Below are 71,467 nucleotides of genomic sequence, written 5' to 3'. Positions count from 1 at the left end.
CCCCTCACCCCTAACCTCATCTCTACATGCTAACTCTAACCCCAACCGGAATCTTTTCCTAATTATAAGTGTTAACTCCCCAACTCTTTCTTTTCACCATAAACCAAGAAATGGTCCTCCAAATTTCGACTTCGGTTGTGGGAACATTTTGGTCCTCACAAATATAGTAATACAAGCATGCCACGCACGCAGTTGGATCCTCACCTGGCTGCAGTTGTGCACTATGTTGTTGTAAAAATCGTCCTGTTTTCTTTGCGTCTCAGGGATTCATTGAAGAGCAAGGGCAAGACCTTCAGAGATCCATCTGAAATGATCAAGTTCTCCAAGGTGCCGTACCATCCCTGTCTACTATGTCAACTGTGGGTCGGGAACCCCAGGGAGGTTTTTGAAGATTAGCTTAATGTGTGACATTGTTCTCTCGCTCAACAGTAAACAAACCAACATACTGTGTACAGTGTAAGGGTATACAGGGTATCTGTACATTTCTAAAGGCAATTTAAGGACTTTTGAGACCTTTGTAAATACTACTATTGTATGTGAAACAACAATCTATACTATAGAAACATTATTTGTTAAACAACATACATTGGCCAAATTGTCAAATATTTGTTACCACAGAAAGAGGCAAACAATCTACAAGCTCACAACGCCTTGTAAGATCGGCTAGTTTCACAATATGTATCTGTGTAACCGAGTCAAACTAAATGTAATGCATCAACTCCTACAATTCCAGGTACGTCAGTTCAAATATTAATATATCCAGACCAGTGTGCAGATGTATCTTTTTGTGCACTTATTATTATCTAGCTCCTAACCTAACCTATTTAGTTTTTGTGTACATGATCATTCTTTACACTGTAATAATTCTCCCTAATCAGCCTAATCAGCCTAAATCCCCTCACCTCACCAATTTCCAGCCTCTGCCTCAGCCAATTGTTTGCCATGGCAACCATACACCTGCCAATTGATTACTTAACCAGTCCACTTTTCACAGTCAGTTTGCACTCTTCACACACAGGCAGACAGACAGATACAGAGATCTCCATGTGGGACACAGACAGATAGTTAAAACGGGTGCTATGACAAGTTGACAACGGGTATTATGAGGTTCCCAGCGCCCTGTCAGAATAACATGAGGCAACCTTTTGTGCACCTAGTGTTGTGAGATCCATTATAAAGTATTACTCACATCCATGAGTTGATGTACATTCATATGGTTTGTTGGGGGTTTTGTCCTTGTTGTCGTTTGCAGACGCCTCTGACTGAGTCTCTCATCGAGTTCCACGACCAAGCCATTAACAGAGTGGCGGCAGATCTCTTCCTGTGTACGTTGTTGTCACCTGTGTCTCTCTCCTCCATTCATGTGTTTTATGTTGTTATCTGTACGACAGTACATTCCTCAGTGTTTTTTTTACTCTGGTAGTATACAAATTGAACCAAATAGATCCTTGTGGTTCCATTTGTGAGTTATAGCGTGGGAAATGGTTCATTTGGACAAGCTCACATTTGTGCGTTTTCTTTAAAACATGAAAAGTGTTGAATGAGATGGTTATTGGTTTGTTAGGTTCTTAGATTACTTATGATGACTATTTCTATGCATTTGATGTATTACCATGTGTTGTGCTTGCTTACTTTAAGTCACTCTGCCATGCCATAAATTGTAAATTGTAATTGTGTTGTTCCTCTGCGTCTAAACATCTGATGAATTGCAAAAGAAATGTATCCTTCAATAAATGTGTGTGCTTCATGTGCTCAGCGGTGATGCGCTTCATGGGTGACCATCCTATAAAGGGACAGACAGACCAGGAAGTCATCAGCACCTTTCTGAAGGTAATACAGTCAAATAAAAGCCCTAAATGTACAGAATATAGGCAACACATGCACATGAACTTATTCACTTATTCACAGCCAACATTCACTTCAGTCTGGCACGCACGCACACACGCACGCACGCACGCACGCACACACGCACACACACACACACACACACTCAAACTTCAGTCAATTTCAGTCATTTTGTTGGGATGCTATTTGGTATGGCTCAAGACAGTACATGGTAGTGTGGTCCACAATGGAAAAAGTTGCCAGGACATTTTTTGTGTTATATTTTGAGCTTCAATGTCTTATACTGTCTGTAACACATGCTTGTGTTTGTTCCCAGCTAACAGGAGAGTTCAGCCTGATGAAAGATGAAGCGTATTGCCAGCTCCTCAAACAGCTCACTGCCAACACCAGCTCCAAGCCGTAAGTTTAACACGCATTATAACATGTCATACATACAATACATACAGTACATAAACGCACGCACGCGCACACACACACACACACACACACACACACACACACACACACACACACACACACACACAGTACATGGAAGTGTATGATTGAACATTTTATTTTCTATATTGTTTAGAATTGTTTTAAGTAACTTGGCAATAAATTGTAAAAAATCTAATTGCAATGTAATTAAGAATTGCAATATAAATCAAAGGTATTGATATTGTATGTTATGTGGACAGATGCCACATAATTTGTATTGTAGACCTGTCATCCTATAGTTTGTATACTTTTGTACAGATTATAGATTCGTTTCATATAATATTGTTTAGAATGATGATAGGTTCTTGGTTTACCTATCTAGACCTAGATTACTATCTATGCATTTGATGTATTATTACATTGTATATTTACTACTGACTGTGTCGAAGCGTTATTTTATAGTGGAGCCTTGACTGGAAGCTTTACAAAGTTACAGTGTGCAGAGTTTTTACATGACCGTGTAAATTTAATTTACCTCTGGATTAAATTGTAACTCGTAATTTTAAATTGTGTTGTGCAGGGACAGCTGCCAGCGGGGCTGGAGGCTGCTGTACATCCTGACAGCCTTCCATCGCTGTACGGAGGTCCTGAAGCCCTATCTGATGAAGTTCCTGGCCCAGGCCTTCCGTGGAGGTGGAGCTCTCTATCAGGGTAGGAACCCATTACTCTATGCCGCAGGTCGCATTCACTGTGACATCGTACGTTTTTGTCCGTCAGTGTACTCACTCAAAATCCCCATACATGGGAAAGCCCCCATATATGGTGCCCAGGTCCCGTGACATCACGTTACATCATCAGTGATGGAGATCCCTGATGTCATAGTAAATGCGAGCTGCTGTCGCAATTAGTCTACTTTCCAGCCCATAGAGCCCCATTTTGAACCCGGAAATTTTGTGTAGGCTACCCTAATGTTTTTGAGGGGCGCTAGCCTCTCCTATACACAGGTTTAATGTTTGTCTTTATAGTTCAATGTTTGTTTTGTAAACGCCATTGACAATGAAGGGACACTTTATGTCATAATGTGCCATTTACGTCATATTGTCTCTTTATCGTTATATTAATGGCGTTTAATGTTTGTGTTTGCACCGTTTGTATATAATATACCGTTTGTATTTAATATATTAGCGCCCCTCACTTCACACGGTTTTGATTGATTGATAAATGTATTAACAGTTTGTAGAATTACAGTACATTTCAAGCACAACCTCAATACAAAGACTGTTAACTGTGAGTGGACGACCCAATTAAGCATTACACTTGTTTACAACAGGGTCCACATTGTTCAATTCATCAAAACATTTAGAGACATACAAATAGACACTTCTATGCAATTAAAGAACAGAACAGGAATTCATGATATAGGAAGCAAAAAGGGAAAAGATACATATACAGTGAGGGGAAAGGGGGGGGGGGGGGCGGTGGGGGGGATTCAGATTTTACAGAGGCCAGTTTCGAATTGCAGCCATCCGTAGGTGCCCTTTGAGAGCGGTTTTGAAGGAGTCAAGGGATTCACATGTCTTAATGACTGTTGGTAGGGCGTTCCACATTTTGGTGGCATAGGAGCGAAAATAATTTAGTCCCTTGTTTGTGCCGAATCTGGGTTGTACATGGTTTGTTGCATTCCCTCTGGTGTTGTGGGTGTGGACTTCGTTAACATTAAGGAAGTATTTAGACATGGGTATCTTGGTGGTGTATCGAATCTTGTGAACCAGACCCATTGCAAGATGCTGTACTCTGTCGTCGACCCTAAGCCATCCCAGCCTGTCAAAGTGGGCTGGGGTGAGGTGGGTTCGGGGGGTGAGGCCAAGTAGGAGCCTGACCAGTTTGTTTTGGGAGGTCTGGAGCCTTGTTTTAAGGGCCTTTGAGGTGCTGTGGTAAGAGGTGGATGCATAGTCAAAGAAACCTTGTACGAGGGCTCCTGTTAAGGTCTTCAAGGTGTTTTTGCTGACCAGTGAGGAGATCCTGTAAAGGAATCTTGTTCTTTGATTGACTTTTTTGATTACGTTGGTGGCCATTTTATCACCGGAAAGATTGGCCTCCAGGATGGAACCTAGGTAGGTAATTTCATCTTTTCGTGTGATAATATTGTCACCCACTCTAACCAAGAAGCCATCTGCCTTGCTGAGATTACTATTTGATTCGAAGAGAATGGATTCAGTTTTTCCCAGGTGTAAGGATAGTTTGTTATCAGCGAGCCAGGTGCAGATTCTACCAAGTTCAGAGCTGAGGGTCTTTTCAACCTGCAGTTTGTTCCTGTCCGAGACCAGCAGTGCTGAGTCATCTGCGAACAGGAACAAGTTGCAGTCACAAGCTGATGTCATGTCGTTAACATATATTAGGAACAGTAAAGGCCCTAGTATGCTTCCTTGTGGGACGCCACAGCTCACTGGGAGGGGGGGGGACAGTGTTCCGTTCACCTCCACCATCTGTTCTCTCCCCTCCAGGTAGGATTGCATCCAGCTCGCTGATGTGCTATCAAAACCAATAGCTTTAAGCTTGTTAACCAGTATGGAGTGGTTCACGGTGTCAAAAGCCTTTTGGAGGTCCAGCATGACCATGCCGCAGTATTTTCCAGCATGCACCTCATGTTTGATGTGGTCGCTCAAATAGAGGAGGCATGTGTCAGTGGAGTGGGATGTTCTGAAACCAGATTGGAACTCGTACAGCAATTTATTAGTGGCAAGATACTTTTCAACCTGTTTTTCCATCACTTTCGAGATGGAGCTTAGAATAGAAATAGGGCGGTAGTTGCCGGGTTCTAATTTACTCCCTTTTTTGTACAGGTGGGTTACTTTGGCCAGTTTAAAATCTTGGGGGACCTGTCCCTGTTTGATGGAGAGGTTTACTATGTGGGTGATGACTGGAGCTATGGAAATGGCTGAGTCTCTGAGAAATTTGGAGGGAATATTGTCATGGCCCGTGGCCTTGTGGGGTGTGATTTTTATGTTAGAAATGTCGAGGCTGGACGAATCCACAGAGCGCTGCCCTTTAGTTGTCATCAATATTGGCCAGCAACTCTACATCTGACATCTCAAACCCTTAGATCTCCACATGGATATATGACAGAACCTGTTCTGACATTCCATATGTTGATCCTTCCCCATCCATCCTTCCTCTTCTATGTCTCCCTTTTGACTGATACCTGTCCATTCAAACTCTAGACAGGCCTGCCCCAAAGTTATTAGTGCAGCCGCACTCGGCAGCCGGCGAAAACTAGAGTTCTCAACAGGCCCGAAAATTTAATCAAACCCTGTACACTCAAGAGAATGTCCCCGCTACCACCCTTAGATCTCCATATATGGTGCTGACCTGTTCTGACATTCCATATGTTGATCTGACCTCATCAAACCCAGTACACTCAAGACATGCTCCATATATGGCCAGTACAGAATTAATTCCATGTTGATCTGACCCCCCCATGCCAAAGCGCCAGCGCTCGCCCAGCAGTCTGCCATCAACGAGGCGGATGCGCGCACGAAGGGCATGGTCGCTTCTCGCCCTTGGGCGTCTTTACATTCTTCTGTACATCTGCAGAGAGAGACGGAGAGAGAGATCAACCAGGTGCTCAGTGGAGATAAACTTTGAATTAAAGTTAGTTAGTTAGTTAGTTAGTTAGTTAGTTAGTTAGTTAACTGGAACCAAAACTTGAAAAGGAGGAACGATCCCAGCATTCAAAAAATAATAGAGGAGAGGGAATAAAATCCATGTACTTTATCATGTCTACAAAATGTTAAAAGCCAACATATTTTGACCAGAACTGGTCCTCTACAGAAGCACTGTTCAGACCAACGGTTCAAACGGTGCTTCTGCACTGCAGCACCTGTCACCTGAGCTGTTACTTTTGCTGTTTTTTATTTGAAATCCTGAACAGTAACATAACGAGGTTTCCACCCCGACAATGTGAAGTGTCACTTACTTGTGACGGCTGTGTGTGCAGGAATCGCGAAAGCATGTGAGCAAAACCTGAAGAAAACCTTCCAATATGGCGGCCGCACCGTCCCTCCCAACAGCATGGAACTGCAGGCTATGCTGGTGAGTAATAATACCATTCCCAGTACAATATAACCTCTTTTATATCTTACTAATCAAAATGTTTAGGCTTTCGTATTTGTAACTGGCACCTGGATGACACATCCCCATTGTGTGTGTGTGTGTGTGTGTGTGTGTGTGTGTGTGTGTGTGTGTGTGTGTGTGTGTGTGCGTGTGCGTGTGCGTGTGCGTGTGTGTGTGTGTGTGTGTGTGTGCGTGTGCGTGCGCGTCTGTGTGTTTCTCTCCAGGCAGGACGGAGCTCCAAGCGACAGCTGTTCCTCTTCCCTGGAGGCATCGAGCGTCACCTGAAAGTCAAAACCTGTTCCGTAAGTCCATACAGATAGTGGAGCGCAAGCTTGTTCATGCTGTTCACTGCTCACCTTGCTTTACTCTAAATTAAATCACTCATTATGAGTGTCTGTTAATTAAACTCCTACATTTTAAATGTTGCCCTGCTGTTCAGGTTGCTCTGGACGCGATCGAGGAGCTGTGTTACGAGATGAGCACACAGAAACTGGAGGCTATGGACGAATACACTATATTTCTGGTCACCAACAGAGGTCATTCTCTTCATACATTTTTCGTCTACATAGTGGTCTTTCAATAAATGCAGTAAAACACATTCACACACAAGCTCCAAAACACTGGAAAGTGCAAAGATCATCACATGCTTGACTGTTCCCGTGTGGTTTGCGCATTAATTCTGTCCCAAGGTTTGCATTTGTTATTCATTTTTATTTCATTTTAGTTTTAATTAGCTGTGAGCTTGTAGATATGCTGTTTGATTTGTTCAAACTATTCAAAAAATGCAAAGTGTTCATATCGCAAGTGCAGACGGTGTGCGGGTCTTTGTGCATTTTATGTACGTCTCTGAGCCTTTCAGGTGTGCATAAGACTTTGTTGCCTGATTTGTTCAAACTAAAACTAAGGATATGTTCTCTTTCCGTCAGTTTTGTAAACCCCACAATAGTTTCAACGAGTTGTAGTTTTATACTAATTTTTTTTTAGTGGTGCAACCACTCCTACAACCAGCAATGTCCGTGTACCTGTGTGTAGTGCAATGTCCGTGTACCTGTGTGTAGTCATGAGCACGAGTGAGCACGAGTATGTGACTTATTAATACCAGTAGGGGGCGCCAGAAACAGAGACAGGGGTATTGCTGTGCCTGCTGCCTGCTAATGAGAGAGAGAGAGAGAGAGAGGAGGGGGAGGGGAGAGGGGAGTTGCAACACTCGGTTCACACAGGTGTGATTTATTTTTTATCATGCAACAAAAATGATTTTGTTTGTAGTTTTAAGTTGCCCTATAATAACCTTGCTGTGTCCGTCCAGGTCAGAATGTGCGTCCGCTGAACAAGAACGAGTACATCCTGGACATCGCTACGGAGGGGGAGGAGCTAGACAGCACCTACAGCTTCTGGTTCCGCAGGGTCGTCTGGAACCAGGTGCTCAAGTTCGACAACGAGCTCTGTGTCGCAATGCACTTCAACCAGGTACACAATGCACTTCAACCAGGTACACAATGCACTTCAACCAGGTACACAATGCACAATTTACAATTTACAATTTAGGCATTTAGCAGACGCTCTTAATCCAGAGCGACTTACATTAAGCAAGAACAAAAGCATGGGAATACATCACATAAAAGCATTTATCATGAAACATGCGTAAGCTAAGAAAGTAACAGTGGAATATCTATATAATGAAACTATACATATATACTACTATGCTATACATATGTACTATGGCGTGCTATGACTATATACAATGCAATTATAGTGCTGTCTACATAACATGCTATAAGTCTGTATCAAATGCTATCTAAGTCTACGGAAGTGCTATCTAAGGGGGTAGGGTAAGTGCTATGGGCCACTTCAACCAGGTACACAATGCACTTCAACCAGGTACACAATGCACTGGGGGTTGCGACCTAGTCAGGGGGTCGCCAAATTGTTTTGGGGGGTCCCCAGATTATTAAAATGTCCCCAGACAAAAACATTGAGAAACCCTTGTATAGTAGGTACATCCTCCTCACACTCAGCTACAGTCAAATACAATCTGCTATGTTAAAGATGCAACAGACAACATTCGGCCACTAGATGTCACACTTGCAATGGGTTTTTTATCTCCCTGATTCATGTGAGGAAAGTCAGTAGTCACAGGTGGAAAAAGTACTCATGTTTTGTACCTAAGCAAAAGTATCAATACTGCAATGTAGAAATACTCTGTTGCAAGTAAGAGTCTGGAATTAAAAAGAAATAATTGAATAATGTGGATACTGCTGAGCAAGAGCATATTTTATTCATGGAGTAGTTCACCTCAAAAGAATATCTTATTTACCTACCCACTGGTGTCTTTTACTCACGGAGCGTTTTAGTTTGTAAAACACGGTGAATTCAGAATCCAAAGATTACGCTGAAATAAAAATAAAAACTTGATGAATGAATGGAATTAATCAGAGACTCCACATAAACAACAGCGTGTGTGTGTGTGTGTGTGTGTGTGTGTGTGTGTGTGTGTGTGTGTGTGTGCGTGCGTGCGTGCGTGCGTGCGTGCGTGCGTGCGTGCACGTGTGTGTATGTGCGTGTGTGTCTGTGTGCGTGTACACCCAGATCCTCCCTGACTACCGTAAGGGCCTCCTGAATGTTCTCCCCCGAGGGGAGGTGAGTGATAAGCGCTTCCACCAGATCTCCAAGCTAGCCGCCCTGCAGCACCGAGCCAAAGACATCGCCTTCAACCCCAGCATGTGAGTGTTGTGTTCACCATTAGACCGACCTGGGTTCAGTGCTGGGACCAGGGGTCATCAATATGTGGACATGTGTCTGTGGCAAAATACTTGGTCTTGTCCGTGGCACAACATTATAACATTCTTATTTTGATCAATTACTAAATGTCAACTCTCCAGGTGTTCTTCAGAATATGTATGACACGTTTTTATGATGACACTATTGCACCTTAGGATTCCATCTTGTGGTCATTAAGGTTTCATGACATTCATTTTCATTTGTTTTTCTTTTAGATTTTATGACCTCAATTATACCCACACAACCTGAACTTTGAATATTCAGTAGATTTTCTGTGCTGTGGGGTTTTCTCTGTGTGTTCTGGTGTCTTTTGAGCTGCAATGGAAAACAGGCCAACATGCCTCAACAGTGACATCTGCTGGCAAATATGGGATTTTAGAAGAGTTTACTGCATTATTTTTTGGACATGTACAGTACATATCCAGACAGGGAGATCTGATGAATACCTATTTGGTGTTCTGATACCTCTAGAAAAGTCTTTGCATGAACCTGGTTACTTCCCGAGGCCCCCACCATAAGAAATGGATAGATATAGTAAATGATATCTAATCTATATTATGGAACAGATCACTTTCTCTCCAGCTGCAGAAGGAGGAGTTCATTAAGTTTTGGTCTAAGTTTGAATATGTAATTAATATGTAATGCCTTTTGACCAGATTTTGTAGAGGCAAGGATTGATTGACTAAAATCACTGTTTTACTCCTGACCTTTATCTTTTACGTACACACTTTTTATCTCTCCCAATTGATACAGTATGTGATGTTATTTTTTGTTTTGTTTTTGTTTGGAATAAAAACCTATATGGAAGAAATAGAAAAACATGTAACGTGAAGAATATAAAGAATGTTTAAAGAAACAAAAGGTTAACTTAATAACCTTCTTAAACCTCTGGATTTATATTGATCTTTTCCCACCCCTCCAGCCATGAGCTGTCAGAGTACATCTCCCCGCCTCTGTTCAAGAAGCAGCCTCCACAGCAGTGGGCCAACATGGTGACACAGCACATGCAGCAGGTGCAGACCCTGAGCCCTCACCAGGCTAGAGCACAGTTCCTGGGTAGGTCCCCCTCACACAACCTTCTTTTTTCACTTCGGTTTGGCCCTGGACGGCCAGTGACGGATCAACCCCTACCTCCTAAGGCCCAGGTGGTGCTACACCAAATCAAAAGGCCCCATGCAACATGCACTTCACCCGCGTGCATGCAGATTCGCGCGCACGTAACTCAATCAAGAATGACACTTTTTGCGTTTGCGCGCCCAGTGAATGAACGCATGTGCGTTCAGCGCACCACCACGCACGTGGCCACCGCCAGCACTGCTCCCCGACTGGATCTGCTATTTTTGACTCTCCTTCCAGGCTCCCACCTTAGTGGTTAAGAAACTGTTGGACGACCAAAAACACTAGCGGAGGTTCCTGTGTTGACGTTACATTCCAATCAGCGACCTATGAATATGGCTTCGACGGAAGCCACTGCTGTACCTACCATTTGTCTCTCGTCGCACAGGGCCCTGCAAGCTGCAGGCCGTGGGGCTCAAGCCCCACTAAGTTCCATTGTTAATCTGAGCCTGCGGACGGCTGGCGTAGAGAGACAGTGTGTTGCGGGATTGAATCCCAGTCCCGACGACCTTTGCTGTGTGTCATTCCCCATTTCCTGTCAGTATACTGTCCTGTCAAGAAAGGCATAAAAGCCCCCCAAAAGATCTTTGAAAAAAGCAACATTAAAGAAAAGACCGCTGGTTTGTATTGCATTATAGGCCATCCCCATTTGATATAGATTTTGTATTTGTGTGAGTCATAGATCATAGATGACTGACATGACGTCACAGGCTAGCTGGCCACATATCATGGCACATGAAGACCGAGATCCACATGATTCAAATCGTTTTTTTTTTAACACACACATAATCCATAACAGACCTTAGGAAAGTATGGACAAACCTACCAACTATAGCTTGTGGTCATAGCCAAAAAGTTACAACGTGAGCTTGATAGAATTGCTGTCCTAAAGTGTTAATGTCCTCACTCACGGTATAGTAATAGTAGTAGGTATAGTAATAACTTCTGTGTGTGTGTGTGTGTGTGTGTGTGTGTGTGTGTGTGTGTGTGTGTGTGTGTGTGTGTGTGTGCGCGTGCGTGTGTAGGTCTGGTCAGTGCGTTCCCCATGTTTGGCTCCTCCTTCTTCTACATCCACAGCAGCAGCTCCACCACCTACTACGCCCCCTCCATCCTCTCTGTCAACCAGAACGGGCTGCACTTCCTGCACAAGGACACGCACGTGAGGAAACACTGCATGCTGTCACACACACACACACACACACACACACACACACTGTCCATCAGCTGTCCATCGTGTACGATGATCACGCTTTTGCTTTCTACCAGCTCACAATGAGGCGCGAAGCGACGCGCTGTGAGCTGGTAGATCTGCTATTTTCACTATTTTGGGTCCCGGGCAAACGTCTCTAATTCTCTAATATCAATTTTGGGTCTGAGCTAAAAGGTTTGGGAACCACTGTTCTAGTATGTCCAGTCTCCTTCCCCTCTTCATTTAAATCATGTTGGTGTTCTAGTATGTCCAGTCCCAGATTTAAATCACAGACTTTAGTGACCAGTGACACACAAGTGTCCAGCAACTGGTCAGCTTGACCCATCTAGATATCATACTCCTAATATTGCAGTTCAAGCAGACAAAGAGGCAAATATCTGGTCTGTAGTCTGACAAATGAATATACGAGTATATTTACTCAAATACGTAAAAACAATGTACAATATTAATATTGCATATCACTGCATGATAGAAATTCCATAACACCTGTTGCGACCACCCATATAAAATAGTATAAACTAAGTGTTATAGCTCAGAAGTCTCCTGTTTCAGGCAACTTGATGTACAAGTACACCCCCTGGACATTACGCTAGTATGTTGCAGTGATGCAATCCCTGCCAAATCCTTGATGCTGAGTGCCAGGCAGCCAGGGCACTCTGTAATCTCAAAATAGACACTCTAAGGCCAATAAGGCCAAGTGCTGATCTGGAACAAGTATAAACTGTCACAACTCACAATTATGACATAATCGCATGATCTACACGCCCACTAGATTATTTTTATTTGTATTATTATATAATATAGTATAAGGTTATTGAATAATATACAGAAATTTTTTTCCATACATTATTATTTTTTGTTTATTGGTCAGTCATTGTTTTCCGTGTATATTTAAAATAGTTGTCTTATCGGCTCTTTTGTTCTTTACAAAACCTATAAGAAAACAGAAATGCAATTTGTATTCATATGAATGAATTGTTTATACATTTTCAAATCATTGGTTCTCAATGTGCGGTACAGTATATACACATCATTTTGGGGGTCCTCGGCATGAAGGATTAATCATAATTGTGAATGGACGGTCAACTAAAATGTCCTGCTGGTGCTGTGAGTGCAGGAGGTGATGGCACTGATCCCCCTGGCGGAGGTGCAGTCCAGCCGCACCCAGAGGCCCTCGGCTGGCTCCAGCTACCCCTACGTGGACCTCACTCTGGGAGACGTCACCACGCAGAGGGTCGTTCAACTGCAGCTAGAGCAGGTAATGCACGCATGGTCGCACGCACGCACACAAAAGCACACAAGCACAATTCTAATGACTTTCATGATTAGCATTTTGGCTGAACTATCCTGTGGCTGTTTTCTTTATTCATTCATTCATTCACGTGCGTGCGTGCGTGCGTGCGTGCGTGCATATAGGGTCTGGAGTTGTGTCGAGTCATTGCCATGCAAGTGGAGAACATGATGTCGGCCAGAGAGAAGAGACTGACCCTGCCTCCCAGTGAGATCACCATGTTGTAGTTTTATCTTTACAAAAAGACAATTTGGTATGCATCAAGGTACCTCTCCACCAAACAAACTACTACAGACTATAATTAACTGAATGAAGTCAGGAGATCAGTTGGTTGGAAGGTGTGGAAAAAGGTTGCTGAATGCAGCTGAGAGCCGACACCGACTAGACGTCTACTATGGTGATAAAAGTAGCCTAATGGTTTGATGATGTATAGTTACAGACGTGTAAGCGTCCATTTGGTTCCTAGCTTCTAGTCATGTTGCTGGGTACCCTTTGGAACCGCCTCAAGGACCCCCTGGGGTCCCCGGACCCCACTTTGAGAACCGCTGGTGTAGCAAATAGTCGCATCATTAAAAGGTTCTCATCAGACAGACAGACAGACAGACAGACAGACAGACAGACAGACAGACAGACAGACAGACAGACAGACAGACAGACAGACAGACAGCGACACACACACACACACACACACACACACATACAGTACACACACAGAATAACCTACCTCCTCTTGTCTTCAGGTGTTTGTATCTTGTATTATGATATGTAAAGTATACATACCTGAATAAGTCAGTTGCTCCATTTTTGGGGGAATTATGCAAAATCACTACCAGTGTAATAGATTGCACAGTTTTTGCATTGATGGTTTAGCTATTATTAAATTGAGAATCTATTGTCAGGGCGACTGTATAATTGCACTTATATTATGCTAGTACCGGTATGTCTTTTGCTAGTTTTGATGGATCACAATGAAGATGGTTGCTTTATTAGAAATGCTATTTACTGTCAAATGAAGGAAGAAAAAGAACTTGTAACGTATGCCTTTGTTATGACATTTTTTTATAAGTGACATATGATCAGTTTTTATTTTTCTACTGATGTTGTTTAACCGTTTGTAAAGCTTAAGACATGTTAATATTATAAACAAGTGCTGTTTTCATGTATGTGTTGTTACCACATTAACTTGTTTATTTTGTATAGGATATTTTTATCACAATGAAATAAAGCATAATTTCAAAGAGTCATGTCCACACCAAATGTTATGCTGACTGGTGAAAATAGTATTAGTATGCATGCTAAAATCCAAAGATGTTTATCAGACAGACTGACTGACTGACTACAGACAGACAGACTGACTGACCTTTGTTGATCGCCAGGAAAATTCAGTTGTCATGGCAGCACGTACAGCAAAGAATGAAACACAGATAGTAGGCATACAGGTAAGTGTAGAGAAACCGGTAGTTGTACTATATAGCCTATATAAAAGAAAAGAAAGGACGACAATGTTGTGACAATTTTACTTTAGGGTAAGTGTGAACTAGCCAAAAGGGTAACAAGAAGAGTGGGCACAGAGGACCTCGATGTACGAGGCACCTCGATGTAAAATTTACTATTTGGTCCAAAATGTAAACAAACAATAATCTACTGTAATATATACATAATGTAAAGTGATTAGAATGTCATTGAACATTTCCAATATATCTACAAAACCCTATATTTATATTTATTACTAGGACAATTATAGTTGAAGGGTAGCTACATTTAGGTAATGATGTACTGTGCCGTGCATCAAATCATGTATACCGGTATACGCCTACGAGTCCACTTAGAATGTGAACCCAGGCATTTTGAGTACACCATAACAACCAGAAGGCAAAATATTCAAAATTCCATCATGCTTTATCATAAAGCATGATGACATTTTGAATATTTTGCCATCTATAGGTTTAAAGTTTATGTATGTATCTATGGCTATTTTAGCCCAATGAAAAAACTAATGCTTGGAATGGATTCAGCATCATGAAAACCGCCTAGTTTGACACGTCACATGCTATATAAAGCATGATGATTTTTTTTTAATATTTTGCCTTCTATAGGTTGTTAATGGTATGGTCACATATTATGCCAATTATGAAAATTGCTTAACATATGCAACTTAGCATCCGGCGGTTTCTACATGCTGGGGACCCATACTCAACATTTCTAACATAAAACCTTGGTCTTGGGTGTCCTCAACATGTCCAGGTTCACAATGGGGCTCTATGGGCTGGCAAGTAGACTATACAGTACTTTACTTTTACTTAATACCATTTTCAAATATTTTTGCCAATTTGCCAATTTTACATTGAGGTGCCCACTTAGTGCCCATTCTGTAGCACAGTGTTTTCAACATTTTCAGGCTGCGACCTCCACAAAATAATCATAGATGAACGGGGGACCTCCCATAGATTGTAGAAAATGTGTTGTCATTGGCCTAGAATTGGCAGCAGAATGCATTGCAGATGAAGCCTTTCTCACAATGGGACCTCCACAAAACAATCATATTGAACTGGTAACCCCCCAAAATACCGGTAATCATAGTTGAACTGCATGGGCCCCTCATCTCATGTCTTACTCGTATAGACAGTTGCGACATGTGGCGAAATGATTTTGGCTCGTCAGAATTTTTCAGTAGCGCCGAGCCGGCTTCGGGTTCCCTCAAGACGGATTGACGTGTCTGTCAGCCAATGAGCGACCAGGGGACACGATAGCGCCCACCCCCTATGGCCCACCCACCCCAAGGCATGACAGACAGTGTTGCCATGTCCGATTATTATAAATCACTTTTGGCTTGTTTTTCTGTAAAGTACAGGTCTCCCCCGTTGAAACCCGAAACCAACATCTTAACCACTCTAATCCAAGGCACTCTACGATATCCCTTGACTTGACTCCTTCAAAACTCCTTCAAAGGGCACCTACGGACGGCTGCATCCACCACCCACCCCCTTTTCCCCCTCACTATGTTACTTTTCCCTTTTTACCTCCTCTATGATTGATGATTTCCTGTTTTGGGGTATAAAAGTGTATATTTGTACGTCAAGTTTTGTATTGAGTTGTGCTTGAAATGTACTGTAATTTACTAATTATCCAAACTGGTACATACTTCAAGTTCAATCAATGAATTAATTAATCAATCAAAAATGTCTTCGCTTCTTTTTGGCTTGTTTTCGTAGACCTGGCAACGCCGACGTCAAGACAGGCTGCGCATGCGCGCAGACCTCTGGCAGGTTACACGAGTAGTTTATTTTCAGCCTGGTTTGGGTTTCCACTGAGGAAAAGACAGTCGTGTTGGAACTGTTTGTTTGTTCTATATTTTCTTATCGTTACTTTACATGGACTTCCAATGAATTCGTAATTTCCCGGCAGGCGGTCGGTGGACAAAAGTACGGAGGTTTGTCAGCCGGTGGTTTGCAACATAAACGCAAAAAAAGACATGGAAAACGTTGTGTTTGTCCGGCGGTACCACCACCAACAGGCAGGCAGCTCTGGCTAATGCTAACCGTTAGCCACCGTGTGTGTGTGCGTGTGTGTATGTGTGTGTGTGAGAGTGTGTGTCGTGTCGGTGAGTGAGGTGCGACAATATTGTAAAGCTCGTTTATCGGGAGCGTTAAGCTATAGACCGAGTGGCCAGGGTTATCAGCTCTGCTAAATGACATTTATTGTTTGTGCGTTTCTTCGGGTGTTGTTCGTATTGACTTGTTGGCTCTTCCAAGCTAACGGTTTTAGCAGCTACAGCATCAGCATCATCCACCAACCAATACTGACAGCCAGCCAGAGAGAGAGCAGCAGCAGCCTCTTGGTCTTTTGACAGCTGGCCAACCCCCAAACCGCCGGGGTTAGATTGCACGTTCAGCCCACAGTAGCTGCAATGTCGCCCTGATCTCATCAGAACCCGTGTTTGTTTACCAAGCCAGGCTTAACGTACACCCACCCCTGCCGAACTGTGTTGTTAAATATCTACCCGCGGGTGGCAGTAGCACAGGGTCATGATGGCAGCCAGTAGTGGATACTCTGACCTGAGGGAGAAGTTGAAATCCATGACTCCTCACGGAGACGACCACAAAAACAAGAACTCGGATGGAGGAGCCAATGGTAGTGGGAGGAACGGCCGAAAACGCAAGTTCCGGGAGTCGGATGATGACGAGGTGGAGCACAGCGGCGGTGACGACAACAACAACAGCGGGGGGGAACCCCACGAGGAGCATGAGGCCCGGAGAGTGAAGAGCGGCATCGAGCAGAAGAGCATCTTCACGCCGGAGGAGTACGCCGCCATCGAGGATAAGATTGACGAGGTGGTCGCCAACGCGGAGGCTGGCCGGTACCGCGAGCACACAGTGGACCGGGCGCCTCTGCGGAACAAGTACTTCTTCGGGGAGGGGTACACATACGGCGCCCAGCTGGAGAAGCGAGGGCCGGGCCAGGAGAGGCTGTACGCCAAGGGGGAGGTGGACGACATCCCGGACTGGGTGGAAGAGTTGGTGATCAAGCGCCTGGTGTCCCAAGGAGTCGTCCCAGAGGGCTTCGTTAACAGCGCCGTCATCAACGACTACCAGCCGGGCGGCTGCATCGTGTCACACGTTGACCCCCAGCACATCTTCGCACGGCCCATCGTGTCGGTGTCCTTCTTCAGCGACAGCGCCCTCTGCTTCGGCTGTCGCTTCCAGTTCAAGCCCATTCGCGTGTCGGAGCCCGTACACATCCTGCCGGTGAAGAGAGGCAGTGTCACGATACTCAGGTAGGTGTATGACCATTTATTCGATCACCACGTAAAAGGTACAACAGTTCCCAGGCTTTAGCTATACCTAAACGTGGATGTAAACGTAATAAAGTTGTGTTTACGAAGGTCTTCTCCCACACTCGCCTCCTCTCTAGCTGTTGCCAGACTTACCAGAGAGCCGCGGCCAGCGTCTTTTCCGGGTTTTTAGACAGCTGGTGGATGGAAATTAAGTTCCACCCATGAGGTTGACTGCCGCTGGCGCAAGCGTTTCCGGGAATCTGGCCGTCGCGGCATTCAGCCGCGTGGGTGGAGCTTCTTTTCCATCCACCAGCTGTCTAAAAACCCGGAAAAGACGCTGGCCGACAGAGAAAACGTCCGCGGCTGTCGGCTCAGGTCTGGAAACGCTGTCTCTGTTCAACTTCCCACTCTCTAGTGACAGGTAAACGCCATAAATAGAGTGGCACCGCCCCAGCCCCAGTGAACACGCCCACCACCTGTGCAGTGCCCATTAACTCAAATTTATTTTAAATTTCAAGTTCAGTTTGGTATTTATATTTAATAGCCCATGGGTACACCATAACTCTTGAGGGAACCATACAGGTCCATTTTGTTCCATTTGTATACTCTAAAGAGTAAGAGTACTTTTTGCTGCCGACCCCATGGAACGTCCCTCCTCAAGGACCCCTGGCGCCGTGCAGGCCCCCAGACCGTGCTTTGAGAACAGCTGACTTATAGAGGCTGTCTTGTCTTCTCTCCTAGTGGCTACGCTGCTGATGACATCACCCACTGTATCCGACCCCAGGACATCAAGGAGAGGCGTGCGGTCATCATACTCAGGAAGTGAGTCAACGCTGCAGTCCGTCATCTAGTAGTCTTGTTTAGTAGCCACTAGCCAGACATCTAGTAGTCTTGTTTAGTAGCCACTAGCCAGACATCTATTCCACAATCTCTGAATGCTGTATAGTCTGGAACTTGAACCTCCCGAAAGCCGATAAAGGAAGCTTATCATCTGTTCGTCATTTCCGTTCAAATATAATATAACGTTGCGCATCTTTAAATCATATTTTTGAATTTCCATTTCTGCCAAGCAGCAAGCTATATAACGCTTTTGACTAATTTGATTTACATCCACTTCCGAGCTCCAGACTTGTATGACGGAAGCACTGAAGGACTGAAAATTGTGGTAGGCAATGTAGGGAAGAATTCAATTTTGTCCTCTGAGAAAACAGCCAGCACACAATACATTTACATTACTTGTCACAAAAGTGTAGTTTTATGTACCTCTCTCCACTGACAGACCAACGGACATGTTTAAACCTAATGGGTCTTCCTCAGAGTTGCTCTGTCTGTGGAGAGTTAAATATAACTATGTGAAAAGGACCTTTATATTGTGTGCTAGCTGTTTTCTCAGTTTCATGATATTATTGAGTGCACCTTGAGACTTTTTGTTTAATCTGACGTGGTGTGGGGCATTCTGCTTTGCAGTGCTTTCTCGTCTGGCTGTAACCTTTGCTCCCTCTGTGTTTGTCAGGACCAAGCCTGACGCACCTCGTGTTGACTCAGACAGCCCTTTACGTTCCTCTCCACTGGAGAGACCTGCTCCTCTGAAGGCCAGGCGCTCTTCTCAGGGTCATCGCAGGGCAGACCCAGACGCCGCTCACAGGTACGTTACTGACTTTGTTTTAGATCAAGGGTTCCCACACCATTGACACTAAGGTCTCAGAGGCACTTTCCCGTCTGGCAAGTACAGATCATGTTCTACTTGCCCAAAGGTGCATGCCCGAAAAGTAAATTGTCTATTATAAAATCTTAGGTAAGTGAATTTCCGTTCAATTTAACACTTTTCGTTTTCTGGGCAGAGAAAACAGCACATTATTCAGTAGGTTAACAGTGCTCTTATTTTACATTCCACAGACCAAAAGACGTATCTCGTGTTGTGTGTATATAGAGGGATGCGTCCCCTCTCAAACGAGCACTTGCCCGGTCGGGCAACCTGAAAGGAACCTCCACCTGCCTGAAAGTTTTATTTGCCTGCCAGGGGCAGGTGGGCAAGCTTTAGTGTCAACGCCAACCTTTCAGGCCATGACCTACCCAAAATAATCATAACTTAAAGGGTAAGACCACTTTTTTGGAGGTTTGGGTTGTTTTTATGGTCAAACTAGTCCAGTCCAGGAGTTATTTCGCTCCATTGTGCAGTTTTATAGAAAATAACATTATAAAAATACCAGCCCAATGAGCTCAGTGACTTACATTGTAGCGGGGAAACAGCTCTCAAAGTCACTCTTTTAGCACATGAACGAACGCAACAAAAGCTGATTCTGACAATTCATTATATCAGGAAAACTCATGCGGTTTTATTTTCGTGTTTTAACGTATATTTATAAAGGTACTATTTTGTTTGGAGAGACACTGAAGCTGCAATGCGGTCTTCCGTTTCCGGTTTCATTTGTAAACAAGGAAGCACGCTGGCTGCCTGTGTTGTACGCTGAGAGCACCCAATCCATCTGCAGTCGAGCAGTACCCGACACAGACACCCACGGCAAGCAGTCATAAGTTTGTAGGCTTACGATACTTTTAGAACGGAGGATGAAGTGCGCTGTTCCAGATTGTTGCAGTTAGAGTTGGACCAATCGGATCGTAGTACCGCGTCACACAAATTAGTCAAAACAAGACAACGTTGACATTTTTTATTAAAAATAAAACCGCATGAGTTTTCCTGATGTCATAAGCTGTCAGAATCAGCTTTTGTTGCGTTCGTTCATGTGCTAAAAGAGTGACTTTGAGAGCTGTTTCCCCGCTACAATGTAAGTCAATGGGCTCATTGGGCTGGTATTTTTATAACGTTATTTTCTATAAAACTGCACAATGGAGCGAATTAACTCCTGGACTGGACTAGTTTGATCATAATAAGGTAAGAAAACAACCCAAACCTCCAAAAAAGTGGTCTTACCCTTTAACTGGGGTCCCCTCCACCCTGAAAAGCACTTGGAATTGTAGAAGTTGAGGCATTACATTTAGTTTGATTCTCTTCCACATTTTAAAAATAGCCAAACTACAAATTCACACAGGCGTTGTGAGCTTGTAGATCGGCAAGTTTGGGAACCGTTGTTCTGCATTCCCATTAGAGGGCTGACCGATGCCAGGTCTTTGGTAGTGACACTGATCACTGATCACTCTACACAGTGCCTAATTATCTCAATGAACTTCTCTTGTGTCCATCTGTCCCTCGCTCTCTTACCAGGCCCAGGGTTCTAGAGATGGATAAGGAGGAGAACAGGCGCCCATCCCTCTCCGGCAGCCGTCACCGTCGCCATAGCAACAGCTCAGAGAATTACTGGCGACGCGGCCACGAGCACGACAAACACAGAGAAAATTCAGGACGCAAAGTAAAAATGAGACGTCACTGAGGACTTTGCACACTCATACATACATGCATACATACATACATAAAAACACACACACACCACCCCAGTCCCTGCATGTTTTACACCTCAGATTATTTTTGCCACTTTCTTGCTCCACTTTTAGTCTGCCATGAGGAGAAGAGCTATCATCACCTTTAGTGTTTTTGATTTGAATCAAAATCAGTTTGTGGCCGTGTGTTTTGTTTCTGGCAGACTTAAAGCCAGCATCTAGTTAATCTACAGTTATACTCTGTTGTTATACTGTAAAAACAATCTCCACAATATGCTTTTTTTTTTTCTTTTTTTTTCTCTGTGTTCATAGAAATCAAAATAGCATGTATTTTTTTGTAACTTAAGATGTACAGACCTCCAGAGCTAATGGGGCAAAAAGATGTATGTATGGACTTGTACAAAAGAGACAAAAACAAAAAAAGAATTGTTATGTAAGTTGTTGAGCTTGTGTAGACCTATACACTTTGATTGAACGTTGTGCAAACAGAAACCTGTACATTTGTTTTTCTCACAGCTCTGACTCGCACACATACGTATCCAGACAGATTATCCCTTGCTACGTTCCCGTAGCCCAGTTCCACATGCAGATACTGTAGCTGCAGCTGTAGAAACAGTAGGGATGCACGATAATGGCATTGTTTTTGCGTATAACTGATTGTTCCCAATTACAGCTGATACTGATACCAATTTATGTTTCACCATTAGAGTTGACCTTTAAGTTTTATACTTAAACTGTGATTCTTGGTGCAGAAAAAAAAGCCCCCAAAACAACTATCGGTACCTGTTATGTTTTCTTTCTAAGCACTGTCTGCATTGGTGCATTTACAGAAGGACATGAGCACAAAGTATTTCAGCTTAGATGAAAGCAAGGCTTTTGCACACCTACATAGGCGACGGGGTGCGTAGGAGAAGACCAGACTTGGCCCCAACTCCTGCGCAGTGTCTTCAAATGCAAGAAAACGTTATATTCCCATGAAACCTTTTTTTTCCTGCATTTCAAGACTGTGTGTGGGAGTTTTTCTTTTTTCTTTTTTTTAGCTTAAATGTCGTTTATTTAGGCTAGCACACCTGTCATCACAACATTTGTTATATTTGTGGCAACATATTGGGCATAGTTTTGCTATGGGTATAAGCAATGTGATGAGCTGACTGATATATATCGTGCATCCCTAATAAACATGTTTTTGGGTTGAATATCTTCCAACACCAGCTTGGTCAAATCTGTAATATATTATCACAAATCCTGGAAAAAACTAAGGGCTTTTTACACTGACCCCTCATTTAGAAGTTATTTTATTTAGTGCCACAGGTATATATTTTTTCATTCCTACCTAAATCAGGAAAACAAATTAAATCTTTCCAAATTGGTATTGGGTGATGTTTGGATTTAGTTTCATTAATCATTAGTAATGAAAAGAAAATAACATCCATTGCATGTCCTGACAGCTTAGCTTGTACTCCACCCACTCAACAGTTTAATTGTTTTAAAGGCATTGCCAGTTTAAAACAGGATTCACATTTGGATTAACCAATTTCACCATGGCATACCTATTTTCAGCATGTCAGGTGATTTGAGCTTTTTTTTTGTATGGTTTTCAGTGTTTAAGAAATTAAAAGTCAAGGTTTTGGTTAAGAAATTAAAAGTCAATGTTTATGAAGGTGTACATGTCTCCCTCAAAGCTCCAAATGTAGGTATGCATAAACAAGTCATTAGGATGATTTCATAAGGATGTTACATTTTCTGATTCAGAGCGTTTGGCAGATGGTCAAATGTTCTGAGTCCATGAATTAGGGGCCCACGTTCTGTGGCCATGTTACACTACAAAGGGCTCACCTCCAAACTCCACTGTATACTCAGGTACCTGGGAATGAATCAAACCCTTATGCTCACTTCTAAATTGAATTATAACCGCACAAACTGAATCTGGCCACCACAAATTGGTAACTATTATGATAATTATAGCTGTACGTGAATGAAGTTGTAAAACTCTTGAGAAATTGAATTTCTTACTTATAAAGGCATTTTTTTCCTACCACAAATTGTTAACAATTATGATAATTAGCTTTACATGAATGAAGTTGTAACACTTGGAGAAATTGAATTTCTCACTTATGAAGGCTTTTTTTTTTTACCTTGTGGTACATAAGGTGATGTAATAAATCAAAACTGATCAACTTCAAAATGTTTCTGCAGTATAAACCATATTTTCTGACAAAGAAAATGTCTCCTTTACCTCCTTTCTCAATGGTAATGTTGGGCACATTTAGTAACAAATCAAACCCGTGTGAAGTGAGGGGCGCTAATATATTAAAGTTTAACTCATTGATTGATTAGGTGATGTAATGGAGATGTAAAACAAATGGTGCCAACAAACATTAAACGCCTAACAATAAAGAGAATATGACGTAATGAGTTACATTATGACGTACATTTTCCCTTCATTGTCAATGGCGTTTACAAAACAAACATTGAACCTGTGTATAGGAGGGGCTAGCGCCCCTCAAAAACAGATCTGTGGTCAGTTAAGGATTGGGGTTATTGGGGAATTCATAATGCTAAAAGGATAACTAAATAATGCCCTGATGCCTTTTCCATTGACCTGTGTATTCAACTCATCAAGACACATAAAGACAATCACTTTGAATAATAATAATACATTATTTTTAACACTATTTGACACAAATCTCAAAGTGCTGCATGGCATAAACAGTCAAGAAAATAGATTAAATAAACACAAAGGCATCAATAAGCCCATCTAGGCAAATGTATTGTTTAAAAGAAAGTTACTATTGACTCTTTTGTGCCTCCTACTGAGGGCAATTGAATGAGATACCTGGGGGGGCTCTGTGTTCAGGGTGTTCTGAATCAACTGTAGTCATCTGATTCATGTTTTGTAGCGACCTAAGGTCGCAGATTACTATGAAAACCTGAAAAACCCATCCGTCAGTCATGTCACGCGCCTCCTATATGGTTATCAGTCCATCACGCCTCGTGACATCACACCTCGTGACATCATGTCTCCATATATGGCCTTCTCCATAATGAAGATCACAACACTGACCTCATCGCCTCGTGACATCATGCCTCGTGACATCACATCCATATATGACCTCAAACCCTTAGATCTCTATGGAGCTGACTTGTTCTGTCATTCCATATGTTGATCCTACCCCACCGTCCTTCCTCTTCGATGTCTCCCTTTTGACTGATACCTGTCCATTCAACAGGCCTGAAAATGAAGGCCCGGCCCTACCTGGGCCCTCATCAAACCCTGTACACTCAAGACACTGCCCCGCTTCCACCCTTAGATCTCCATATATGGAGTTGACTTGTTCTGACATTCCATGTTGAACTGACCTCATCAAATCCTGTACACTCAAGACACGCTCCATATATGGCCAATACATTCCGTTATGTTGATCTTACCAGTTACCATGCCAAAGCACCAGCCCAGAAGTCTGCCGTCAACCAGGCGGATGTGTGCACGTGACCTCAGGTCGTCTTACTGGTTTAGGGAGACCTGTAAAGACACTGTTACATATTAGCGACTTACAGTAAGCAAGAACAAAAAACATGGTAATACATCATATACATAAAAAAAATAGTCATCATGAATCATACAAGCTAACAGTGGAATCTACAGTATATAATGAAACTATGCATATATACTATAAAGTGCTATGTCTACATAAAATGCTATCTAAGTTACATAAGTTGAGCCTTTGCATACGCCTGTAGGTCGTCGCGGCTAGGGCAAGTACTACGGCAAGTGCTATGGGCTACTCCCAATCTTCCGCCGTAGTCTGAAAATCCACCTTTTCAGACTCCATCTGTCTGCAGTTCTGATTGCAATGGGAAGTGCATTCCATAGTTTAGGAGCCAGAAAGGAGAAGAGTTTGGGACGTGCAGAGTTAGCTCCCGCTTAGCTGGGAAGAAGGTGATGGATCAGATCTGGACAGATCTGGACACATGTACATATCAGTCAAACCTATTTTCAACTAGGTACACTGACTGCACACGGAAGGTGTAAGTTGATACGGTGGTGACTTGCATAGAACAGTAAGCTGCTAGAGTTATTTACAATTAGGCCTGTGAAAACAGCCAACCACGGGGCCTTCTGCCCGTGGCGCCTTGTAACTGAGTGAATTCTGTTCAATAAAACTGACCAGATTCGTAGACTATATAACCTGTTGCCTGACTCCACTTTCCCCTAATCTCAGTCTTGTCTGGGTTCAGCTTGATGTGGTTAGAAGACATCCACTGTGAGATGTCAGCCAGGCATGCAGTGATGCACTCTTCCACCTGAGTGGGGGGGAATGATAGGAACAAACTGCAGGTTGAAAAGGCCCTCAGCTCTGAACTTGGTAGAATCTGCACCTGGCTCGCTGATAACAAACTATCTTTACACCTGGGAAAAACGGAATCCATTCTATTTGGATCAAATAGTAATCTCAGCAAGCCAGATGGCTTCTTGGTTAGAGTGGGTGACAATAACACGAAAAGATGAAATTACCTACCTAGGTTCCATCCTGGAGGCAAATCTTTCCGGTGATAAAATGGCCACCAAGCACCAACGTAATCAAAAAGGTCAACCAAAGAACAAGATTCCTATACAGGATCTCCTCACTGGTCAACAAAAACACCTTGAAGACCCTAACAGGAGCCCTCGTACAAGGTTTCTTCGACTACGCTTGCACCTCCTGGTACCACAGCACCTCTAAGGCCCTGAAAACAAGGCTCCAGACTTCCCAAAACAAACTGGTCAGGCTACTATTTGGCCTCACTCCCCGAACCCACCTCACCCCTGCCCACTTTGACAGGCTGGAATGTCTTAGGGTTGATGACAGAGTACAACACCTTGTAATGGGTCTGATCCACAAGATTCGCTACACCACCAAGATAGTAGATACTCATGTACCTGTCTAAATACTTCCTTATATAGGGCGCGTTCGGAAATGCGCCCTGAACGCACTGGTGTGCTCTCTTGTCGTTCGTTTATTCAGTGCACTCAGTGCGTTGCCGTTCGAAAATCCAGTGCGCTGCGCACCGGGTGTGCCGAGTGCACGCACTGAGCAACCCTACCCTCAGGGTAGGGTTGCTCAGTGTGAATGGTGTGTTGTAACTGGTCGTTCGTAAATAAGGCACACTGAACGCACTCTGTGACGTCACCGCCCACCACACTCAACAAACTGACCACATTCCCGGTGCGCATAGCCGAACGCGCCCATAATGTCAACGAAGTTCACACCCACAACACCAGAGGGAGTTCAACAAATCATGTGCAACCCAGATTCGGTACAAACAAGGGATTAAATTAATTTCGCTCCTATGCCACCAAAATGTGGAACGCCCTACCCCTACCAACAGTCATTAAGACATGCGAATCCCTTGACTCCTTCAAAACTGCTCTCAAAGGCCACCCCCTGCAATTCGAAAGGCCCCCGTAAAATTTGAATCCCCCACCCACCCCTGTTAGGCTGTTTCCCCTCACTGTATATATTTATTTTCCCTTTTTACCTCTTACACCCTGCTACCTCCTTTCTTTTTGACTATATAGTTGTGTATATTCGTACGTCTCTAAATGTTTTGATGAATTGAAAATGGTGGGCCCTATTGTAAACAAGTGTAATGCTGAATGGTGTCGTCCACTCACTGTTAACAGTTTTTGTATTGAGTTGTAGCCTACTTGAAATGTACTGTAATTCTGCAAACTGTTAATAAATAAATAAATCAATCAATCAGTGTGTGTGTGTGTGTGTGTGTGTGTGTGTGTGTGTGTGTGTGTGTGTGTGTGTGTGTGTGCGCGTGCGTGTGTGTGCGCTCTCTGCCTTCCTATTGGTTGGATGGAGTGCCAATCTGCTGTGCGGTGTACGTAGGCGGGTTCCTGACTGTCAGTCACAACAGCTGCTGGACAGCAGCAGTCGTAGTCGTTAGCTTAAGCTTAGCTTGTTGTTAGCCGCTGTTAGCTACAGGATGCCGTGTGAGGCTGAAGTACACATTCTAATGCTTCGGGGGGTCGTAGTATTACTTTCCAATCCTTACTGAGTGGTAAGTAAGGCCTATATATATATATATATATATATATACACCTCGAAATAGATCCACTTGGATCATAATATAACATTGTGAGGGTTGGGACACAATCAACACATCTGACTGGCTGGCTGGCTGAGGCTAGTTAACTTAGCAAACTTGCTAGTTATCCAGTACAGTACGCAGGCACAAAAACAACTTCCTTCTTTCTTCTTATTAATATTGTTTGTATCGGATACCGTGATATCCAGCCAACAACAACGTCGCCAGACGTGGGGGATGTTTAAATGGAAACCCACGTCACGTTAGCCTTTGGGTTTTTTTTGTTGTTCATTGACAATGCCCTCGTAAAGCATTCAGCTTGCCCCGCCCACCCTCTGGCTGAATTCATAACACTGACCTGAAGAGCCTCGGCCTTACTCAGTAGTAGTTCAGTAGTAGTTATTACCATTTCATTTAATGATACTTTAATGTAGCCTATCCTAACTATAAGGATCAAGCTGTGCAGCCATTGAGCACTGCAGTGCCCCGGGAACCATGCAGCTATAATAAGTGCCTTGCTCAAGGTCAATGTCTCTTAATAACATACATGCATGTTTTGTGGTGTGTGTGAGTAGATCCACAGGGGTGCCCACTCTTTTTGGACTTGAGAGCTACTTTCACAATGACCAGCTCAACAAGATCTATACCCACCAATTCACATTGCTGAAAATAGTTACAGGGCTTTGGAATAATGGCACTGGCGTTGCATAAGAAATAGGAAATTGAGGGGGAAAATATAATTGGTAGTTTTTTATTAGCCCTAGAACGGCTCTTGTTGTTACATACAGTATGTACAGTATTTCACATACAGAGTCATAGAACACGCTCCTTGATTTGTGGTAGAACTTTAACATGTGCGGCATAAATGTGATAAATGCTCCGTTTGTACTCACCCATTAAATTATTCCAAAGACGTGGAGTGAAAAATGGTCCTCTAGTTTTATATCCATGTGAAAGTTCTGGCACAAAACGCGTATTTAGTGAATTATCTCCACTTTTTCAAGAGATGCACACGGACGCCTTTCTCTCCGGCGAGGGGGGGCACGGGAATATCGATGAACCGATTTTAGATACTTCCTGTTGTTTACCAAAGACGTCATCACAAATTGACCAAGGAAACACAAAAGTTTGGGTCACACAATTGGCAGGTGCTTTGCGATAGGTGCTGGGTAATTAATCACACCACCTGCCAATTTAGTTTTTTATATAACTTTGTAATGCTACTGATGTTTGTGTAGTATCCATTGTGGGATTGAACTGACAGGCCCTTTTTGATGTCAATCAAGTCACCTTATTTCAAATGTCAGATAACCCCCAAAAATATAGTTTTTCTATTAAATGATATGTTTCATACATGCCATGTGATCTACCGGCACACTGCACAGCCTTTGTGATCTACTGGTAGATCGCGATCTACCTTTTGGGCACCCCTGCACTACATGTAGGCTACTCTCTCCACAGAGAAAGAAAAAGGCCCCTAAATTGGGTTCAAAGTTTAAACCCAGTAACCTCTGGCTATGCTGACCACCAGTGCTAACCACTGAACCATCACGTGACCTACATTTGAGAGTGTTGTTTTACTTGGCTGTATCTCCTAGTATTTTCTACTTCTAGCTCAGTGGTTCTCAAACGTTTTCATGTCAAGGACCTCCAAATTGATATTTATTAGGCCACGGACCCCCATGTGAAAAAAGAAAATCAAAATGATTAAACATTTCCAAAATATATATATAAAAAAAGATCAGATTTTTTTTTAAATAGCCAACGTATAAAATATGGATACATTTTTGTGCTGCTGTACACAATTTTCTCCCACTTTGAGAACCATTGTTCTAGCTAAATGAATGACAGGTGGCTTTGTGTGTTCCCTGGGCTTTGTCTGGTTTTAACACCAGTTAACAAAGTCAAGCTGTGTTTATTCTGTGCTGTGCATGTATTGGTTCATTGTTGTGCTGTCCTCAATGTTCAGAAGATTCAACAACGTGGCACGTATGCTGCATTCTAGGACAATGTGTATATCTATGTTGCATCCATAAATAGCTTCACAGACGGATGCCAGTCAGAACAAAAGGGTATATGCCATAGATCTTGTGCCCTCTCACCCGTTTTGTGCCAAAAAGGGAGCCTTGCTGCTGCTCCAGACTGGAACAACGTGGTTACTTAACAGTGATACTATTTCTGGCTCCCAAGTGATCAGGGCTCGATATTATAAGCACAGCAGCGCACAGTCTCTGCTTTGGGCAAGTTGACAAAGTGTATTTCTGTTGCGGTCACGTATACCCAGCGCCCCGACCCTGTCTATCCACTAAACAGAAGGGACAATCTCAGAGTGGATAAGTGATCTCTGCTTAGAGTTGTACCGATTCCAGTGTCGGTAAAGCTGGCGATACGGCCTAAAACGCTGGTATCCGTGTCGATGACGTGTATGTTAGTTAATGCCATTCCAATACCACGCAATGTATCACATGATGAGATTTAATTTACATTGTCATTATTATTTTGTTAACTTTTTATTTATTCCTAGATCAGTGATTCTGAAAGAAAACTACTCCGAGTTATATTCTCAGAGTTACAAACTTGTAAGGGTATATTTGGAACCCCCTCAAGGAACCCAGAGGGTCCTTGGGCATCGACCCAACTTTGAGAACCACTGTCCTAAATATTTTGGAGCGGCTCCTTGCACAGCTTTGTGTGCAGAGAAAGCAGGTAGGGATGTAGCTCTGGTCCAATATTATTATGAAGAAAACAAGATGGTAAATTGGTAACTAAGACTAAGGGGGGCGGGGAAAGGGCTGTGAGATAGGCCTATTAGCTGAGCACGGAATGTGATGTTATGTATGATGATAAGAGCACCGTTCACTTCACAAGTGCGATTTCTTTTTTTAATTACACAATGGTATCGGACTCGGTATCAATCGATATGCAAGTTATGGGGATTGGAATCCGTATCAGGAGGGGCAAAATGGTATCGTTACTACATCGCTAATCTGTGCTACGGAATAAGACTCAACAGTTTTCTACCGAAAGAATCACCATTACACCACACTGGTTTGGTTTATACTTTCTCAAGATTTTCATTCTAAAATGGCCTTTTTTTTCAAAAAAAAAAAAGAGAGCCAAATCAGGATAAAATGTACTTTCTCTGTCCCAGCGGCAGCAACACAACTCTTGCAGGATCTAGCACCAGTAAACACTGGACGTTTGAGATTTGCTGCCAGACGCCGGTGCCCACTTGCAGTAGGAGACCATTTGTAGGGTTTGTGAAACATGTCGCTGTGCATGTTCCTAAACGAACCGCCTTTGCCGTCCCTCAAGGCCAACTCCAAGAACAGGAAGTGATGTACAACTTCCACGGCAGCAGAAGGGGGCGAGGAGAAGATGGCATTGCCATGGTGGTGGACTTCCTGCTGTCTAACGCCCGATTGGTCCTGGGAGTGGGCGGGGCTGCAATTTTGGGCATCGCCACGCTGGCTGTCAAAAGGGTGAGTTCTTTCCATCTTTTCATTGGTCAAGGAAGGATACGGTGTCCTTTCCAGTGCAGTGGTTCCTGACCTTTTCTGGATAAGGGCCTAGACCTGTCTGTCAGTCCCTATCATTACGTAATCTAATCACAATTATTTGAGATTATCGAAATAATGTTTTGTATCATTGTTTGTCATCATTTCAGAGTTTATTTTAATGAGCATTGCAATCTCAGTGGAATGTAGAATACTTAACCCATTAAAAACTGCTAAAGCATCCTTGTCATTTTAGATTTTTAGTGTTTGCTATGCAAAAACAGCAGATATACAGTACTATACAAGCTTGTACTGTACATCTGCTATTTTAGAAAATATTAGAAAAATCTCTAGTATTACAAACATTACAAACATTTTGAATTCTTCTCTTCTGAGGGTCTCTCTGGCACAAAACATTTTCAGAAAGTCAGAACTACAACTAGAAATACGTTCTTATTTATTGGTATCACTATGAAAACATATTTTCAAGGTTTAAAGAAATGATAAAAAAAACAAAATCCATGTCATTTATTGACATTACTTTTTAAATATTAATGTTATATAATCATCAAAGTCCTAGTGTTGTGCCAATAATAATTTGGTGGGCCACTTCCGATACGCTTGTGACCCAACAGTGGGCCCAGACCACAGGGTGGAAATTGCAGTTTTTTCCCCCCAGTCGAGTTGTATTTGAAGGTTCAAAGTATATTTGTACATCGCCGCACACGTGTGTGTGGAGCAGAGTAGTCCAGCCTTAACCCATTCTTACCTGAAATCAGATTCTAAAAATGTCTTCTACATCCTGAAAGTTTTCTGAAAAAGCTATGTTTCTATGTCAGTCGTTCTTTGATTTTTCAAAAATAGCAGACCTACAAGCTCGTAGCGCGCCACTCGGTGGCGCACTATGACTAGGGATGGGTATCGTTAGGATTTTTTCGAGACCGGTACCGATTCCGGTTCTGCTTATCGATTCCGGTATATATATAATGTACAATGAATAGTGTAACATCCTCTCCTTTATTGAGCCATTTGTGGATAATATAGTGATTATTTTAAATATAATATATCTATTCTGTATTTACCCAGGACAATAGTGTTGTAGGCTACTTCTCTTACTACTAACTACTGACAATGACAAATAAAAGCATGTCTGAGATCTGAGAGCAACACACACACACACACACACACACACACACACACAAATTAGCATCGCTAATGGGGGGGGGGCATCTCCAGCCGATAGGTGAGAACGGCTTTGCCGACGTGCGAATGGTGGGGTCATTGAAAACAAAGGCGGCTTGCAGAAATGTGCATGCTGCCAGAGTAGGCTATCATTTGTTGTTTTTCTTGTTTTTTCGCCACCTCTCTTCGACAGTTCGACTGCAAGCTCTAAAGTTAATTAGAGTTTAGTTTAATTAATTTAGAGTCTAAACTAATTGAGCCTCTGGAGTCTGGACCCTACGCCGTGATCACACACACAGACACACACACACACACACACACACACACACACACACACACACACACACACACACACACACACGCATCCGAGGTGGGTTGATGTTGATTCAATGCTGTGCAGCGCACATGCATGATCATGCAGTGAGGCAGCAGGGCACAAGACTCCTGTCCCCTCTCTTAAAAGTTTCCTCCCATAAACTTCACTTGAAAATTACGTTTAAGAAACTTTAATAATTATGTTGCTTCAATGCTTCTCTGCACCGCGCGTCTCTCTGTCTCTACACTCCTCGACAACTCCATGCAGAGAAATAGCCCCGCCTCTGCAAGCCACAAGCCCACAACGCGTCACTGATGCAACGCGGTGTAGGCTTGTAGATCAGCTCTGTTCCCTGCGCTTCTATTAAAAGGGTAGAAAATAAATAAATAGCGTGTGACCGCGTGTCTGTGAGAACCGATAGAGAGAACCGAAATTGAATTATTGTAATGGGTACCCGGTACCCAGGCACGTTCGGTTCGGTACATACTTGGTCCCGAGTTTCGGGACCCACCCCTATGACCTTGTAGATCTGCTATTTTTCAATAGCTAAAGCATAACATAATGCTAATACCAAAAGGGGTTCCCGCCCAAAATGGATTGGCCTTGGAGCAGATGTTTGATTTCACACACAGGTTCGAATCTCGGACATTACACGTGCACGCACTGCCACGCAGACAGCAACTACACAAACACCTAGAAAGACTGCAGCACCTACTACTACACTGTGTCGTGTGTGGAAATTAAGCACTTACCCCGGCTTACTTTGTGGGTGTAAATTCAATTTGCATGCTTTAAGTAATTCCAATCTTCTCCTTTAGGGAGGTATGCAAACAGCTGTTCATAACGGCTACTTTTCCTGGTTGTAGAAAGTCTTAATTGCCAACACGTGTGTGTGTGGTGTATGTGATATATTACATTTCTCTGTCGCCGTGACTGATTTCAGTCATTTAGATTCCATAGAAGCCCACCGAAAATGGCAGATCTACAAGCCCACAGTGTTGTGAACTTGCTGTAGATCAGCTATTTTTGGTCATTAGTTATATTAAGATTAAGTACTATTTTGAAGTGGTTAAATTAATAATAGAATAGCAGGGGCACGGTGGCACAGTCGGTAGTGCTGTCGCCTCACAGCTAGAAGGTCTTGGGTTCGATTGCCGCTGTGGGTGCTGGGCTGGCGTCTTCTTCTCTCGGCATCAGTGCCCATACCCGAGGCGGGGTTGGCGAAAGAGCCTTTCCGGTGAAAGGAACTGGTTGGAATAACGGGTTCCTTCCATGCGCTATGTCCAACCAGGGAAACTCCCCCCCCCTGTCAGGTGTAAAGGAGCAACTTTGACACTCATGCATGAGTTCAAGTCCGTTGCTCTCCCCAGGTTTGGCGGAGGATCCCAGAATGATCACATTAGATAATTGACACAGGGGTGAAATATGGGTTACAAAATCGTGGGATAATAGTTTTTATTAAAAAATAATAATAGAATAGCAGTTTAGAAGCATCTTACTTAATTATAAATGATTTTCTTTTATCCAAAGCGCTTTACATAGATTGTGCATCACCTTCACCCATTCACACACACATTCATACACCGATGGTGGAGGAAACCATGCAATGCACCAATCTGCACATCGGGAGCAATTAGGGGTTCAAACCAGGGGGGCAGTCAGCCAGATATTTCGTGAAGCCTCATTTGAAATCGGTAGTTCATATAATGGCCTGTTGTGGCGCTGGACTGGACCCAAAAAGCCCCATAGCTCCATAGAGGCCCATGTATTTTGGCCCAACTTCACCTAGACTGTATTACCTTAATAAACATGGTCATGAATACTTTCTTCTTCCAGTCACTAGTTTAAAGTCTCATTTCTAATGTCATAATATTCTTTTTGGAAAATTATGGTCCCATTAATTAAAATAATGACCATAAAGTCGCGTATGTTCTGAGGGGCGTGGCTACCGTTACCGTCTATGATCGGGATTCCCCTCCCACTCAAGAGTCTTCTCCTCCCACTCGAGTCAAAATAAAAACCAACGGAGAAGAAGGGGGGAAGTCCCGCCTCGTTGTCTGGGCAGCCAATGGCCAGCTGGACCCAAACGGAGCCAGCCAATGGCCAGCTGGTCCAAAACGGATCTAGAAAGATGGCGATTTACAGTGCATTAGAATGCAAGGGATTTCAGGCTTCATTTTACGTTCATGTTAGACCCGGGGAACGCTTTGTCCATATTTTTTACAGTCTATGGTTCAAACTCAAAGCCTCATGTTGTGATTTCTTCAACGTGTTGGCTGCAAACAGCAGCAAAATAATCTTTAGAATGATAATACCTAAAGTGTGTGTGTGTGTGTGTGTGTGTGTGTGTGTGTGTGTGTGTGTGTGTGTGTGTGTGTGTGTGTGTGTGTGTGTGTGTGTGTGTGTGTGTGTGTGTGTGTGTGTGTGTGTGTGTGTGTGTGTGTGTGTGTGTGTGTGTGTGTGTGTGTGTGTGTGTGTGTCACGTCTCCAGCTGATCGAGCGAGCGGGGCGTGCTGCGGAGGACGAGAAGGTGGAGCAGAAGATGGTGGAGAGCTGGGAGGAGCTGAGTTTAGTCTCTGCCTCCCCCACCATGATCAGGAATGGCCTAGAAGGCGTGGTCATGAAGCACGTGGCCAAGGCCCCCAAACAGAAGAAAGGTGCTGAAGATGCACACAAACACTGAACAATGGGGTCCGGGACCGCTAGGGGGGGTCTGAGTTACTTACAAGGGGGCCAAAAATGCAGATGTATAAGCTTACAACGTGGTGCAATGCAAATCTGCTATTTTCACCATTTCTGTGTGACACTCGACAGCAATGACATCCTGTGTTAATTGTGTTCATGGTTTCTATCTGTGTCTCAGGTGATCTGTGCCAACAGCAGCAGCAGCAGGTGTCTCTCGCTCTAGATGCACCACCAGTGCTCCAGTCCACACCCAAGAGGATCCAGCTGTGTGTCCTCACCCTGCAAGTATGTTCTTATTTGAACCCTGTTTATGGAGTTGCATAAGGTTGTAGATTTGCATTTGTTTTTAAAGTGCTCTGAAAACTTAAAATAGTTTGAAGAGACAGGAGAGTACAGAAGTCATCATCATTCATCCTCTGGGACTGGGTCATTGAAGTAATTTCTTCCCAATGGAGAATAACTTTGGGTAATTTCTTCATTCATTAATTTCTTTATTTTTGGAACACAGATGCTCCTATTAAACATATCGATGGGAATTATGAATGGGGGGATGCATAAATTACATCAGACTTCGGTGCTCTACTGATTATCTGATAATTAATTGCTTCGCAGTGGGCCCCCGAATCATTGGCAAAAACCCATTTTTATAAATATATGTGAGAAAATGTCATGGTATATTTTCTTTAAAAGCTTTCACTGTGACACTGAATTTAGAATATATATTATGTTAGTTCCATTGAATTGATACAAGTGGGAAACAATTGATTTAATGATTTATAAATTAAACTTGCTCAGCCATCTGATGGTTTCGTGAGACAAACCTTTTGAAATGTGGACGGACCCTGATCCACAAAAGGTTGAGAACCTCTGTAATATTATACAATTAAATAATGGAGTATTATAGCCACACACTCGTAGCTGCCGATGCAAACGTTACCAACGTTTTGGGACAGACTGAGCTGGGCCTTCTTCAACCTGAAGAAGCTCCCAGTGTGCAAATGGTGCATTTATATATATAGCGCCTTTATCCAAGGCGCTTTACAGAGATTGTGCATTACATTAACCCATTCACACACACATTCATACACCGATGGCAGCGGAAGCAATTAGGGGTTTAGTGTCTTGCTCAAGGACACTTCGACAGTAACTCTGGGGGAGCCCGGGTTCGAACTGGCAACCTTACGGTTACCAACCAGGCACTCTACCCCTGAGCCACCGCCGCCCCTAGTGTGCGACTAATAAGCCTTCATTATTTAGTGTTTAATCCCTTGGCTGGCACCTCACATGGACCGCTGTGCTGTGCACCTTTGGTAACCCTAATAACAATGAAACCCTGACTTTTGCAAGAGCTAAACGGTGCATGGTGACAATCATCACCCAGCATTGCTCTTCTGCTTTAACTCGTTAACTGAATTGGCATCGGTTCCTTCCCTGCAGCTGTTCGTTCCATTTGCTAAAGCACCCTCTATGGAATGCTATTAACCACTTAAGCCCTAATTTACACTTGGTTGTTAAAACAGTCGATCTACAAGCTCATGACGTGCCACATTGCAACGCGTCGTGAACTTGTACATTGCCTGTTTTATCCATTTTTGAAAATGGTTGGGTCGTTTTAGAAAATCGTCATAAAACGTCGCCCCCCTAATGACATGCCCAAATTAGGGACGCCATGTTGAAAGTTGTAAAAATATAAACTACATTATCCTGTTAGACAGTTCCAAAACAACGTTCTATATATAACATAATCCAGAAGTATGTGCACATCTTTTGAAAGTTCAAACAAAACTGTCACTTGACTAATCATTGCAACATACGTGTATGATAAACTCAATATGTGTTGCTGTCGGGCACAGTGTTAATCTTTTCGGAATATTTTGATTTAGCCTTGAATAACACACCATTTAGATTTAGTCCTATTTAGTCTTCTGAAAAACCTTAGTCTTTTAGTCTTAGTCTTAATGCAATGTAAATTTTTCCAGAAATGATTTAGCCTTATATTTTCGTCCATGATAAACCCCATGTCCCTAAACTTCTTTGCTATTTATTTTTTTACTATTTTGAAAAACATTTTTGAATAGTTCAACTAGCCTACATTGACACGTTGTGAGCTTGTAGATTAGTCTCAGTCTTTTGAATAACACACCATTTAGTCTCCTTGTGCTCCTATTTAGTCTTCTGAAAAACCTTAGTCTATTAGTCTTAGTCAACAAAATTCCATATTCTAACTTTTCTCTTTGACTTTTATCGTAAATTAACGCCCTGCTTGATCACACTACAGCGTCACACAATAGTATCAAAGTAGCAGATCTGCAAGCTCAAAACGTGGTGCAAATCTTGATAGATTGCTACTTTTGAAAAAAAAATGAAAAAGTGAAAATAGCTGGTGTGAGCTTGTAAATTGGTTATTTTCACAATATTTGAGCCCTTGCCCTAAGAGTCCCGGAGGACCTGTTGAAGACCCCCCTGCACTAATACAAGCGTGTGTGTGTGTGTGTGCTCGCGCGTGTCTGCGTCTAGGAGCGCCTGCAGCAGTACTATGACACACGGGCAGCGCTGGGGTCTGAGGAGGTGTGCCGGGCCCAGCGTCTAGGTCTGGACATCTGCACGGAGATCCAGGGCTTCCTCCACACGCGCCACCCTGACATGCCCCTGGGAGAGATGAGTCTGGGAGGCTCTCTGCTCGATGACCTGCAGGTGGCGCTGATGCACACACGTTGATATTCCCATTGAGACTAGCAGAGACCAGATTCTACAAATCATGACAGTTTTCAGAAAATGTTTCTATGTCACTGGTTCTCAAACTTGTTCATGTCAAAGAAATGATGTGTGTAATTAGCTGCTGACCCCATATGTTGTTCCAGGGACCCCTCATAAAATAATGGTTAAAGTGGTTAAAAGTTAAAGTGACACAGATTCATTCCAGGTCTTAATGTGTTAACAGACTTGGCCACAGTTCTTCATTGTGTACGTGCCACTGGTTATTTGCATGTATCTGCAAATCGTTGCTGTCAGGCAGATACCTTTTATCTTCATATTTCTTTTTTTGGGTCTTGTGCGAAAATAGCCGACCGACAAGCTCACAATGATCTTGTAGATCTGCTATTTTATCTGAAAAGTTATGTTTTGGACATACAAGGTTTCCACCGAGAGCAACAAACTGTAGCTTGTACACAAAAACCATTCTGTGACGTGACAATTAAGTCTGACATCCTTCCCAATCCCTAACATTGATTGAATACTTTGTTAACACGATTAATACGGACAACATGGTTAATACTAGAGGTAGTAAGTGTACAGTCAGTCAGCTTGTTGCCATTGTGATGTGTTTGTGATGTCAATTTGCAAACGTGTGTGTGTGTGTGTGTGTGTGTGTGTGTGTGTGTGTGTGTAGGTTGTGAGTGCGGACCATGCATGTCTTCTAGTTCCTCTGCAGCTGGAGTCGTCTCTGTGGCGTCTGGTTCCAGGGGAAGAGACCCTCCTCACCCACCCCCTCCATTGGATGGTCCGCAGGGTCAACCTGGAGTACCACCCCCGAGGATGCAGCTACTGGGACAGGTGCTCGTTATACTTTACCTGTCCAAAGTTTGCAGGATTGCTCCGTTTTGAACAAAATGCCTCAAATAATGAATGCAGCGTGCGATTGCCAATACATTTTTGCACGCACTTTCCCACTAGGGCCTTGGCCGAGGAAGAAATGCCACTTGAAATTGTTCAAATCAGCCTCATGATTTTGCTATAACAGGCCGATTTGCCGATTTTACCTATTAACCGATCACCGATCTGGTTTTTGTATTTGAACGCTGAAAACAAAAGTAAAGGTTTGGACATATGAGGTTTCCACCCAATATATTTGCTTGTGGATGTTGAAACGCAAGGATTTCCGCATGTCTCCTAGCAACAGATGAATCCATAACAATCCAACATGTTGTGTAACGTGGCCTACAGAGTTGATTTCTCTATGTTTTGTGTGTTGTGCCACAGACACCTGGTGGGGGGTTACCTGTCTTCAGAGGCCCTCGTGAACATGTTGAACAAGGCTATTCTAGACACCATGAACTGGCTTTGTATCAGCAGCACCATGGACTGCCTGGTCAGACCCGTACCTGGAGTCCCACAGCTTGAGATACAGTAAGTATTATTATTATTAATGTGCTTTTCTTGTGTGTGAGCAATCTGCTAAACAAATAGCTGTGTTCATAAAGGTGTCTACTATCGCCTCTCAATTGGCTATGGTTCCGAATCCTACTAGTCTCACGTAGCCAGACAACTATTCAACAATCTTCGCATGCTATAGAGGTGCCCAAAAAGTTGATTGTGATCTACCAGAAGATCACAGGTAGACCACATGACATGCCCTTAAAAAAGTAAATGTAAAAATATGATTGGCATCTGCTAATTGAATTAAGGTGACTTGATTGATTGACATCAAGATGGGCCTATCAGCTCACTGACTTCATGCCTTCTATAGCGTTCCATGCAATCAGTAGCATAACCTTATTTATAAAAACAAAACGCCAATTCCATTTCCCCCTCTATTTCCCATTCCAAGTGCATTTGTCTTAAAATGCCAGCGCCATTATTAAAGCCCCTCACGTACATTTTCAAAGCATTTTCAGCAATGGGTGGAAAAAAAGGTTCGAGCTTGAGCTGGTCATTTTAAAAGTAGTTCTCAAGTCAAAAATAAAGTTGTCCTTTTCTTATGTTCCCTCCCCTGGCCCCCACACATGTAAAGTGTCTTCGAGTACCTATGAAAAACACTATCTAAGTCCTAGATAAAGTCTGGGCACCCCTGCTATATAGAGTCTGGAACTACACCTCCCGAAATCCGAGTAAGGAAGCTGCCATTTCCTTCCACGAAAATATATTACAAAATATCTTTACATTTTATTTCTTATTTCCATTTCTGCTAAGACTAAGATCCTACCTAGGGATGTCCTGATCACATTTTTTGGCTCCCGATCATTTGATTTTGAGCATCTGCCGATACCGATTTTTCCCAATCCGATATTTATATCTATAGAACACATTTATGCCATATCACAATAGTACAATATCACAGACAATATCCACTGCCAGTCTAATGTCATTATATGGATATAACATTGATACTAGGGATGTCCCGATCACGTTTTTTGGCTCCCGATCCGATTCCGATCATTTGAAAATGACGTTATCGGCCCGATCTCCCGTTCCGATCGGGACCAACCCTAATCCTACCCCTAAGCCACGCTGTGCTGTTGTCTTCTAGGCACGGAGACGAAGGGAGCGACGAGGAACGGCGCCTGTTCCTCTCCATCCTGCCGCTGATCCGGGAGGGCGACGTGGCGCTGACGGGCCAGCCCGAGCTCACCTCGCCCTGGGTCAACGCGTGGCACCTGTCCCTCTACCCGTGGGAGACCCAGCGCCTGGCCCAGCTGGACGCCGCGGACGGCGGCCGCCGCCGGCTCGTGCTCAAGACCCTGAAGGCGGTGTGCCGCCTGAACCCGGCGCTGCGCCCACTCCCTGCCGCGCCGCTGCACAACCTCATCCTGCACCTCAGCGACGGCGAGAGCGACTGGTCCCAGGGTGCCGTGGCCGCGCGCTTCCAACAGTGCGTCACGGAGCTCATCGGCTACTTGGAGCAAGGCGCCATGCACAGCTACTTCAAGCCGGCCGTCAATCTGTTGAGCGGCCTCTCGGAAGAGCAGGTGGACCAGATAGGCTTCATGCTCTACTGCGCCGTGTCGGAGCCCGAAGTACTGCTCATATGAACACGTGCACGACACACACACACACGCACGCACACACACACACAAACACACCAACATATCACATAAAGTAACGTGTACACGCGCACCTGAGATCAAGTAAGGGGGTGTTTTGTGTTAACCACTTTCAACCTGGTGTCCATATTTTGGGAAGTGGTCATTGTAAGCTAAACCTTCCAATGGCAAAAATAGACATTTTAGATTGTGTTTTTGCTTTTGCCTTTTTTGAGACACTGTCATACAACTTAATTGAATAGGGCTTAAAGGAAACCCTAGGTTTTGCTTATATTGTAGGTTGTTGTTTTTCAGCTTTTAGGCTAAGCATATTAAAAAACATGGCAGGCTAGTTAAGGCTGTGTTAGTGTTACTGTAGGTATGAACATTTAATTAATGCACCAATTACCTTTGTGCAACCATAGACGGTAGTCAACTGTATTGTCAATGCACAATGGCAGGTACACCTAAATCTAACACACATTGTTAATGTGATTAGCTGCAGCTGCATTGCTTACATCATGGGGTACTATAAGGTCAATCCTAGGCAGCCTGCCATGTTTTACCCTGCTGTATTTTATTTTTAACCTGAACTGGAAAACGACATCCATAACAATCAGCCTAGGGTTCCAACTTTCACCCCCCTTTTAAGTGGTAAAGAAAAGCCATTTCATTGATGACAGAGTTGTGAGGTTAATGTTGCAAATCATATTTTGCTACCAGAAGAGACTCTCTTCTTATTAATAGACACTTGAATGTGTTTTTTTGTTTTTTTTTCTCGATGCTTTTCGATGGCCTTGGCTCCTTCTTGCTTCCTCCTTCCTTCCCTAGCGTTGGGATCCGGAACCGGAGGAACTCAATCCGACATTGAGGAACCACTGAGGATCCCAACCCTATACAGGATGCAGCAAGCACCGTGCACTTTACTCTACCACACCCAGTTGGAGGAGAGGAACCCAAGTAGAGTCAAAGGCATTTTAATTTACATTAATATATCGGGATATATAATACAGCTGGAGGTGGGTGACCCTGATAAGCAAACTGGACTGAGGAAAGTCAAACACGTGCCAATGGGAACGAGGACGAGGCGAGGACGGGTTTATATAACCTAAGTTGTTGAAAAATGCTGTCTTTATTTTTAATTTTTTTCTGAAGGATGTGCAAAATGATAATTCCTCCCACACACACATGGACAAGCTTCTGGGTCTCTTTGTACGGACTGTGGTGAGAACGAGAAGAACACCCGACTCGCCAAATGAACAGAACCTTTTTGGATGGCTTGTGTGGGATTATTGAATATATAGTGTATTGATTACTAGCGGGTGAATGTTTTTTGCGTGGAGTTCATTGAAGGTCCACAAGGCCATATTATGTACTTGCAAATGGAAGGGGATAAGTAACAATGTGCAAAATAAAGTTCTCGCACCAGCCAACAAGTTTGTTACAAGACTATTATTTACACTACAGTATAGTTGTGTCTTTCTGTCGTTTTAACAGGGTCACTTCTTTTCTTATAGCCTGGGGGATGAAACTGTTCAGTCGGCTAGTGCTGGCTTTTTTAAAAATATATATATTTTATATCCCACGATTTTGAAACCCATTTTTACCCCTGTGTCAATTATCTAAAGTGATCCTGGGCTCTACACACCCTCCGCCAACCTAGTCCCCATATATGGGGGACATGGGGAGAGCAACTCATGCTTCCTTCATGCCTGAGTGTCCTAAGTTGCTCCTTTACACCTGACAGGGGGGAGTTTCACTGGTTGGATGTAGCGCGTGGAAGGAACACGTTATTCCAACCAGTTCCTTTCTCCACCATGCCCCCTGCTAGTGCTGGCTTTGAGGCTCCGATACCTCTTCCCTGATGGCAACAGTTTGAACAGACTGTTATCAGGGTGTGTGTGGGGTCTTTGATCATCCTCTGGGATGTGCTGCAGCTGTGCAGAGCTCCTCCAAACTGGGCAGCCACACCAATACCAGCAAGGCAAGTGAGTCGCACTTGCACCTGACCTGAATGAGAGGCTAGGCAAGTTGAGTTCCCATACAAGTTGCATGCTGTACTTCTCGTCAGCAGAAGTGAAAACGCCGACAATTGGATTTCCCCCACATTTCTTGATCTACTGGGAAATGTAGACATACATGAGTCAGAAATGTACCATCTTTTTTTATATTTCGTAGCTGTCAGGAAGAAACCTTATCTCCATATTCAAACTTTTTGTGTTTTTTCATAAATTAATGCCCTATATTGGATCATGTTACAGCATCACACAAAAGCAAAACTAGCAGATCTACAAGCTAGAAACATGGCACAATGCGTTCTGAACTTGACGGTCTGCTATTTTCGCTGTTTTTGAACTTGAATCCTGAAGAGTGACACAGGCTTTTCACACCACAGAGACGAGATATATATATACTGTTGTAGACCCAGTATAGCAGTAATGAAGTCTAGACTAGACATAAAATATATACTTTACTGGAGGTTTTAATGTGGCAATTGTTTTTTATTTAAAAAGGTTTACCCCTAGTTTACAGTCTCTAGCTTGCCTCCTTTGGGTAAAGTAACCATTTAAATTATGATGTAAGTCTTGTACAGTAGGTCCCTGTATTATATGCAGTTGTTTGTAACAGTATGAATGCTGTTATGAATGTTGGCTCTTGCGGTCAGTGGTTGTGAGAGGATATTTTTTTCTTATTGCACTTATTTGCATTCCTGTTCTTAATTTAACAATCACTGTATTAATTGCAGGCAGCCCAGCAGTGAGAAAGGTATGTGTTCACATAGACTACGTGACACCACCGGCGTCATACGTGGATGTATAAGCAGCATAATCTTGGAAAGATGCCCAGACTTGAGGCTTACACAAAGTAAGTCTTACTGTGAGTAAGACATGTGATGCTGTGGGGCAGCAGCCAGATTTAAAGTGATGCATAGTAGTCACAGATCAGCTGATGCAATGGATTTACAGTGCTAATAGAAATGAAAGGATTATTAATTCCTCTTCTCATTGCTTGTTAACTTAATAACAACTAAACTCTAACATGTTCAGCCTGTACTCTTATTCTTTAATGTAGGCTAATGATGTTAATAATATAATACACGTTTATGCATTATTTTGTCTTTACATAAATGCACAGCATATAGGGCTGCATATTTCCTAATTGTAATTGATTCTTTGAATACTTTAACAGTTTGCAGAAAAAAGTACAGTTCAATACAAGGTCTGTTAAGAGATTTTATAACCCAAGAAAGCACTATGGCTTGATTCCATTGGGGTCCTTCATATTCAAGTCATCTGCACATTTAATGTCATACAAATATACAGTACTATATGCAAAAACATAAAAGAAAAATAAACCAGTAAGACGTTCTGAGGGCGAGATCGTGTGCACACATCCGCCTTAGTGACGGCAGACTGCTGGGCGAGCGCTGGGATAGGGGGTCAGATCAACATATGGAATGAATTCTGTACTGGCCATATATGGAGCGTGTCTTTGAGGTCAGATCAACATATGGTCTTCTCCATGTATGGCTATCCAGGGTTTGATGAGATCCGTGTCGTGATCTTCATACATGTAGACGGCCATATATGGTTGCGTGACGTGTCACGAGGCGTGACCATATATGGAGGCGTGACATGACGTGTGACACGACTGATGGGAAATCATGGGAATTTTGGGAAACCTATATGGTCACAATATGTACAAATAACGATCAAAGAATTGCATAAACGGTACAACATTTCATAAAAAGGCTGTGCGATAGTACCGTATTGTGACGAATATAAGACTACTCTGATTAATAGACTCAGATTAATTTGTGGAAAAAGAGCATTGAATGTCAATTTATTTTCCATTGGAAAAAAAAGGGTGTGTTGTTAGAAGAGGACACAGGTCCCCAGGCAGTGAGTTCCACAGCCAAGGGGTCCATAGCCTACGGCAAAAGTTTGGTCCCCCCTTTGTGACAAGGCAATACTTTGGAACCTTTGCTTGATGATCTCACTCAGTCAGCGGCCTGGTTTATAGGGAGTTCAAAGATCACAGATGTAAGCTGGCTTGGCTTTGAGAAAAACAAGCAATGCAATCTTAAAATCAATTCTAAAACATTGTCACCTCCCACTTTGACTGTAAAGCCGTCAGCCTTGATGAGGTTTTTATTTGACCCAAAGAGAATGGATTCAGTTTTCCCATAGGCCAGATGTAACGATAGTTTGTTATCAGTGGGCCAGGTGCAGATTCTACCGAGTTCAGAGCTGAGGGCTTTTTCAACCTGCAATTTGTCCCTGTCTGAGACCAGCAGAGCCAAGTCCTCCACGAATAAGAACAAATTGCGGTCAGGCTGATGTCATTGTCGTTGAATACCAACAAACTCAACTCACCTCAAAACACAGTCGCCAGGCAATTATTGCTTAATTGATTATGTCCATTGCAAAATGATTCGATACCGATTATTTCCATTGCAAAACGATATACGATACAAAGTCAAACGATAGCCTATACGTATTTGCTGTTTACATATCGATTTTATCGACTTTTTATGATTTTTTAAATTAGAATCGATATTTTGATACAGTTACTATATCGTTACACCCCTAATATATATAAATTAGGAACTGACTAGTATGCTTCCTTGCGGAACGCCACAGCTCACAACTTGTGAGATATTCTATGAAAACATAAAAAGACAGGTTTATTGCAATAAACAGGTAGTTTTATGTTTGCATAGAATGTGTAGAGACGACTCTTGCTCATTGTTACAAACTTACAATGGCAAAGTCAGGTGATAAATGGACGTTACATTATCACTAAATAAACGTTTGGATAGTTTACGAGTCTGTCTGTGGTTGTGTTCTGAGGAATTCATTCATAAAGTTAACCCGCCCACAATTGGTTTGGTTGTAGAGCGCCGCTGTTACACCCAGGTCGGTGCCCTATCTAATACTGTGGCTCAAGATCTCGCGTTCTGTCGAATTTGTCGAAAGATAAACTAAAGATTTAGGCCCAATCCCAATTGCCTCCCTCAAGCCCTGAGCCCTGAACCCTCATTGACTTTAGTGACGTCAGCTGTAAGTGCTTGAGGGTGAGAGGCTGCAAGGGCTCCAAATTGTTGTGAAAGAAATGGGACAGCACTTTGAAGATGAGTCCGCCATTCATGACACTTGCATCACTTTATAGGCTACAAACTGTCCTCATTCACAGCCAGTGCCTACCTACATGCTTAGCCTATTTATACATGTCTATCATGTCTATTTTAGTATTTAAGATGATCGTTTTATTATTAGTTTAATAAATACACTTTCCTGTGTGATATTAGTTGTAATATTCATATATAATAATGTGTATTATACATTTCATTTCCATATTATTTTACTTTGCTCATTAGTCATTTCTCATCATGTTTCCCTTAATATTATTATTGTTATTAAATATATAGCCTATATCCTGCACTCCGTCTCCTTTTGAGAACAGTAAGAAAGCACTATTGTGTTTGTTGACATTCTAATCGCGATACATAACTAATTTGCATACCTAGATTATTGACGTTCGGAGGATCCCCCTCATTCCACTGGTAACGCTATGAACTGTGGGTAATTTATTTGCCAAAGTCAGCCTAAAGTCAGCATCGACGCTGACTTTGGCAAAGGGCACATAAAGGGGCGGGGCTGAGCCCTCACTGACTTACCGATTTCAAATGGGACATCCCTCAAGCCCTCGCAGACTTCACATGAACGCGCAGCTAAGTCAGTGAGGGCTCATTGAGTCAGCAAGGGAGTGGATTGGGATTGGGCCCGCCAGCCTCACCAAAAGCTAAAATTAAAGATTTGATTGGCTTTTGAGTTAGTATCTTATTAATAAAAATGTATTTAATTACATTTAAAAAGCCATACGTAACTCCCTGATATAAGTCAATTAAGTCCCAGTTGTTGTAGTTTCTTACTTGTTTTAGAAATAGGTTTTCACGATGATGATTTAAATAGGCTTACTACACCATGGAAACAAGACAAGGTTTTTTTTTTGTGTCATCCTTTTTGCACCATTTGGATATCGTACCACTGTACTTAATTTGAAAACTGTTAATAAATAAAGTATAATCAACCAATCAAATTAAGTACAGAATAAAAGGCCTTTGGCAGAGTGACAGTGACAGAGTTTAGCCCTAGCTGCAGGCCTGTCACACATGAAACCAACAAAACAGCGACCCCGCAGGGTCACCGGATTCTCCAGTTCACCAATCTCGGTGTAACGCCAAAAGCACCTCTTAAAGACAGCAGCCGAACAAGTGTGACACAACACTGACAACAGAGCTGAGTCCTGACCACCACCAGCTGTCTGTCAGTCACATGGCTAGGTAGGGTTTTAGAGTACGTGCATGGTATCAAAATTATGCCGCAGCCGGTCAGACTGCATAATATTCGAAGAGACTGTTATTTGGTGCAGTTCGGAATCAGATGAAAGTTTATATAGACGGAGTTGAAATGAAAAGAGGAAACTAAACCCCCGTCTTGTTCTACACAGGCTGACCGTGTGATCTGCGTCTGCGTGACGGAGAACTTTCGCTTCTCGGATTACTCTCCAAGTGGCCGTTTGTTTACGCCACCCACGACTTATTTATTGGCTGTTGCTGCTGTTGTTGCTGCTGCTGCACTTCTTGGAAGAGTTCCATTTCTTCAAACGAGCTAAAAGGTCTGTATTCATTATAGTTATAGTGGGCGGCGGGCGGGGGATAATTTAATGCTCAAGTGGATTCAAAATTATAAAGTGATCTTTCCATATTAAAGTGAACTGCGCAACACGTTTAATTCTCTATTTCTATGTTATAGCGCTATAACAGCTGACTCACTACAGAGGGGTAGTGGTGGACTACACTGTACAGTAAACTGTACATTTTGCTTGAGAGCGGCGAGCCTATATACTGTAGGCTATAGCCTACTGACCTAACAAAAGTTTATTTATTTAATGATACTAATTATATATATATTTTCAACTAGAAATATTGCACATTTGAAACTTACAAATATATTATGGAGTCGGAATATTTATTAAAATAATATCTAAAAATGGGAAATTTACTTTGTAATTTGTAGGCTACTTCAGAATACTTGAAGGTATGGGGTCCTGGGGAAGCTCCCCTCTATGAGGTTTTTTAAAACAGAACATACATTTTCAGGTCGGGACAACAATTTCATCCAATCAGGAGAAAGACACACAAAATATATCACTTTAATTATTTACTTGATGGTATACTTTTCTGTATCCTACAGGAGTTTGAACAGGAGTGAACAGAAGCTGCCACGGGACCACACAGGACCACCAACACCACATTAAATGACCATCCAATGAGTTGATCTCACTTCGTCATCACTCAAAGATTTAGTTTTTATCTAAACCCAAAAGCTCAAACACAGTTGTGGTGGTTATAGATCAACAGGATTGATCTATTAGCCTATCAAAGAGGCCTTAATGAGGCCATGTGTGTAACACCCATGATTTGAAACTCGGGTCTTTCGTGTGGAAAACCCAACACCTTATCCACTAGCCTATAGGGGAATTCCATCCCCTTGGCCAGATCATCAGGCAGAGGCTCTGAGGCTGAGCCACTCCACTGCTGCACATGGATTGACCCTTCAACTCCGACTGAAGAAAGGATGATCGGGTCGCCGGACCTGCTGGCGTTCACTGGTACGGAGGGCTTTGGGGACGACGGGGTGGAGGTGGTGGAGGACGTTCTGCCAGAGGAGCTGTCCGTCCCTCTGTTCCCCTCGGCGGACCCGTGGACCACCGCCGCTCACTTCCACCGAGACTTCATCCTGGTGGCCGAGTTCTCAGAGCAGGTGAACGTGCAGGGGTGTTTTTGTTGTTTTACAATTTACAATTCATCGTTTTACAATTTAGCCAGAATTTGATTAAAGGGGCATTCCACTCATTTTCAACATTTTACTATGTCATTAATATACATTAGAGCTGTTGTGTGGAAATAATAAAAAAGGTCCCCCCATTCTGTCTGAAAAAATAATCACATCTTGATGTCATGTTAATGATTTTTGTCAGACCTCCAGGGGGACTTTTTTATTATTTCCACACAAGAGCTCTAAGGTATATTAATGACATAGTAAAATGTTGAAAATGAGTGGTATTCCCCTTTAAGCCCTGTCTTATACTTTGTGTGAATGTTATTTAGCTTTCTTGGCATGAGAAAAGATTTGCTTTTTGAAACAAATACCGGTACCATATCTTTCAAGTTTTTGCAGTCACTTTTGGGACAGATGCAGGAAACACAATGGTTCAGAATGGTTCACAAATCTGGCTGCTGTGTTCGCACACAGCGTTATATACAAGTAAATGCAGCATTTACCATTTCTAAAACGGTCACTGTGTTTGTCCCCTACTACAGGTGGGACCCCAGCCGCTGCTGACCATTCCGGACGACCCCAGGGTCCTCGGCACGTTCGACCTCAACCACTTCTCTGTGCGCCTCATGTCCGTGGACTACCAGGCGTCCTGCCCCGGGCCCACCGCCCACTACACCATGACCGGCGCCGGCGGTGGCCCCCGCCTCAGCTTCAGCGAGGACTCCCGGGTGGTGCTGGGAGACTCGGCAGACGGCGCCTTCGCCTACGTCCACCACCTGACCCTGTACGACCTGGAGGCGCGCGGCATGGTGCGTCCGTTCTGCATGGCATACGTGTCCTCGGACCAGGACAAGCTGATGCACTGCTTCCTTGAGCTCTCCGCGTGCTTCTCTCGCGCCTCCGACAGCCTGAAGACCGGCAACCGCCGGGCCTTCGCCAAGGAGCTGCAGCGGAGACTGCAAGAGCTGGAGTAAGATACACACATGGAGTACAAGAGTACACGAGCTGGTGAAAGATAAACACATACGACCGGGCTACAGTGGGGACTTAACGGAACCGTACACACGGCTGCACCGACAATTAGTCCGTCAGGCGGGGAGTTCCGTATTTCCTGTATTTTTTTTCCCTCTGAAGCTGAGGTGAAGGACTGCGGACACGCGAAAAATAGAGCACATGCGTAAAAAAAAGATTCACGTGCAAAGCTTACACACAACCTGCGCACCACAGACGGGTTCCATTAATTATAGTAGCATAGTTGTGGAGCCAATTCAGTCCCCAGTGTAGCCCGGGCCATAGAGAGTATACGAGAGCTGGAGTAAGATACACACATGGAGCAGCACAAGATGGATGCATACATCACATTATCGTCGCTGTCGGGCAGGAACCTCTTATCTCCATATTCTAACTTTTTGTGTGTTTTTTTCATAACTTAACGCCCTGCCTTCTTGATCATAGTACAAAGTCAAAGTCGTGCAATTTGTCAAACACGTTAGCGCAGTGCAATTTGTTCTCCGCATTTGACCCATCTCTTGGAGCGGTGAGCTGCAGCCGTGCCATGCTCGGGGATCATTAGATCATTAGATCTACAAGCTCGAAACGTGGCGCGAATCGATGCGCTCCAAGCTTGTTGATCTGCTATTTTGGCTATTTATTTTTATTTGAATCCTTAAAAGTAACAGTTTTTGGATGGTTTCCACCCGACAGAGACGATACACACAAGATGGATGCATACATGCACATATCGTTTACTCTCAGAGGCAGAAACCTTCATATTTTCAACATTTGAAAGTGAAGGGGGAAGTGGTTAAGTCTGTCTGGGTTAGGGTTAGTATTAACAAGAGCTAAACAACAACTACATTGGATGATTGGATCCATTGGAACACAGGTTCTTTTTTTTTAATACTGAAAAGTATCATGGTTTCATCATGGTTATCATTGACAGACAGTGGCAATAAAGTTGATAAGGGCAGTTGACAGTTGATAAGATAAAGATCCATGTGGCTATAAAAGAGGGTTCATTATTGAGGCAAGGACAGAAGGAGCTTCAGTGACAAAAACTGCTTCTGGCTACTGTTTCCAGGAACAGAGACTCAAGTAAATAGTGCTGGTAACTGTGGTTGAAAGCACATTGTCCGTGACCTTAATAAGTAAGCCTTGCCGAGCCATGAGGCCCATAGGGCATAGCCTATCTCCTGTTTCTGACTCTTGATGTACAAGTATCCTGTGATGAAATCTTTCTATTCTGTCCTGATGGGAGAAGTCTCTTCCAGGATGAATGAGGGGTATAATATACATAGTTGAATATGTTGATGAGTACAACTATGTGAATTTTCCTTTTCATCTTTTTGTATTATTAATGTATCACAGTGAAAACATTCTCACAGATTATCTTATCGTCGACTAAATCAACTAGGCTGGTGAACCACTTAAGCCCTATCGTGTAGTTCATTGTATAGCAGTGTCATGCAAACATAGTGACAATAGCTGATCTACAAGCTCACAACACATTGTGATGCAATGTGAGCTTATCTGAAATTTTTGCATTTCTATTTGTATGTGTTGTGTTGCCTACCATGACATGCATGCTTAAATGGAAGTTTGAAAAGTGATGCCAGTTTTTTAAAGTGGTTTCCTATTAATAAGTGGAATAATTCGACTTCATGGTCCAATTATGTTTCTTGACTAATCGATATAATAATAACCGTATAATATTTATTTGACCAACTTAATGTTTGGGCATACATACGTTTTGGTTTCCGATATTTAAAATCTCAATAATTTGAAAAGATCTGGACAACTAACTGGCAGATATAGCTAAAGGAAGTATATTTAAATGCAATGTTTATCTTTCTCAAGATATTGTGTCAAACTGTTCAGACCTGTCTTGTGTCTGAATACTTGCGTAACTATTATCATATCTTACAGTAAGTTGCCACTTACACGTCAGCGCTCCCCACCATCATCATCATCATCATCAGTGAATATGTGTTGTTAGTTCCCCAGAGTCTCTTGTAGGATCTGGATCTATGTCACTGCATTGAAGCTGTTCTGGTGGCTCGTGGTGACCCTGCACCTTGACACAATGACACACTTCATGACACTTCTTTCCCTTTCATTTGTCACCCTTCTGTATGTAGGCTGACTTGTGTGTGTGTGTGTGTGTGTGTGTGTGTGTGTGTGTGTGTGTGTGTGTATGTGTGTGTGTGTGTGTGTGTGTGTGTGTGTGTGTGTGTGTGTGTGTGTGTGTGTGTGTGTGTGTGTGTGCGCACGCGCAGGCGCAGCCAATGTGGAATGTGTGACGTTTCTTGTGTACAGATGGAACCAAATGGATCCTTATGGGGTCCATTTAGTTCCATTTTTTTTGTGTCGATTGGGATCTGTGGCTAATGCAGAGCTTCTCAAAGTGGGTGCCATGCGTGGCACAAACTGGGCGTCCCAACTTGAAAATCATGTATTATCTAAATGTTTGGTTACAGGTACAAGCGTTTGACTCTGCAGAGAGCAGCAGAGCTCCAGGCTCCAGCAGCAGACACAGAGGAGTTCATGGACGTGGGAGATGAGCCCTCTGAGCTGGCTGCAGTGGAGCACTCCATCCTGGACCACAGAGAACTCCTCCGCCAGGTAGGTCTTTTACACTTATAGCTACGGTGTCCATAGCGGTTTGCGCCTGAACCACTAGGCCACTGGCACCCCCAGAGATGCAGGTTAAAAAAGATATATAAATATATATAGGCACCACCTCAGTCTTAACCGGCCATGTAACTCCCCTAACATCATATCAGTTTTAACCGACCACTTAAGTCCCCTAACCTCATATCAGTCTTAACCGGCCATGTAAGGGCCGATTCATACTCCTATTTTATAGCCGAATAAAAGTCGGTTCGGCTCTGTAGAGCCTACAATGTGACGTCATTTGAGGTTCGGGGGGGCGGGTACGCGTCCTAAAGTCGGCTCTTCGGTGCTACTGAAATTTTCTGACGAGCCGAAATCATTTCGGCACTACAGCGCCGAAACAGCGGTAAAATAGGAGTATGAATCGGCCCTAAGTCAGTTTCACTTCTGTGTTTCCTAGGCTGTCAGAATACTGGTCCATAAGGTCGTCTTGATAAGTAACCTAACTGGTGATTATCGGTTTGTAACATTTGAAGCGTGTTGTGTGCCTTTGTTGTGTTGAAACAGGAACTTTGTTTGTCTCCTCCTCTTTCTTAGTCCATTTCCTCCTGGGTGCTTCTGTGTTTTTAATTTCCTATACTAACAACAACTACATGTTCATGGCAGTGGCGATGACAGATTCTATCTTGTGAGATATTAGTTTTATCGTCTCCAAAACTGTTACTTTTTAGGATTTAAATTCAAAAGTAGCAGATCTACAAACAACAAAGCTTTGAGCTTCTATATCTGCTACTTTTGATGATTTTGTGTGACGCTGTAGTATCAACTAGCACGTTAATTTACAAAAAAACATGAACAGTTAAAATATGGAAATGAGAGGTTTCTGCCCGACAGTTAATGGATCTACAGTACAAGCTCACAACACAATGAGATGTGACGATCAATAACTTGTAGACTGGCTACTTTACCTAATTCTGAACAATTTTGCCTATACTGTATAATGCTCACAATTGGGATTGATTATTCAATCATTATTTAATTTAAATAATCGATTATTGATTATTGTTATGAAATCATCAAATTAAATCGCTTAGTTTGATTCACTGTTTGCCACCAGGTCACTTCCTACCCCAACAGGAAGTTGAAGCAGCCTGACTTCCTGCCATACGACCCGGCCGACAGCCTGGCTGACCCGCCCGGGTCACTGACACCCTCGCCCTGCCCCTCCCCACCAAGGTTATTATTTTTACAATTTAATTTTAGTTTGAATCATTTTGGTTAGTTTTGTTGCTTTTTGAACTCTACTTTAGTTTAGTATTATTTTTTGTGTTTTAGTTTTTTGTGTCATGTTTTTATGTATTTGTCAGGGGTGAGGTTCAGAAAGGACAGAAAAAGTATTGTGAAATAACAAAGGTTTTCTGAAAAACTTCCAATATTTATTCAAAAATTACAAAAACATTATGTTGCTATATACTGTACATAGCATAACAACACAAAAACGGGTTCCCGTCTTGAAAAGTAAAAACCGAAAACGGTATTTTCTTTCAATTACACACACCACATGAAGCCTTGAATTCATGGAGATTTTGTTGTTTTGTCGCATTCCAATAAGTTCATGACCGGTTCATCGGTCAATAGTACCAGTAGACTCCACCGTTCATCAAATTATTGACTTAGGAATTCGACAAAAAAAATCTCTATGGATTTAAGGCTTCATGGGGTGAGTAATTTGATAGAAAATAAGTCCATCTTTGGGTGAACTACTCCCTTAAGAAAGTATTCTCAGTTAAACAAATTAAAGATAGATTTAAAGCACCACTGTGTAACCTTCCTCTTCTACCCTGGATTCAAACGGTTTCCGGCACAAAGTGCTGACATTTTTACCATTGAGCTAATAGAGCCTGCCTACCTGCTCAGGGGATAAATTAAATCTTGACTATCAGGTCAACATTCATGTCGGATCCTGTGTCTAGGTGAGACATGACCTTTGGCACCATCTATCTAAATGTCTCAATAGAAGAGCAGGGAGACACAATACGACCACCCCAATTGGATAAGTTATATTGTATTAAAATATAATATAAATACAAGGCTTTTTTAATGGTGCCAGCATCTTATAATGAGCATTAGTGAGGACCAATTGTATGAAGGTAGGTCAAAAATAGTGCTTCTTTAACCCATTCTGGGCGGGAACCCCTTTTGGTGGTTTAACTAAGCATTTATGTTATACTTTAGCTATTGAAAAATAGCAGATCTACAAGCTCAGAGCTTGTAGGTCTGCTATTTTTGAAAAATCGTAAAAATGCGGCACAGATCTTTGAATATATATTCTTTCTTTTTTATTTCGACGTCAGGCCTAAATCTATAGGACTAAAACGGATATTCCAAAATTATAGCAGTGGAGTGGACACGCATAGCTGAATAACGAAGGCGCTTGCGCAACTCGGACGGTTGGAGCCAAAATAAAAGCAAAAAATATTAAAAAAAAAATTAAACGAACTAATAATAAACCCAAATCCTCCCCCCTCCATAGCTCCTCCCCTCCCCGGCGGTTTGAGCGGCGCCTGAAGCCTCTGGAGGAGCTCAGCGACACCTACTTCCTGACGCTGACCCTGGAGCAGCTGGCGGACACGGAGCGCCGGCTGCGCGGCGCTCGCGGCGCCCTGCACACCGCGCGCCTCACGCGCACGCTGTCCCGGAGGCTGGAGCTCACCAACTTCCTGTTTGACCTGTGGCCCCGGTCCGAGCAGGACTGCTGCGAGGAGGACGACGAGAGGGAAAGAGACGCTAGGTCAGAATTTTGAATTACTTACGGCCACCGACTAGTTCCATGCCGCTACACGACGTCTCTGTAAATGCATGGAATCTCTGCTGCATGCCTGTCAAGGTGCGAGTATGTCCAAATTTGCTCAAATAAAAATGTCTTATGTATTTGCCCAGTGAAGCATAACGTTTATAGCAGCGCTGATTTTTTTATTGAGCTCCTAACAACATCGACGTTCAATCGCCTCAATTCCGAGAAAAACACAGCTAAAGATCGCACTTATAATGGAAGTGGACGGACAGGAAAGATTTCATTGACTGACCACAGCGGAAGCGAGTGTTGCCTTTCCTAGCGTCGGTGACACGATATCTTTCCAAATCAATACTAATGACGAGATTTGTCATCATTGGCACAGATGGGTAAAATTCCTAAACACGAGAAATCGCGTCAGTCATCGAGTTAATTTGAGGAAAGTAACACAGTATCACTTCCACACACATTCTACCACAGGTCGTTTCGAGGAAGCAATCTGATTGGTTGAAACAGCCTTCTAGCCGTGGGTTAAACCAGCACCGTTCAACACCTACTCAAAACAAAGAATTCAGCTGCTCTGTTCTCCCAGAGTGCTAGCAAACTCGGTGGCTAGGCTAGCTAGTTTCTTGGGACATTTGTGGTCGTAGTGACTAAATCTGTCATTAAAAAATATATATTCTTTCAGCGATTTTCTTAGTTTTAATGGTAACTGTGGTAGAATTGCAATATTACACTCGAGGGTGTGGGTTAACGTGATTATTGCCACTTCAGTGAGGCTTGCGGAACTCGACTTCGTCTCGTTCCTGACCGCATCCCTGTCGTGGCAATAATCACGTTAACCGGCCCAGGCGGTGGCATGACCGTCTGGGCACCCGACTGGTAATCCAGTCGCAGTGTGCCTCGGGTTCGACTCCCGAGCCCGCCACGGCCTTTACTGCATGTCTTCCCCCATCTCTCTCCCGTTTCCTGTCAGCCTACTGTCTGTCCCTTCAAAGAAAACCAATAAAAGGCGTAAGCCGCAAAAAGAAAAAAAGAAAATCACGTTAACCCCACACCCTCTCGTGTAATATTGCTTAAATGAATAACATCCCTGCAGAGAGTTGTCATCAGATCCACGGAGGTCGAGAGGAGGAGCCAGAGAGTGCCTGGAGGTGCCGCTGGTGGCCTCTCCGGCCAGCCTGGACTCCTTCCACTCCTGCGTGGAGGAGATCCCCATCAAGATGGAGGCCGCCGAGGAGGAGGGGGACGACGAGGGGTCGGGGTCGGCGTCGGTGACCCCCGACCCCGACGTCGCCATTGAGATGATGATGACGGGGAGCGTGAGCAGTGGCGACAGCATCGAAGTGCTCGGCACCGAGAGGTCGTATCGCACCCAGCAGGCCGTCTACGGTACGACCCGCCCCCTTGGTGTCCCCATGTGATGACCAGCAGGGACGCATGGCGTCACATTCTGCTTAGTTATGAATGCTGTTGGGCAGGGGTGGGCAACTGGCAGCCCGGGGGGCCACACGCGGCCCCCACCTTCACTTAATGTGGCCCTCAGGTTAAGCCCCTAGCAGGGACCCCCTGAGTCTATAGTCAAGCCCCTAGCAGGGACCCCCTGAGTCTATAGTCAAGCCCCTATACTAGCAGGGACCCCCACAGACACACACACACACACACACACACACACACACACACACACACACACACACACACACACACACACACACACACACTGAGAATCTGTTCCATTTCTCTCCAAAACCCTTGAATATGATGGAATACTGTCATTATGGTAAGCTCACATTTCACATAACACACACCATACAGTATACAACTCCTCTAACGTAAATCATAACAAATAAAAGGCAGATTTCGGGACTGTCCCGCATGATGCGGGAAGGGTGGTCACCCTAAGCCCCTAGCAAGGGACCCCCCTGAGTCGATACATTTATGGAAGGATGATTGTTATTGCTTAAACATGTAACTGTATAAGTTTGCGGGACATAATACTGTATATAGCTATATAGTTGTTACAAAGTTACATATTGAGGATGTGTAAACAATGTACCGGTGAATGAATGATTGAACGCCTGTGAGTGATAAAGTCCAAATGAGAGTGCAGGGCTGCGTGTAGTCGAGGCTGCATGGGTGTGTCTACCACGCCAGGGGAGAAGGAAGACTGACAGTGTCACTCCCTGTTCTCTCTCCCTGTTCTCTGTCTCTCTCTACTGTGGACTATCAATAAAGGCCCCAAAAATATATATTTATCCCATTCTGGGGCGGGAACCCCTTTTTGGTGTTTTAAGCATTATGTTATAATTTAGCTATTGAAGAATAGCAGATCTACAAGCTCGTAGCGCGGCACCGAGTGCCGCGCTACGAGCTTGTAGGTCTGCTATTTTTGAAAAATCGTGAAAACATTATAGAATCATAGGTATTTCCGAAAACTGTCAGGATTTTCAATTCACTTCTAGTCATTTTACTAGTTGACTAGTTGCCTAGTTTACTAGTCGTTGTTTAACCACCTATTTGTTTAACCACCTATTATGTAAAAAACTAGTACCAGCAAGGTCGACTAGTGGATTTACTAGTCGACTAGTTGCTTAATGCCCTAATATATATGGCTCAAAAGCTAACATTATAGTACCACCAGGAACAAAAACGAAAAACAAAAATTTTAATGAATCCAATTTCCTGATTCAACTCTTTAGTGAGAATTTGAATGAAACAAATAGAACCAATAGACTACTTAAAGTCTACGAGATAAACTATTCCAGGACACGGCCCCTGTGTACAGGAATGAGTTCATCCCACTATCAGTCTTGAACTTGGAAGGGACGACATTATTAGTGGCTCTCCCTCCTATGGCATGCCCAGTTCTGTGAAATATAACACTTAGCTGATACTCAGTTATTACCATCAAATGAGCTACTGTAACTATAGTTAGTAATATCTGTCCGTGGTGCAAAATCTATTCAGATGGGGGGGCCCGCTAGCCAAATAAATACATAGCACAAAATCTTTGAGAATCACTTTCATAATGTCTCATAATATACAACAAGACAAAACGTGTTCTCTCACTCTCATTTTAACCAGAAACATCAGCTGGGATGTTTGACACCTCGGCGAGGCGCACGCTGCCAGCAGCGGCGGAGGCGGGGACCGCCTCCAGGCGCGTCGCGGTGCAGCGTGCCTCCGCCAGGCGCGCCAACAGCGAGGACAGCATCGAGGTCCTGAGCACCACGGAGTCCATCGTCCCCGACGACCTCACCGCCATCACGGAGGAAGAGGCGGAGGAGGAGCACCAGCTCAACGACGACGGCGGATTCCTGGATGCCGAGGAGGAGGAGGAGTCAATGGAGGAATTAAGGACTGGGGAAAATGACGGCCAGCGAGAGGAGGAGGAGGAGGAGCCTGTTCAGAGAATGGAGTCTCCGGCTGAGAGAGAAGAGTCGGCGCAGCAAAGGACTGTGGGTAATGAAGTCCGTGACGGCTGCCAGAGGGTCCCCACAGTGCCTGAACTCCACGTGAACGTGGCTCCTCCTGCGACGACGACGACAACAACAACAACAACGCTACTCCTGCCAGAGGTAAGCCTGTGGCCGCCTCCTTCTCGCTTCGCCGCTCCTCCCCTGAGGCTACTGAGCGTGGACGAGGAGGTGGCGTCCGACTGCGCCAGCTTCACCTCCTCCTCGGAGCCCTTAACCTCCCTGTCGTCGTCCCACAACAGGTTCCACCACCACAGCAGAGGCCAGAGGACGGGCAGGAGGCGCAGGTAAATAATAAGCTATGTGCCCCTTTGTGAAACTTTTTGTGGTTAAACAAAGCGATCAAACTTTCTTCTTTCCTGCCTTGACTTATCCCCCCCCCCCCTCTTCTTCCCTTTCTTTATCCCATTTTGTACCTGAGATCAGATTCCAAAATTGTCTTCTAAATCGTGACGGTTTTCTGAAAAAAGCTATGTTTCTATGTCAGTCGTTCTTCGATTATAAAAAAAGAAATACAAGCTCGTAGCACGCCACTCGGTGGCGCGCTATGAGGTTGTAGATCTGCTATTTTTCAACAGCTATATTATAACATAATGCTAACACCAAAAAGGGTTCCCGTCCCAAAATGGGTTAATTTAGTGGAAAAATGACACGATGGGAAGTATGCCCCAAAAACGAAAATTTCACCCACTTTTTTGCGACAATATTATGATTCCGATTCAGGGCCGCCCTCCGAGCGCTGCGCTTCCTGCAGCAGAACTCCTTCTCGCAGCACGCCGTCTTCTGCCTGCTGAGTGGCCGGCCGCTGGTGGTGCTCGGAGGGGACGAGAGCGCCGTCCGGAAGCTGGTGGACGCCCTGGCCCTGTTCGTGCCCGCCCCCGGAGGCCCGGAGGGCGCCGACGCGGTGCTGCCCTGTCTGACCGCTCCCCTTCAGCTGACCGACCTCCTCGCCTGGCGTCTTATCGGCATACACAGGTATATACCGCATGTCCAAAATGTATAATCCGTTCATCCATTGTAAGTGTGCAAGGCCACAGATAATAATTCATTGATGACCCCCATCGCCGTTTATTTATTTATTTTCTCCTCTGGGCTGTAAACGGTAGTGTCCGTTTTCCTGCCTCGGATCAGCCTCTGTGATTGTGCTTTTGCTCCCATTCAAAGCATGGATAAGAGAAACGACCGTATGGCAGTGGTTTGGTTACCAAATCTTGTACTGTAGCTTGAGACCTAAAAGGGCGACTCCATGTCTCCGCGGGACCCAGACTACTGAAAATACTATCTACTTGTAGATCGGCCATTTTCACAATTTTTGTTTAATTTAATTTCTTAACCCATTTTGACCTGAGATCAGATTAAAAAAATGTCTTCTGCATCCTGACAGTTTTCTGAAAAAGCTATGTTTCTATGTCAGTCGTTCTTAGATTTTTCAAAAATAGCAGACCTACAAGCTCGTAGCGCGCCACTCGGTGGCGCGCTATGAGCTTGTAGATCTGCTATTTTTCAATAGCTAAAGCATAACATAATGCTAACACCAAAAGGGGTTCCCGCCCCAAAATGGGTTTTAATTAAAAGCTAGAATTTTGACAAATGTACTTTTTCAAAATATTTTTAAATAATAATAATAATAATAATAATAATAATAATAATAATAATACAAATGCATCCTGACCCACTGCTTGTGAAACATTGCTGCACATTTTATCATCAACATTGGAGTAGAAGAAATGTGTAAATGAATTGCCTCACGCCTCACACCTGGTCTCCCTCTCCTCCTCTGAACAGATCGTCCTCTACCTCATCGTGCGGCGTGCTCAACTCTCTGGCCAGGTACGCACGCTACCTGGCCGTGCTGGACCTGGACCAGAGGACCCTGCGCTGTCCGTCATACCAAGGTTAGTACATACTGTATACATATATGTGCATACTGTACATGTTTTAGTTGTATTGTTCCGTTGCCATGGGTGGGTGACAATATTGTCACGAGGAAAGACAGAATTACCTATCCAGTTTCCATCCTGACGGAAAGTCTTTCCTGTGATACAATATGGCTACCAATTTAAAGGGACACTTAACACAAAATATATGTTAATGACGTTTAGAAGATTTAGAACACTTTCCTGGGGGTTTTTATGTGTGTAATATGCGGTTTTAGATATTTTAGATTTGAGCAGCGAGCCCAGTGTCTCTGATGTCATGGACACTGGGCTCACTTACTTCCTGGACTACATGTTGTCTCAGTAAAAATTTAAAAATTAAAACGGTTCAATAGGACTTTTCCATAGTATCGATACTATCGATACAGGCCCGCTCCGTCCTCCCGTCTGTTGAGACATGCTCCGCAGCGCACACACAAAGAGTACAGCCCCCTCCCTTCTGAGCCTTGAGGGAGGGGGAGGGGCCGTCCTGACATCTCAGACAAAGCGCACAGCCTGCAGGCTGCACAGCACTCACACTACAGACATTGTCGTTCTGTGACAAGTTCTGTCTCCCCGCTGTGTTAATAGCTGGTCGCTCGTATTTCTTTATGTAAGATAAAGAATCCGATGTACACGGAGAGCTAAAGAGGACAGTTGCCAAAGCCTGCATACAATTACATCCTACTTGTTGCTAATAAAAATAATAATAATAATAATAGTTTGAGTAGGCTGGCCTTAGACAGGATGCATTGAATAATATCTGAATAGATTATCAAACTTTATTTATCTTGATTTATTTTTTATAATTATAAATGATAAAGATAGTTAAGGATAAGGATAATAAGGAATAGAAACCAAGATGATGTGGTTGACTGGTCAGAAAGAAATTAAATGCTGTTGTGCTTCACAACTTTACTTTTATGTGTAGGCCTACTGGTTTTTAACTGGTCCATAGTTACTATGTATAATAATAATGATTATTATTATAATAATAGGCCTAATAATAATAATAAATAATAAAAATGTTAAAAAATATGAAAGTGCATAAGACTGCACAGCTTTTATTTGTAATAAATGTTAAACCCTCAGAAATCGCCGTGGTTGCGTGGTATCGAAAATGGTATCAAAATATCAATACTTTTCCAAATATCGTATCGAAGTTGAAAATCCAGTATCTTGACAACACTAGTAAGACAGCCCTCCCCCTATCCACAAGGATGCACCAAAGCATTATGGGAATTGTAGTCCAGGAAGACAATTTTAAGCTGATAAATGGGTACTATCTCCTGATTGGCTGAAAAATTGCCAGCTACCTGAAAATATCTGCATATTAAAGAGCTGGAGAGACACAGTAATGATTACTATTACAAACCTTTCGTTTTGATCAAGAAATATCACTAACCCTACCTTTGATTAAAATGTTCGGAGCAGTGTAGATTTTGGCAGCAAATTTCTATTTTTGTTTAGTCATAGTCTTTGGAATGAGACTTAATTTAGTTTTAGTCAGATTTTAGTCACCTGGAATGTTTTAGTGTTAGTCTGGTTTTAGTCGACTAAATGTCATGCGATTTTAGTCGACTAAATCTACAGTTGACTAAAATTAATTTTGTCAGGCTTTAATGCCGTCGTAATGGCTGATTTTACACTTGCTGAAAATTGCCGATCTACAAGCTCACAACGCGTCACGCTGCAACGCGTCGTGAGCTTGTAGATCTGCTATTTTCAGCATGCAACCAAGAGTAAAATCACTTATACCGGTCCTAACATTTTTGTCTAGTTTTTATCTGTTGACGAAATTGTCAATTATATTTAGCCTTAGTTTTAGGTTTATTTATTTAACAGATGGTATAAAAAATAGACAATACCAATGAACAAAAATACAATGCAAGGAAAGGAATAAGCCAGCTTGGAATCCTTTCCTGTATGGAAGAGGTCATTGATTAAGCAGATTAAAAGTTCATTAAGAACAATAAAGAAATAAAGAAATAAAAGCAGAGACTGCACAAAAAGGGGAAATAAACAATACAACAAAAACACAAAAGAAAATATAACAACTAAATCATGTAGTCACCATAGATTAGTTTTCATTTATTTTCCATTTAGTTTCCATCAGTGAAAAAAGGTAGTCGACAAACATTCTTTGCCATAGTGTTAGTCGTGGTTCGGAGGCTCGATTCTAGTGCAAAAGAAACATGACATGATATTAGACACACACAGCACCGGATGGCAGCAGAGAGGAGCAAAGCGTAGAATGGCCTATAGAATGATGTTACCATAGGTGCTCATTGCTGTTTGATGATGTTGCGTAGAGTGGGCCTAATGGACACAAGATGTGGCTGAAATGTGCCTGCATAATGAATGCTGTTTTATATAAACTGTACAATATGTGAAGACATTGAGGGTGGGATAATACTTATGAATAGTCTGTGGCAAGTGTGGAGGAAAGTGGAGTGCTGTTAATTCCAGTTTGACTTATTTATTTCATCTTGGTTATAACTCTAAACAACAGTATACCGTCCGTCCGTCCGCAGGCTCCGTGGTCAAGTGTCTGGCTGACCCTCACAGCTCCATCTACAGGGGCAGCACCTACCTGCTGCACCTGGAGAGCTGCCTGACGGCGCTGGCCGGCCAGGCTCTGCTCCACACCTTCACCTCCTCCTCCTCCTCCGTGGAGGACCTGCTCCATGCTCCTCTACACCAAGCCGGGAAGGAGGAGGAGGACGACGACGACGATGTCGGTGCACAGAGGAGGAGGAGGAGGAGCCAACTCCTCCTGGAGCACGGCGGCTTCTGCGGCAGCGACGACGACCTGAGAGTGATGCGCTTCCTGTCCGACCTCATCAGAGTGCGCCACGTGGGGAGCGTGGGCCCGCCCGTCCTGAGCTTCTCCTACAGTCCCGTGCACCTCCACAGAAACACCACCGCCCCCACATAGAGCAGTGGTACACCTCCACAGAAACACCACCGCCCCCACATAGAGCAGTGGTACACCTCCACAGAAACACCACCGCCCCCACATAGAGCAGCAGCAAGGGCAGAATCCATTTCTTCCGGCGGCGGCCGGTAGGCACCGTCGGCCGGTCTTTTTATAGGTCGGCCGGTCGGTCCGAATGCATTTTTAGCGGCCGACGTGAAATACGTCGGCCGGCCGGTGCGATGGGTCGGCCGGTCCGTAGGTGCGTCGGCCGGTCGTTTGATATGATTTTTTTTTTTCTGCTCTCGTTGCAAAAGACCGCCTCTTAGGGGAACGTTTCTTTAAGGTAAGTCACGGCTTTCTAATAGTCTAGGGGTCTGTGAAAATGCCTCTCGATTTATTGCTCCGTGTGGCACTCGGTTCGGATCCCGCTCATGGCAAACTTAAAAACCTTTATTTTATAATGTTCGTAGCCTTTATTGTGTATGGACACAATAGCTACATTTTAGACTGCATCATTATTGTATATTATATTTAAAAAAATAGCCGTATTGAATTAATACATATTTAATTATTTGATAGGCAGGCAGGCAGACAGACAGACAGACAGACAGACAGACAGACAGACAGACAGACAGACAGACAGACAGACAGACAGACAGACAGACAGACAGACAGACAGGCAGGCAGGCAGGCAGGCAGGCAGGCAGGCAAGCAGACAGACAGACAGACACGCAGACAGACAGACAGACAGACTGTCTGACTCTGTCTGTCTGACTTACTTTAAAGAAACGTTCCCCTAAGAGGCGGTCTTTTGCAACGAAAAAAAATATATGAAGAAAGATAACGATATGACTGGGTGTTTTACAGCAGGAACTATTAAGTTAGCTATAATAATAATAATTCATATTCGTAGCACAGCCAGTGGTCATGTGACTTGACACATTTACCCCCGCACGCACGCACGCACCTCCCCTCCCGTATCGGACTATTGTCCCATCTAACCTCCTGGGGTGGACCGCCTCCCAATCACGGACCGGCCGACCTAATCACGGACCGGCCGACCTAATCACGGACCGGCCGACGTAATCACGGACCGGCCGACGTAATCACGGACCGGCCGACGTAAACACGGACCGGCCGACGTAATCACAGACTGTCTGACGTAAACACGGACCGGCCGACCTAATCACGGAACGGCCGACCTAATCACGGACCGGCCGACGTAAACACGGACCGGCCGACGTAATCACGGACCGGCCGACGTAATCACGGACCGGCCGACGTAAACACGGACCGGCCGACCTAATCACGGAACGGCCGACCTAATCACGGACCGGCCGACGTAAACACGGACCGGCCGACGTAAACACGGAACGGCCAACCTAATCACGGACCGGCCGACGTAAACACGGACCGGCCGACGTAATCACGGAACGGCCGACCTAATCACGGACCGGCCGACGTAAACACGGACCGGCCGACGTAAACACGGACCGGCCGACCTAATCACGGACCGGCCGACCTAATCACGGAACGGCCGACCTAATCACGGACCGGCCGACGTAAACACGGACCGGCCGACGTAATCACGGACCGGCCGACGTAAACACGGACCGGCCGACCTAATCACGGAACGGCCGACCTAATCACGGACCGGCCGACGTAAACACGGACCGGCCGACCTAATCACGGAACGGCCGACCTAATCACGGACCGGCCGACGTAAACATGGACCGGCCGACCTAATCACGGAACGGCCGACCTAATCACGGACCGGCCGACGTAAACACGGACCGGCCGACGTAAACACGGACCGGCCGACGCACCTACGGACCGGCCGACGGTGCCTACCGGCCGAGGCGTGGGCTGGAAGAAATGGATTCTGCCCTCCCTCTAGAGCAGGGTGCACCTCCACAGAAACACCACCGCCCCCACATAGAGCAGGGTGCACCTGCACAGAAACACCACCGCCCCCACATAGAGCAGTGGTACACCTCCACAGAAACACCACCGCCCCCACATAGAGCAGGGTGCACCTCCACAGAAACACCACCGCACCCACATAGAGCAGTGGTGCACCTCCACACATAGAAACACCACCTAGAGCAGTTGCCCAGTGGCTTTGACTTGGAGCACGAAACCACGGGTGGAGCTTGTCGAACTGCCACTTTTGCTGCTTTTGAATTTGCATCCCGAAAAGTACGAGTTTTGGACAATATGCTTCTCGCACGACGAACAGTGAAAATAGACGATCTGCAAGCTCACAACATTGCGAGCTTGTAGATGGCAGAATATGGCAATTTTATTTGTATTTTTGTCTTGAAAAATTAAGAGATTTATTCTTTACTATTTTTGACAATAATGACCCCAAGAAATACATGATTTTTATACAACATGATTTAAATGTTGGACTACCTCCGAGCAGCCACACTGACATATACAAGTACACCCCCCGGACATGATGCTAGTACGTATGTCACAGAGACCTGACCCCCAATCCAGCCCTTGATGCAGAGTGCCTAGCATGGAGGCTGCCTAGCATGGGGTCCCATTTTGTATAGTCTTTGGTATGACGACCCGACCGGGGATTGAACCTGACCTCCCAATCTCAGGGTGGACACTAACCACAAGGCCACTGAACTGACATAGAGGCCCTATCATGCGCTGGCCGCATTTAACTGTCTATACTTCTATAGCTCAGTTTCCCTGCTGTGATGCTAGGTTGTTTGATGTTACTTAAAGGACCACTTCACCATTTTTCAACCTATCTTCATATACTAGGTCCTCACTAATAATCATGAAAGAATGGCGCAATTTTTTTCTACTCGGTTTGTGTCTCATAGGAGGGCTGTGGGCAGTTCAACTTCAACTTAAAAAAATGGAAGCCATCGTTCTCACGATAATGAAAATCTAAATATTTTTGTAAAAAAATCTTGTTTAAAAAACAATCTGCCTAATGATGATGTCACTGGAAGACGGTTTCTAAACTGCCCACAGCCCTCCTATGAGACACAGACTGAGTAGGAAAACAATCGTGCAATTTTTCATGATTATTAGTGAGGACCTATTATATAAAGATAGGTTGAAAAGTGGTGAAGTGGTCCTTTAACAAGTGAAGATCTGTTCCTTCCGGAACACTGCCTTTGGTCATCATCTGCTGCCACGACAAATCAGTTTGCTTAGCATGTGTACTACTGAGCCAATTACTGTACGGTTTGTTCAATATTAAATTTATGTTATGTATTGCAATTACAAGAAAGGGAATCTTCTGTACTGTCCGGTGTCCTGTCGTCCATCTGTCCAGTGGTGGAAAAAAACTCAGAGAATCTCCTCAGCTTTCCATTGTTCTTCTGGGTGTTAAACTTATTCTCCAAAATGTGGTCCACAGTGAAGAGTAGAAGAAACTCAGCTAGACTTGAACCGACAGCCCATGGTCTCTGAGTTAATTTTGTCTTCAAAAGGACGAAAATAACTCAAACTACAAAAAAAAAAATGTACTAGTTTTTCATCATTTTGGACCATGGGCTATAGCCCATATCGTACGGCATATTTTTGAGGATTTGAAAAAAATGAAAAAAAAAACCCATGGTCTCTGAGTGAATTTCGTCTTCAAAAGTACGAAAATAACTCAAACTACAAAAAAAATAATGTACTAGTTTTTCATCATTTTGGACCATGGGCTATAGCCCATATCGTACGGCATATTTTTGAGGATTTGAAAAAAATGGAAAAAAAAACTATGGGTTATAGCACACTTTGATTTTTTTTAAATCCTCGTTTTTCATCATTTTGGACCATGGGCTATTATAACCCATATCGCACGGCATACTATAGCTCGCCGTTTTTCATCATTTTTGAGGATTTGAAAAAATGAAAAAAACGATGGGTTATAGCACATCGTTTATTTTATTTTTTTTATTTTTTTTTTATCCTCGTTTTTCATCATTTTGGACCATGGGCTATAGCCCATATCGTACAGCATACTATAGCACGCAGTTTTTCATCATTTTTGACGATTTGAAAAAAATGAAAAAAACGATGGGTTACAGCCCATCGTTTTTTGAATTTTTGATTTTCTTTTTTTTATCCTTGTTTTTCATCATTTTGGACCAAACGTGATGGAAAAGCATGATGAAAAACGTGACGGAAAAGCTTGATGGAAAAGCGTGACGGAAAAACGTGACGGAAAAACGTGATGAAAAAGCGTGATGAAAAAGCGTGATGAAAAAGCGTGATGAAAAGGCGTGATGAAAAAGCGTGATGAAAAAGGTGATGAAAAAGCGTGATGAAAAAGCGTGATGAAAAAGCGTGATGAAAAAGCGTGATGAAAAACGTGATGAAAAAGCGTGATGAAAAAGCGTGATGAAAAACGTGATGAAAAAGCGTGATGAAAAGCGTGATGAAAAAGCGTGATGAAAAAGCGTGATGAAAAGCGTGATGAAAAGCGTGATGAAAAGCGTGATGAAAAAGCGTGATGAAAAAGGTGATGAAAAAACTTGATGAAAAAGCGTGATGAAAAAGCGTGATGAAAAAGCGTGATGAAAAACGTGATGAAAAGCGTGATGAAAAGCGTGATGAAAAGCGTGATGAAAAAGCGTGATGAAAAAGCGTGATGGAAAAAGTGTGATGAAAAAGCGTGATAAAAGCGTGATGAAAAGCGTGATGAAAAAGCGTGATGAAAAAGCGTGATGAAAAAGCGTGATGAAAAGCGTGATGAAAAAGCGTGATGAAAAAGCGTGATGAAAAGCGTGATGAAAAGCGTGATGAAAAGCGTGATGAAAAAGCGTGATGAAAAAGCGTGATGAAAAGCGTGATGAAAAAGCAGGTGCCATAGAGAATGCATTGTGTTGCGGAGGATGAGAGGAATGCTCTCATCCTCCGCAACACCCATTCTCATACACCGCTATACACCGCGAAGATATGGGCTATAGCCCATATCGTACGGCATACTATACTGTAGCACGCCGTTTTTCATCATTTTTGAGGATTTGAAAAAAAGGAAAAAAGGAAAAAAAACGATGGGTTATAGCCCATTGTTTTTTTGAATCCTCGTTTTTCATCATTTTGGACCGTGGGCTATAGCCCATATCGTACGGCATACTATAGCACGCCGTTTTTCATCATTTTTGAGGATTTGAAAAAAATGAAAAAATGAAAAAAACGATGGGTCGTTTTTTGAATTTTTGATTATTTTTTTAATCCTCGTTTTTCATCATTTTGGACCATGGGCTATAGCCCATATCGTACGGCATACTATAGCACGCCGTTTTTCATCATTTTTGAGGATTTGAAAAAAATGAAAAAATGAAAAAAAACGATGGGTCGTTTTTTGAATTTTTGATAATTTTTTTAATCCTCGTTTTTCATCATTTTGGACCATGGGCTATAGCCCATATCGTACGGCATACTATAGCACGCCGTTTTTCATCATTTTTGAGGATTTGAAAAAATGAAAAAAACGATGGGTTATAGCCCATCGTTTTTTGAATTTTTGTTAAAAAAAAATCCTCGTTTTTCATCATTTTGGACCATGGGCTATAGCCCATATCGTACGGCATACTATAGCACGCCGTTTTTCATCATTTTTGAGGATTTGAAAAAAATGAAAAAAACGATGGGTTATAGCCCATCGTTTTTTTAATTTTTGATTATTTTTTTAATCCTCGTTTTTCATCATTTTGGACCATGGGCTATAGCCCATATCGTACGGCATACTATAGCACGCCGTTTTTCATCATTTTTGAGGATTTGAATTTTTTTTAAAAACGATGGGTTATAGCCCATCGTTTTTAGATTTCTTTTTACATCCTCGTTTTTCATCATTTTGGACCATATCGTACGGCATACTATAGCACGCTGTTTTTCATCATTTTTGCCATTGAGCCCCATTGTAAATTTGAAAGCACTATATTTCTAAAACTATGAAACATTTCAAAGATTCCTTTTCAGGCAAACATGTCCACCGTAAGATGAACCTAAGTAGGCTAGAATGGGGTTGCTAGGTGTAAGTATGTAGGACTAGTAGCATGCCAAAGTTTGTGCTATTGCCATAGAGAATGCATTGGGCGTTTAAGTTGAATAACTCATAAACTACAAAACATAAAAATAAAAAAAAGTTCCAGCGTGTGTCTCCACAGTAAGCTGAATAATAAAAAGTGTGAATGGAGTTTCTAGGTGAAAGTGACTTTTGACGTGCCTATAGAGCTGCCATTGAGCCCCATGTTAAATGTCTCAAATTTGAAAGCACTATATTTCTAAAACTATGAAACATTTCAAAGATACCTTTTCAGGCAAACATGTCCACCGTAAGATGAACCTAAGTAGGCTAGAATGGGGATGCTAGGTGTAAGTATGTAGGACTAGTAGCATGCCAAAGTTTGTGCTATTGCCATAGAGAATGCATTGGGCGTTTAAGTTGAATAACTCATAAACTACAAAACATAAAAATAAAAAAAAGTTCCAGCGTGTGTCTCCACAGTAGCCTAAGCTGAATAATAAAAAGTGTGAATGGAGTTTCTAGGTGAAAGTGACTTTTGACGTGCCTATAGAGCTGCCATTGAGCCCCATGTTAAATGTCTCAAATTTGAAAGCACTATATTTCTAAAACTATGAAACATTTAAAAGATACCTTTTCAGGCAAACATGTCCACCGTAAGATGAACCTAAGTAGGCTAGAATGGGGTTGCTAGGTGTAAGTATGTAGGACTAGTAGCATTCCAAAGTTTGTGCTATTGCCATAGAGAATGCATTGGGCGTTAAAGTTGAATAACTCATAAACTACAAAACATAAAAATAAAAAAAAGTTCCAGCATGTGTCTCCACAGTAAGCTGAATAAGAAAAAGTGTGAATGGAGTTTCTAGGTGAAAGTGACTTTTGACGTGCCTATAGAGCTGCCATTGAGCCCCATGTTAAATGTCTCAAATTTGAAAGCACTATATTTCTAAAACTATGAAACATTTCAAAGATACCTTTTCAGGCAAACATGCATAGGCGGCGGGTGCATAAGGCTAGGGAAGGCTTAGCCTTCCCAAAAATTATGCTGGGTATTTTTTTTATATAATATAATATATGTGCGCAGCATTATAGAAGGTGTCAGAACTCAGCAGCGCCAGTGCCCGCACGGTTCACAGTTCACACCACTGCAGCAACACTGGCACGTTCAGTGGAGTGACTGCTGTCTCTGTGCCGTCTGTGGAGAGCCATGAGCCGCGACTCCCGGAGGGGCAGCAACACGCCAACACCGCCGGGTAATCTACACTGTCACTGACTGACTGACTGACTCGAGACTTGAGAAAAAGACGTCCAAAAGTCGTTGTCTGTGTATAGGCTAATTCATTGGTAAAAGTATGCTAAATAACTCATTTTTAGACCATCTGGGAAATAAATAAATAAATAAATCCGCGGCGGCGGCCTCGCTCCGCTCGGCCGCGAGAATCCCCCCCCAACGCAATTCTATAGCCTACCCAAAGGTAAAACGCACCCGCCGCCTATGCAAACATGTCCACCGTAAGATGAACCTAAGTAGGCTAGAATGGGGTTGCTAGGTGTAAGTATGTAGGACTAGTAGCATGCCAAAGTTTGTGCTATTGCCATAGAGAATGCATTGTGTTGCGGAGGATGAGAGGAATGCTCTCATCCTCCGCAACACCCATTCTCATACACCGCTATACACCGCGAAGATATGGGCTATAGCCCATATCGTACGGCATACTATAGCACGCAGTTTTTCATCATTTTTGAGGATTTGAAAAAAATGTAAAAATGAAAAAAACGATGGGTTATAGCCCATCGTTTTTTGAATTTTTGATTATTTTTTTAATCCTCGTTTTTCATCATTTTGGACCATGGGCTATAGCCCATATTGTACGGCATACTATAGCATGCCGTTTTTCATCATTTTTGAGGATTTGAAAAAAATGAAAAAAACGATGGGTTATAGCCCATCGTTTTTTGAATTTTTGATAATTTTTTTAATCCTCGTTTTTCATCATTTTGGACCATGGGCTATAGCCCATATCGTACGGCATACTATAGCACGCCGTTTTTCATCATTTTTGAGGATTTGAAAAAAATTACAAAATTAAAAAACGATGGGTTATTGCCCATCGTTTTTAGATTTTCTTTTACATCCTCGTTTTTCATCATTTTGGACCATATCGTACGGCATACTATAGCACGCCGTTTTTCATCATTTTTGCCATTGAGCCCCATTGTTAATTTGAAAGCACTATATTTTTAAAACTATGAAACATTTCAAAGATTCCTTTTCAGGCAAACATGTCCACCGTAAGATGAACCTAAGTAGGCTAGAATGGGGTTGCTAGGTGTAAGTATGTAGGACTAGTAGCATTTCAAAGTTTGTGCTATTGCCATAGAGAATGCATTGGGCGTTTAAGTTGAATAACTCATAAACTACAAAACATAAAAATAAAAAAAAGTTCCAGCGTGTGTCTCCACAGTAA

General features: G+C 43.3%; 4 protein-coding genes across 5 annotated transcripts in view; all 4 read left to right on the top strand.

Annotated features, from left to right (window-relative positions):
* The window catches only part of myo15ab (myosin XVAb), a gene marked incomplete at both ends in the record, with an annotated part of 142,713 nt that extends 129,716 nt beyond the window's left edge, over positions 1–12,997 (top strand). The window contains 14 exons of the mRNA XM_083764426.1: positions 264–327; positions 1,253–1,325; positions 1,757–1,830; positions 2,162–2,244; positions 2,843–2,973; positions 6,260–6,354; positions 6,600–6,677; positions 6,815–6,911; positions 7,682–7,842; positions 8,962–9,095; positions 10,076–10,209; positions 11,295–11,428; positions 12,597–12,737; positions 12,896–12,997. Of these exons, the coding sequence (XP_083620552.1) occupies positions 264–327; positions 1,253–1,325; positions 1,757–1,830; positions 2,162–2,244; positions 2,843–2,973; positions 6,260–6,354; positions 6,600–6,677; positions 6,815–6,911; positions 7,682–7,842; positions 8,962–9,095; positions 10,076–10,209; positions 11,295–11,428; positions 12,597–12,737; positions 12,896–12,997 (1,501 nt within the window). The remainder of the gene's footprint in view (positions 1–263; positions 328–1,252; positions 1,326–1,756; positions 1,831–2,161; positions 2,245–2,842; positions 2,974–6,259; positions 6,355–6,599; positions 6,678–6,814; positions 6,912–7,681; positions 7,843–8,961; positions 9,096–10,075; positions 10,210–11,294; positions 11,429–12,596; positions 12,738–12,895) is intronic.
* Positions 12,998–16,054: 3,057 nt separating this feature from the next.
* alkbh5 (alkB homolog 5, RNA demethylase) lies at positions 16,055–22,151 on the top strand. Its single transcript, XM_083765537.1, has 4 exons — positions 16,055–17,544; positions 18,286–18,366; positions 19,058–19,189; positions 20,768–22,151. Exons 1-4 carry the CDS (start codon positions 16,796–16,798, stop codon positions 20,931–20,933), a joined length of 1,128 nt encoding a protein of 375 aa, XP_083621663.1. The 5' UTR covers positions 16,055–16,795; the 3' UTR covers positions 20,934–22,151.
* A 4,706-nt stretch (positions 22,152–26,857) lies between these two features.
* mief2 (mitochondrial elongation factor 2) lies at positions 26,858–41,869 on the top strand. Its single transcript, XM_083766074.1, has 8 exons — positions 26,858–26,991; positions 30,334–30,500; positions 34,505–34,670; positions 34,877–34,983; positions 37,216–37,392; positions 38,090–38,253; positions 38,680–38,826; positions 39,947–41,869. The coding sequence occupies exons 2-8, from the start codon at positions 30,357–30,359 to the stop codon at positions 40,446–40,448; spliced, it is 1,407 nt and encodes a 468-aa protein (XP_083622200.1). The 5' UTR covers positions 26,858–26,991; positions 30,334–30,356; the 3' UTR covers positions 40,449–41,869.
* Positions 41,870–42,303: 434 nt separating this feature from the next.
* smcr8b (Smith-Magenis syndrome chromosome region, candidate 8b) lies at positions 42,304–66,253 on the top strand. 2 transcript variants are annotated; one of them, XM_083765169.1, is made up of 14 exons: positions 42,304–42,469; positions 43,190–43,304; positions 46,953–47,120; positions 47,699–48,268; positions 48,829–49,256; positions 51,763–51,907; positions 53,016–53,134; positions 54,432–54,689; positions 55,792–56,084; positions 57,777–58,455; positions 58,892–59,143; positions 59,954–60,063; positions 62,619–63,069; positions 64,944–66,253. In XM_083765169.1, the coding sequence occupies exons 4-13, from the start codon at positions 48,083–48,085 to the stop codon at positions 63,020–63,022; spliced, it is 2,874 nt and encodes a 957-aa protein (XP_083621295.1). In that variant the 5' UTR covers positions 42,304–42,469; positions 43,190–43,304; positions 46,953–47,120; positions 47,699–48,082; the 3' UTR covers positions 63,023–63,069; positions 64,944–66,253. The 2 variants fall into 2 exon arrangements, with proteins under 2 accessions (XP_083621295.1, XP_083621294.1); XM_083765168.1 differs by lacking the exons at positions 42,304–42,469; positions 43,190–43,304; positions 64,944–66,253 and adding an exon at positions 46,686–46,785 and having other exon boundaries at positions 62,619–63,126.
* Positions 66,254–71,467: the final 5,214 nt, after the last annotated feature.

This window comes from Protomyctophum parallelum (genome assembly GCF_964188405.1).
Source record: "Protomyctophum parallelum genome assembly, chromosome: 5".
In the NCBI taxonomy this organism is placed as follows: Eukaryota; Metazoa; Chordata; class Actinopteri; order Myctophiformes; family Myctophidae; genus Protomyctophum; species Protomyctophum parallelum.
Note: the sequence above shows the minus strand (reverse complement) of the source record. Positions and strands in the feature narration are given on the sequence as shown.

Bases quoted from the DNA above. Each gene is read 5' to 3' on its own strand.
- alkbh5 (XM_083765537.1), top strand. From the start codon at position 16,796: ATGATGGCAGCCAGTAGTGGATACTCTGACCTGAGGGAGAAGTTGAAA. The intron at 18,367-19,057 runs GTGAGTCAACGC...TGTGTTTGTCAG, and splicing joins GCGGTCATCATACTCAGGAA to GACCAAGCCTGACGCACCTC. The intron at 19,190-20,767 runs GTACGTTACTGA...CTCTCTTACCAG, and splicing joins GACCCAGACGCCGCTCACAG to GCCCAGGGTTCTAGAGATGG.
- mief2 (XM_083766074.1), top strand. From the start codon at position 30,357: ATGTACAACTTCCACGGCAGCAGAAGGGGGCGAGGAGAAGATGGCATT. The intron at 30,501-34,504 runs GTGAGTTCTTTC...TCACGTCTCCAG, and splicing joins CCACGCTGGCTGTCAAAAGG to CTGATCGAGCGAGCGGGGCG. The intron at 38,827-39,946 runs GTAAGTATTATT...GTTGTCTTCTAG, and splicing joins GTCCCACAGCTTGAGATACA to GCACGGAGACGAAGGGAGCG.
- smcr8b (XM_083765169.1), top strand. From the start codon at position 48,083: ATGATCGGGTCGCCGGACCTGCTGGCGTTCACTGGTACGGAGGGCTTT. The intron at 49,257-51,762 runs GTAAGATACACA...GTTTGGTTACAG, and splicing joins CGGAGACTGCAAGAGCTGGA to GTACAAGCGTTTGACTCTGC. The intron at 54,690-55,791 runs GTCAGAATTTTG...ACATCCCTGCAG, and splicing joins GAGAGGGAAAGAGACGCTAG to AGAGTTGTCATCAGATCCAC.